Source organism: Dipodomys spectabilis, unplaced genomic scaffold, assembly GCF_019054845.1.
Source record: "Dipodomys spectabilis isolate Male_0828 unplaced genomic scaffold, ASM1905484v1 ptg000669l, whole genome shotgun sequence".
Taxonomy (NCBI): domain Eukaryota; kingdom Metazoa; phylum Chordata; class Mammalia; order Rodentia; family Heteromyidae; genus Dipodomys; species Dipodomys spectabilis.
This window is the reverse complement of record NW_024871346.1, coordinates 5,034,343-5,099,762: the sequence shown is the minus strand read 5'-3', so window position 1 is coordinate 5,099,762 and position 65,420 is coordinate 5,034,343. Positions and strand designations below refer to the sequence as shown.

Here is a 65,420-nt window from a genome sequence, read left to right as displayed (position 1 = left end):
ATCCTCAGATCTCAGCCTCCTGAGTAGCGAGGATTACAGGCATGAGCCATCAGCTCTGTTTCTACTGTCTGATTTTTCTCCTGGTATGGATCATACCACCATGCCCAATCTTTCTGATTACAATAGGATTCTCTTGAACTTTTTTTTTTAACCTGCTCTGGCCTGGAACTATGATCCTCCTAATCTCTGATTCGTGAGTAGCTAGAATTACAGACATGAGTTCTAAATTTGAAAACTGTGTATGTGTATCTTTTGGAGCATGTAGTATCTTTTGCAATGATTGTGTAAGGAAATTTCACATCAGACAAATTGAAACTTGGAATTTTCTTCTTCCTGCAGCTTGCCTTTCTCGGAGAAGGAGAAAGCCAACAACTTAAAGAATGAGATAAAAGAAGTTGAGGAGCTTGAATATTGGCAGCCTGCACCTACATTAGTACAGAGCATATTTCTTTCTGGTGGGTTTAAAGCACCTTCAGAAACAACCAGGATACAATCTGGAAGAGTCCAGAAGAGCAGGGTTTTGAGAGGCTCCCTACAGAAAGAAGGAGAGAGAAGGCCAACCCTCTCCTGGAGTGGATACCTCTCCTGCCTCGAGATGGCACCAGGGGCAGATGTCACAGCCAGGCATCGCGGGTCGAGTGCGCTGGTAGATAGAAGTTAGTCTCGCAAGGAAGCACAGCCTTTAACTCCGTGCCTCTATCCACAGGTGCTTTGGACTTCCCAAGAAAACCCTGAGCAGAAACACGCTCAGAAACACGCCCACAAAGCACTCACTTGACTGCACTCCAGCGAGCTCCATCCAGTTGCTGTGTTTTGACAATGTCACTGTTTTAAATCATGGCTTTTCTGAGGAATCACTGTACTTTGCCTTGTTGAGCTTTAAATTTTGAAATCTTGCAGAACTTGTAGAGAAGTTGTGAGACTTTTACACACTTGCATATGCTTCATCTACATTCTGTGATTGTAAGCACCTCTCCAGATCCTCCCTCTGTGACTCTTTTCTATTATTACTGTGACTACTTTGTTGAGCTACTTAACATGGAGTGGCAGACATCTTAATCTTGTATACCTACATGACTACAAGTATGGCTCCCCTAAAGCCAAATGAATTTTTTAACAAGAACAATTGGATCAACTTCAAAGAATTTAATACTGATCAACAGTATTACTAATATTCAGTCCACATTCACTTTTATTCAGATGGGTTTAGTTTTCTGAAGATACCCTCAATGTAAGGCCTAACAATTGTACAAAGTGGATAGCTTAAAAACATCAGGAATTTATTTCTCATAGTTCTGGAGTCTAGGAGTTTTAATGCAGTTCATAGATGGTACCTCATTGTTGTGTCCTCATATGGCAGAAGGTGTCGGTTAGCTCTCTGAGATCTTTCTCTTTTTTTTTTTGACATGAGGTCTCCCCATGTTACTTAGGCTAGTCTCAGTCTCCTGAGGATTATAGGCATGTACTATTTTGCCCACCTCTGGGGTCTACTTTATGAGTTCTGATTGTATTCTTTCCCAATTGCCTTGCCTGCTAATTATTCAATCTCCTAATACTATTACCTTGGGGGTTAGATTTCAACACATAATTGTTTTGGAGGGAGGCTCTGGCCTGAGGTTCGTAGCAGTGAACCTTCATTCTTTTTGGCTAAAACAGTTCTCATTGATTGGCCATAGCACATTCTCATTTATTTAATACTTTTTGGTATTTTCTCAAATACTCAAGTTTGTACATGTCAGAAAAATGAAAGGGCTATAATTAGACAATGGATACTATTGTCCAGTAACTCATTCCCATTTCAGTCTTGTCTTATCTAACACAGGAGGGAATTTTGGTCATCTTTATTCTTAGAGCTTCTCACATATTGCAGAAGCAATCATTTGGAGGAGGTGAAAAGAAAAGCCTGCTCTCCAGTCAGGCTGTGACATGGGCATAAGCCGGCCTCTCAGCGTCTTCCTAGCCTACAGCCTTGTCCACAAGGTGGGATTGTTGGTTGGTGATTGAGGACTGCAGATCTGGTCTCCCTGAAACCTTATTGTGGAAAAGATGTTTTAAGACCCATGCTGATACCAAAAGTGCCCAATACATGAGATGATTTCTTTCCCTGTCAAAACATTTATTGTCTCCAGACAGCCAATGTGAATGAAGAGGTTTAGAACTCAGTACATTCATGCTACCTTTTGTGCTGGAAGACTAGCTGGCAGAGAACAGGGTACCTACACCAGCTGCTGTGCCCGACCACTCCTTGAAGTGATATCAGCAGGTATCTGTGCTAATTCTCTGCCTCCTGGGACACAAGGACCATCCAAATAAAACCAAACAATTCAGAAAAGCCAAAGGAGTTTTCCAACAATGTTTCCATAACCCATTAACTCTGGAAAACAATTTTTGTGCATTTCTATTGCTGTATAAATAAAAGTATGTTCTGTATAAAAATGTGACTTGCAAACTACCTGTGTGGGTGTAACGGCGAACAAATGTACAACAAAAAGTTCCATAGGGGAAGTGGCGCTGTAGCTCAAGCGGTAGAGCGCTCGCTTTGAGCTGAAGAGCTGAGGGACAGCGCCCAGGCCCAGAGTTCAAGCCCCACGACCGACAAAAAAAAAAAAAAAGTTCCATAGGGTGACTTGTTCTCAGATGGTTCTCTTGGATTTTGGGTGCTGGTGGCCCACGCCTGTAATCCTAGCTACTCAGGAGGCTGAGACCTGAGGATCAAGGTTCAAAGCCAGTCCAGGCAGAAAGTCCATGAGACTTTCATCTCCAATTAATCACCAGAAAACGAAGTGGTGCTGTGGCTCAAGTGATAGAGTGCTTGCCTTGAGCTGAAGAGCTTAGGGACAGCACCCAGGCCCAGAGTTCCAGCCCCATAACCGACCAAAAAAAAAAAAGTTGCCAGGAACTGCTTATAATCCTAGTATTAGGGTTACAAGGAGGCTGAGGAGGAGGCTGAGATCTGAGGATTGTGGTTTGAAGCAAGTCCAGGCAGGAAAATCTGAGGAGTCATTTCTAATTCATCACCAAGAAATAAAAGCTAGAAATGGAAGCTGTGGCGGAATTCTAGCCTTGAGTGAAAAAGCTCAGGGACAGGACCCAGGCCCTGAGTTCAAGCCCCATGTCTAGCAAAAAAAGGAAAAAGTGGAACTTCTAACACGTTTAGTCTCTTAGAAGTGGCTACTCACTTTCCTGAAATGTCTCAGGGTTTCAAGGTCTATAGTCTACTTGTCCTGCTAGAAATTTCTAGCAGTTGCTTGGTGGTGGTGGTCAATTTTTCAATTGGTGGGATTCCCCATCCTGACTGGTAAAACTAGGGTGATATGGTAAATGTTTATGACTATGGGGTTTTGGTTTCAACCATTCAGAGTGTGCATGTTCTGCATCTTGAAAATGGAGTCTCTGTGCTCAGAGGTGCCTTGGACAGTTGATAGGGCTGCTGTGTGTGTTGGCTATGCAATGCTTGGTTGTGTGTGGGGGGGATCAATTTATATGGTAGATACTATGTTTTTTGGTTGATCGTGGGCCCTGAATTCTGGGCCTGAGTGCTGTCCCTGAGCTCTTCAGCTCAAGGCTAGTGTTCTATCACTTGAGCCACAGCGCCACTTCGGGCTTTTTTTTTCTGCTTATGTGGTGCTGAGGAATCGAACTCAGGACCTGATGCATGCAAGGCAAGCGCTCAACCACTGAGCCACCTTCCCAGCCCCATGTGGTAGATATTAATGGAACTAAATTCCTTATAGTAGTGTGCAGATACTAAAGTGTCTTAAGAGGTACTTTCTTCTAGGGGCCACAAAAGTGACCACTTTATGTTATAGTTATGGCCACTATATAATGGTCTCTTTGAATGGGAAGAAGGCATCATGGCTTTTCAAATATGAAAAGGCTCTGGGTCCAGTTCTGGATTCATTAGGACTCTTTAACAGTAATAAAGTCAGTTCCAATTGGCAAATGCCAAAAGGGGAACTAAATCATCAGGATGCAAGAATAAAGTAGCAACCAGGACTTGGGAATACACACCTAAGGTGTCTGATGTGGCCTGGATCTATCGCTATGTCTCTCCACTTTCTGCTCCTTTGAATGCATCTGTAACCTGCTTGCTTTCCAGTGCAGTTTCCATAGTCTCAAAATGGTCGTATACAATGCCTGGGTAGTGGGGCTGGGAAGGTGGCTCAGTGGTAGAGCGCTTGCCTTGCATGCCTGAGGCCCTGCGTCCCATTCCTCTGCATCACATAAGCAAAAGGAAAAAAGCCGGAAGTGGTGCTGTGGCTCAAGTGGTAGAGCGCTAGCCTTGAGCTGAGGCACAGCGCCCAGGCCCAGAGTTCAGGCCCCAAGACCAGACCCCAAAACAAAAAAAACAATTCCTGGGTAGTATAAGCTAGAGGTTCAGCAGCCAACAGAGACCGGTTTCTGTTAGGTCCTGGTGTTGAAAATTCCGGAGATTTCTTAAGAAGGAGGGGATCAACCAAATGGCCTGTGTGTGTGTGTGTGTGTGAGGACGAGTAGGGGGAAGGGTAGGGGGTAATGGTTATCCTATAAGGAAAGCATTGCAGAGGTCCAGAGACAGGACTGTCACCACTAGTCACCATCAGCTGACAGCAGAGACAAGTGAAATGCGATTACAGATGACCAAACACAGTTGCTCAACAGAAAACAGGGCTCTATTACATGCAAAAAGCCATTTCTCATTGCAAAGTAAACACCCCCACGTCCCCCTAACCCCCCCCCAAAACCAACCAACCCCAAACCCCAAAATGAATCAGAAAGTTCTTCGGCTCTTCCAGAAGGGACAAATGGCGAAATAAAATATAAAGAGGAATACAAAACATTCAGGTGCTTCGGGTCCACCCGGAACATCCAGGAGGACACTGCAGGGCCATCTCCGCGGGAGGCCGTGTGGGTAACGGAGAGGTGGCGGGGCGGACAGGGTGAGCATCTCAGACTTGACGTGGGTAGTCACCATTCATGAACCAAGTATTCTCAGCTCCCCTTTTCCCACGGGGAAACAGAACCCTGAGAACAGAGGTAAGATTCCAGCCCCGCCCGGCCAGGCCCGTTCACGGCGCCTCTCATTCATCCAGAGAAACCCCGCGGCGGGGGCGGGGCGGCAAAGCTTGGCACTAGTATCTCTGTTTCACAGGCTGGAAAACTGCGCTGTCGAAGCGACTGCCTTTTCCTGGTGTCTTCTGAATGAGCTTCGGCTAAACCGCGCAGGAGAGCGCGACGTTCCTCAGCGAAGCTCCCCGCAGACCGAGCGAGCGGGAACGCCACGCTCCGTTCCCACCGTCGCCCGCCGCGTGACGTCACCACCAATCACAGTGCAGTTTTCTCAGCCCGGCCCCGCCTACGCATCTCGCGAGAGCCGTCGTTTCCTCCAACCTGTCTCGGACATGCGCGCGGCGTGGGACGTTTTGGCCGGGAGCGGCTGATGCTTTTTGCCGACATCCGAAGGCTTGGACCGGGTACTTCTTTTCCCTCAGACAGAAAGATCTCGCGAGATTTGCGATTTTGCGTTTCCCCCCCCCCCCCCCCCCGCGCCTGCGTCGATCACTTCAAAGCCGAAGGTCGCGTCTGAAGGAAGTGGCGGCGTCGCGTCCCGTCCCGTGACCGGAGCGCCGTTACTACTGCACCGAAGCTCCTCTCGGCTGCCTGCCGGGACCCCTCGCCGCCAAGATGCCTCGAATTATGATCAAAGGGGGCGTGTGGCGGAATACCGAGGTGAGTTCTCTTTTCCCGCCGTCCGCTGCCCTCCGCCGGGTCTGGTAGTTTGTGCGCACGCGCGCCACGGAGTCGGGGCGCCGACTCTGCCCTGTGGGGTCTGCGTGGGGGACCGCGAGGGCGAGCCCCGGGGGCTCGCGGGGCGCGTCCCGGGCCCGGACGGCGTGCCCGGGGCCCGCGGGGTGTGTCCGGGGCCTTGACGGCGTGCCCCGGGGCCCGGATGGTGTGCCCGGGCTTCTCCAGGGCAGGCGTTGCGATTGCCCACCGGGGTCGCCCGGCCCCACGCTTACTGGCGAACGGGGGACGCGCCCCCTCCCTGTCCCGGAGGAGCTCCGGGGCGGGGGGGGGGGGCGGCACATCCGCCAGGGGTGGTTTTTCTGGGGGCCTCGCTCGCTCTCGATTTTAAGCAAGGTGTGCTTGCCTCTGATGAAAACACAGAGGAGTCTCTCCAGCCGCAGCCAGGCTTTTCTCTTGACTTCTTTGCAGAGTGGAAACAGCTTGTGTGCCAGGCTGGCGGAGCCCACCGATGCCTGCATCTCTGCTTATCTGTAACTTGTCTCTTCTCCCGATAAATTCCAAGGTCCTCCTCTTACCTTCCTGCCAGTCCGCCTTTGCCTGGATAGAAGCCAGTCCAGAGAGACTGCCTTTCGTCCAAAGGCAGTGAGTGGGTAATGCCCTGGGTGCGCTGAAGGGCAGTCTAAAGCGGCCCAAGTAGAAGTTAGATTGCAGTGCCTTTTGTGTTTAGAGTGCACTGAATTTATCCCTTTCTGGAAAACACCTTTAGATGCACTTGTCTCGTTTATGTCTTGTACCTTCTTGAAATATCTTCTTGCTGGTTGGTGACCTTTATACCCTTCTGCAAGTCTAGTTCAGAAACACTTCTTGGAATCTTTGCCAAAGAATCGTATCCTCAGTGGTCTCAACTCATACTCCTTTCTCCATTTGTTGGAGTTTGCTTTGTCCTCTTTAAAGCGCTCTCCTTCCCCCCCCCCCCCCCCCCCCTTTCCTGGGGCTTGAACTCTGGGACTGGGCACTTGTCCCTAAGCTCTTTTTTTGGTTCAAGGCTAGCACTCTACCTGAACCACATGAATCTGAAACACAGCTCCACTTCTGGCTTATTTTTCCTATGATTAATTGGAAATAAGAGTCTCACAGACTTTCCTGCTTGTGCTGGCTTTGAACTGTGATCCTCAGATCTCAGCCTGCTGAGTAGCTAGGGTTACAGGCATGAGCCACCAGTGCCCAGCCCTCACTTTTCTCAAGGAGCTAATTGTATCTTTGCCTAGACCTCATTTTCCTAAAGGAGATAATCCTATCTCTTGTCTGATGAAATGAGTTTATACATTTGACAGGTATATCACAGTCCTGCATATAGTATGCTTTTTAGTAATTGGCAGCTCTGGTTCTTGGTTGCTTGGCAGATGTTTGGGAATAAAGCTAATAGGGTAGACACCTATCATGTATATTTGGTTGAAGATGTATTGAAGTATAAGCAGAACTTGACTAAAGTTAGGAATATTGTCAGTGAAAATGGCCTTAACTTGCAGTGAGGAAGCTAGGATGTTTAAAGTTGAACACATGATTTCTTTCTTTCTTTCTTTCTTTCTTTCTTTCTTTCTTTCTTTCTTTCTTTCTTTCTTTCTTTCTTTCTTTCTTTCTTTCCTTCTTCCTGTCCTTCCCTCCCTCCCTCCCTCCCTCCCTCCCTCCCTCCCTCCCTCCCTCCCTCCCTCCCTCCTTCCCTTCCCTTTCCTTTTTTTTTTTTTGCCAGTCCTGGGACTAGAACTCTGGGCCTGGGCACTGTCTGAGCTTCTTTTGACTTGAGCCACATTGGTACTGAGGAATTGAACCCAGGGCTTCATGGATGCTAGGCAAGCACTCTACCACTAAGCCACATTCCCAGCCCTGAACACATGATTTCTGAGGGAGAGACAAATGTGCACAAAATCTAGTAACAGGATTCCAAGGCAGTAGGCAAAGCTCTGCAGTATTTTATTGTTGATCTCTGCAGTGGAGAGTCTGAAACTCAAAGCCTGTAACTCGAGTCTAATATGGATAGAGCCTAAAAGTAAAATGTCCCAAATGCATTTACCTCTGGCTCTTACCATCCTTGGTTTCTTTGTCAGCTTGTCAGGCATTCTGTGTTGTGTTTGGTGCCTTGGTAAACTAGTATTTAGAAACAGTAGACTATGTGAGCTAATGGGATAGGTGGAGATAATTTTTAGATTAGGCCTGAGATGTGAATTCTTGGGTCATTGTGAGGGCTACTGGGTGGAGAGAAAGTACTATCCATAATAGCAGGCCCTAGTTGCTTCTTGAGGTTTGGATATGTCCTATTTAATTTTCCTTCCAAGAACATAAGGCCTGGTTCAAGGTAGGTATCTGGGAAATGTTTTTTGGATGAACACATACATGAATGTATCTTTTTGAAGATAATGACAGTACACATTGGGAAATACTTTTTATTAATCTCTATCATAAAGTTTCTCAGATTGGACTGTTCCTTCTTCCGTTTGTGGAGGGATGTATATGTAAGTGTGGATAAGGTGAAAGGGTATCATGTCTGTGTGTACACATGCGTGTGTACATGTCTCTAGAGAAATCATATCAGAGTTGTTTTGTCTTCTTTTTTACTTGAAGTTTTGTGATTGAATGTACTTTCTCTGGCAATTATTTTAGGATGAAATTCTGAAAGCAGCGGTAATGAAATATGGGAAAAACCAGTGGTCTAGGATTGCCTCACTGCTGCATAGAAAATCAGCCAAGCAATGCAAAGCCAGATGGTATGTACCAGTTAATAAGTAGAAAACACAAAGCAACCTTGATCATGAGTGAGAGCTCCTCTCAGTTCTTTGAATCTTCTAAGAAAAAACAAAAAGCAAAAAAACACCCCAAAACCCTGGCTTCCTGATATAACAGAAAGCATGGAGTGGGAGATAGGATTTCAGCTTAGCTGTTACTGTTAGCTGTTTCCTGTGTAGTCTTACACAAGCTGTTTTTCCTTCCCCTCCATCCTGCTCCAGTTTTCTCCCAATTTGGCATAATAACTTTTGGCACTGACTGACGGAGATGTGAAGCCCCATCTAAATGAGTTCATGTGTTTGTGAGTGCCTTGTGAAGCGTAAAAATCTTCCAGGGACAGATGGGTCCCAGCTTAGAAGAAGATTACAGCCCAGATGTTTGTGAATTGGTTGTTTTAGGACTTATTTTCATAAAGAAACAAGCAATAATGATTAATTTTTTTAGGCAACCATATAATAAATAGTTGTTTCCCTTTAATAGAGTCAAAGCACTTTGTACTTTCTACACTAAAATATATCGGAACACATTAAAACACTTCCATCTATGGCTCATCTTTTACATCACAGGGTAAGGACACATTAAGCTATTTACCTGTGCTCTTATCATGCATGATCTGGTCCCAGCCCTAGCCCTAGCTAGCTGCTACAAGGAATATACTTTGGATTGTACAGTAGTGACCCAACTTCCTATGTGGGAAAGTGGCAGAATGCAGAGATTAGAGTATAAAGAGGCTCATGATTCTAAGGCTGAATATGTGGTTCTTGTTTCTTTCTGTTAGTGCTGCTTAGTTGTGAGGAGTTAGGTCCATTTTGCCAGCCTCTTATATCTGGCTAAGTAGTGGACAGAAAAGATGGGTGGAGTGGACATTCGGAAAAACAGGATGCTGTGGTACTTTTACTTGAATTTAAAAGCATATAAAAGTGTATACAATATTGAAAAGTATCTAGTAGTTGTAAGTCAAATGCTTGAAAGAAGTCAAGTTGTTAGACAATCACACTGAGAAAGTAAGAAGACTGTAAAAAATAATGAGGTGACAGTGTCTTTTTCTACATAGTTTTCTACATAGTTTCCAAACCTCTTAAAAAATAAATGAAAAAGGTAATTGAAAAAGATCATATTTTAGGCAAATCACCTTTGTCTTGCATAATTAAAGTACAGTGGAGTAGAGTAGAGTTTAATGTTATAGTGAATATTCTGTTGTCTAAAGAATAGTTTTAGTCATTGAAGGATAGGAGCATCTTTTTAAACAGTACAAGTCAGAATATCTAATAGGTACTCTGGATATACTAGTAATTGATTAAAGTATGAATATGGTATCTTTTAATTAGGTATGAGTGGCTAGATCCAAGCATTAAAAAAACAGAATGGTCCAGAGAAGAAGAAGAGAAACTTTTGCACTTGGCCAAGTTGATGCCAACTCAGTGGAGGACCATTGCTCCCATCATTGGAAGAACAGCAGCCCAGTGCTTGGAACACTATGAGTTTCTCCTGTAAGTAATCATCAGAAGCAAATTAAAATGTGTGTTTATGTTAATGAGGCTGAAGAAACACCTAGCATTTTCTGTCTTTAAATTTTTAACTATAAGTGTTACTAAAGCCAGAGAAGCATTCTTTATTCCAAATGTCATATGCTTGCAAAATCTTCTGTTACTTAGGTTTTTTTTTTTGGTCGGTCGTGGGGCTTGAACTCTGGGCCTGGGCGCTGTCCCTCAGCTCTTCAGCTCAAGACGAGCGCTCTACCACTTGAGCTACAGCGCCACTTCCGGTTTTCTGGTGGTTTATTGGAGATAAGAGTTTCACGGTCTCTCCTGCCCGGGCTGGCTTTGAACCACGATCCTCAGATCTCAGCCTCCTGAGTAGCTAGGATTATAGGCATGAGCCACCAGCGCCTGGCTACTTAGGTTTTTTTTTTTTGTTGTTGGTTATAGGGACTTGAACTCAGGGCCTGAGTGCTGCCCCTGAGCTGCTTTTTTTTTTTTTTTTTCTTTTTTGTCTGTTGAGGGGCTGAACTTGGCCTGGGCGCTGTCCCTCAGCTCTTCAGCTTAAGGCTAACACCCTAGCAGTTGAGCCACAGCGCCACTTCTGGCTTTTTTTCTGCTTATGTGGTGCTGAGGAATTGAACCCAGGGCCTCATGCATGCAAGGCAAGCACTCTACCACTGAGCCAACTTCCCAGCCTCCCCTCTTCCCTCTCCCCACCCCCCAGCTTTTTTTGCTCAAGGCTAGTGTTCTACCACTTGGAGCCGCAGCGCAGCTTCTGGTTTTCTGATGGTTAATTGGAGATAGGAGTCTCATGGACTTTCCTGTTCAGTCTGGCTTTGAACCTTGATCCTCAGATCTCAAACCTCCTGAGTAGCTAGGAGTATAGGTGTAAGCCACCAGCACCTAGCTTGCTTTGGTTATTTTATTTTATTTTTTGTTGGTCCTGGGGCTTGAACTTTGGGCCTGGACACTGTCTCTGAGCTCTTCAGATCAAGGCTAGCACTCTACCACTTGAGCCACAGTGTCACTTCTGATTTTCTGGTGGTTAACTGGAGATAAGAGTCTCACAGACTTTCCTCCCTGAGTTGGCTTTGAACCGTGATCCTCAGATCTCAGCCTTCTGAGTAGATAAAATTACAGGTGAGAGCCACTGGTGCCCGGCTTGGTTATTTTTAAATAGGGTCTTGAACTTTTGCTCAGGCCTTGCTCTGATCATGATCCCTCTACCTCTGCCTCCAGAGTTCATGGTTTGTTTATAACTGTGTTTCTATTTGTGTGGTTGTACTGTGTGTGTGTATGTATATATGTATGTGTATGTATATGCCAGTAATGGGGCTTGAACTAGGGGCCTTGTGCTCTTACTTGATTTTTTTTTTTTTGCTCCAGGCTCTTGAACCATACCTCTACTTCCATCTACTGTATTTATGACTAAGTTGCTGCTTGGATTCTGTTTCATAGTGAATAGAAATATTGAAATTAGAGGAGTGTGTGTGTGTGTGTGTGTGTGTGTGTGTGTGTGTGTGTGTGTGTGTGTGTGTGTGTGTGTGTGTGTGTGTGTGTGTGTGTGTGTGTGTGTGTGTGGTGCAGGTATTTTGGCTTGAACTTGGTGCCATGCTTTCTTGCTTGGTTTGCTTCTCAAAACTGGTGCTCTACCACTTGTATCACATCTTCATCCTATTTTTTTTTTTTGTTGTTGATTAATTAGAGATGGAGTTTCATAGACTTTTTTTTTTTTGTCCAGGTTGGCTTTGAACATTGGTCCTTTTATCTCAACTTCCTGAGAGCTAGAATCACAGGTGTGAGCCACCAGTGTCATACTGAAATAAGAGAATTTTAATGCCGTTTCTTTCAGAGAAAACAATAGTAGAAATGCTTTATGTTGTTAAGGCCTATATATAAGGTTTTTTGGGAAAAAAAAAGTTTTAGAGCTAAGCAACCTGATAATTCTAATATTAAATGGCTTACTCATCTGGGTTTTCTCCTAGGGACAAAACTGCCCAGAGGGACAATGAAGAGGAAACCACAGACGATCCACGAAAGCTTAAACCTGGAGAAATAGATCCAAATCCAGAGACAAAACCAGCACGACCCGATCCAATTGATATGGATGAGGGTATGTGTGTGCCTGTGAGGATATGCCTTCTTTTCAAGACTTGTCAGACTTTTTAAACCTTTCAGTTCTCTCTAGAAATACTGTGACTTTAAAATCCTGATTCTGCTTATAGTTGTTACTTTTAGACTCTTTCCAGATCTCTTTCTCTCTCTCTTTTTTTTTGTCATGGGGCTTGAACTCTGGGCCTGGGTACTGTCCCCAAGCTCTTCAGCTCAAGGCTAGCACTCTATGACTTGAGCTACAGCGCTACTTTCAGTTTTCTGTTGGTTCATTGGACATAAGAGTCTCAGGGAATTTCTTGCCTGGACTGGCTTTGAACCATGATCCTCAGATCTCTGCCTCCTGATTAGCTAGGATTATAGGCACTGGGCCCAAATCTCTATCTTTCCAAGTCTTTTCTATTATGGAATAGTTGCTTTCCCATCTCCTCTTCCCTGTTTCTTTCTCCCCTTTCTTTTTTTTGGAGACAGTGTCTGCTATTGTTCAGGCTGGCCTAGAACTTGAGGTCTTCTACCTCAGGATTTTAGACACTATGCTGTAGTGTCTGTATGACATAGCTTGTTTATGTTACAGAGGAACATGGTTTTTCTTTTCTTTTTGCAGATGAACTCGAGATGCTTTCTGAAGCTAGAGCTCGCCTGGCAAATACTCAGGGAAAGAAGGCCAAGAGAAAAGCAAGAGAGAAGCAGTTGGAAGAAGCAAGGTAGGCTTCTCTTTCCATGTTCATGGTCCTTGTCCTTAGATCCAGTAAGGCATGATTAATTGACCTTGTTTGGTGAATAGTAATCAATTATTCAATTCTTGTTTTTCTGATATTTAGCTCTGGCGCTGCTTTATTTTTTGTGGAACTGGGGATGGACTTTTGATCTTCATGCTCACTTGTTTTTTCTCTACCCATTTTGGATTAGTTATAGAAAAATATACTTATTTTGAAAATTTTGTGAGTCGTGACAGATGTACTGTGTTTCCCCCACTCTGGTGTTTGGTCTGCTGTGGCACCTTGGACACACAAGGCTGTGTGAATTTTGCACGGCTGCCAGCTAGTTACTCTCCTTGATTAGTCGGGCAGGCACTGGCTGGGAAACTGCCATCGCTTCCGAATAGAGAGGGAGTTAATGAGCCTTGAACCCATTTTAGTTTTTTTTTTTTGTCAGTCCTGGGGCTTGAACTCAGGGCCTGGGCACTGTCCATGAGCTTTTTTTGGTTAAGGCCACAGTGCTAATTCTGGCGCGCGCGCGCGCGCGCGCGCGCGCACGTGTGTGTGTGTGTGTGTGTGTGTGTGTGTGTGTGTGTGTTTTGGTTAAGGCTAGCACTCTATCACTTGAGCCACAGTGCTAATTCCGGCGTGTGTGTGTGTGTGTGTGTGTGTGTGTGTGTGTGTGTGTGTGTGTGTGTGTGTGTGTGTGTGTGTGTGTGTTTTGGTTAAGGCTAGCACTCTATCACTTGAGCCACAGTGCTAATTCCAGCGTGTGTGTGTGTGTGTGTGTGTGTGTGTGTGTGTGTTGGTTAAGGCTAGCACTCTACCACTTGAGCCACAGTGCTAATTCCGGTGTGTGTGTGTGTGTGTGTGTGTGTGTGTGTGTGTTATTGAGGAATGGAACCCAAGGCTTCGTGCATGCTAAGCTAGCATTCTACCACTGAGCCACAGTCCCAGCCTCATAGAAAGAAATGTCCGTCTAAAAATTGAGCTAAAGTAGTCATTGCCTTTAACCATGATTTTCTTTATCTCTTCCTTATTTTCTTTTGGTTAAACCCATGATTGCTACCAAATAAGTTAATTTTCGGAGCTAGTCAAGTATTCTGCCAACACCCTTTGACATCCTTTCTTTGACTACCTCGGGCTGTTTTCTGTATTTTTTCCAGCAGTGTCCTGGGGATCCACAAGTTAGGGGATCCAATCCAGTTAGGGTCATATGAAGGAATAATTCTTGAGAATTATTTGAAATTTGTTCTGACTCCAAGAGGGCTCCTCCCTCCTGCCTTTCAGTTTCTCTTTGGCAAATGAGTCACCTTCCGTTTTGCCAATGAATGGCTCTATCAGTTCCTTCCCAGTTGCCTTTTACCACTACATGCGCTGTATTAGGAGTGCCCAGTGCACTGTTGCTTTTCTGTGCACTGTTGCAAATGAAGTTAGTTCCTGTTGAAAGAAGTTTAGAACTTTCTGTTCTCTGTCCTTCTTTCCCAGAGCCTGTGTTCTTGCTGGTCCATGTGGCTTGGCATTTCTTCCTCCTGCCCTAGTGGGGGTAGGGAGTAGGGCAGGAAGTAGGGAAGGAGGATGTGGGGAGAAGAGAGGGTATAGGGCTCTGCAACTGCCATGCTATTATTTATTTTCACTTACCTTTTTTTTTTTAAAACTTCTGTTGGAATGAGTTTTGGAAAATCTTTACCTAAGGACTACTGAACCTCATATTTATTACAAATCTTTTTTTCTTTTCAGTTTAATTTTACAATTTTGTTATAGTGCTGCAGTTAAAAAACACCTCAAAGCCGGGTGTGGTGGCTCATGCCTGTAATCCTAGTTATGCAGGAGGCTGAGATCTGAGGAATGCGGTTCAAGGCCAGCCGAGGCAGGAAAGTCTATGAGACTCTTATCTCCAATTAACCACCAGAAAACTGGAAGTGGCACTGTGGCTCAAGTAGTAGAGCACTCGACTTGAGCTGAAGAGCTGAGGGACAGTGCTTAGGCCCAGAGTTCAAGCCCCATGACTGAAAATAAAATCTCAAAACTAGTGATTTCCTTTGACAGTTATTTAACTTAGTAAGTACATTCTCATCCAAAGAGAAGCTACAAATTTTCTACTGGCTTTTCCATTTGCTTTTTTCTGTTTTTTAAGTCAAAACTTGGGTTTGGTGAATGATATGAGGTGAGGGCTTAAATGAGTATTTCTTTCCCCCAAAAACCAGATAGTTTTCTTAACTTCGGTGAGTGATCATTGTTGGCCCATAGTAAATGATATTCTGGGTGGTTTTGTATTCTCTTTATTCAGGCGTCTTGCTGCTCTTCAAAAAAGACGAGAACTTCGAGCAGCTGGTATAGAAATTCAGAAGAAAAGAAAAAAGAAGAGAGGAGTTGATTATAATGCTGAGATTCCATTTGAAAAAAAGCCTGCTCTTGGTTTTTATGATACCTCGGAGGAAAACTACCAGGCCCTTGATGCAGATTTCAGGAAACTAAGACAACAGGATCTTGATGGGGAGCTAAGATCGTGAGTTCCTTTTGCATTTTGGAAATAAATATATAACAGGATTTTTTTTTTAAGTTCTAAGTATTATCTTTGCCCAAACTAGAATATTATTTAGCCTGATGGGTACTGGTTATCCTTCCGTCTCTTTAATGGGCTTAATTTTGTGGGAAAGCCAGTGACCCTGGCTGTCATGTTTTTAGCACAGAATGCTGTATGTATGGCCCTTGAATCACAGTTCTCTTAGTTGACTGTCTACTCACTGACCACATCTTAACATTTATGTGTACATTGTGAACAGATGAAGTGTTTACAATGGAAGAAATCTTCCTAAACATATTCTGATCCTAGCTGCTCAAGAGGCTGAGATCTGAGGATTGCAATTCAAGCCAGCCTGGGCAGGGAAAGTCTGTTAGACTCTTATCTCTAATTAACCACCAGAAAACTGGAAGTGGCACTGTGGCTCAAGTGGTAGAGCGCTGGCCTTGAGCTGAAGAGCTCAGGGCTGACAGTGCTCAGGCCCAGAGTTCAAGCCTCATGGCCAACCAGAAAAATGAAAACCAAAACCATATTCTGGTTCCTTTTTTTTTTTTTAAATGCCTGTCTTAGGGCCTGAACTCAGGACCTAGGTGTCATCCCTGTGCTGCTTTTGCTCAAGTGGCATTGTGCCACTTGAGCCATATCACCACTTCTGACTTTTTATCAGTTTATTAGAGATAAGAGTCTCATGGACTTTTTTGCACAGGATGGTTTTGAACCATGACCTCAGATCTCAGCCTTCTGAGTAGCTAAAATTACAGGAGTGAGCCATTGGCATCTGGCTGTACTCTGTTTCTTAATAGGCATTATTCTAATTTGCAATCTTCATAGGGAACAATTTAATGTGCATTTTAGAAAATCTTTTTATTTCTTTGCCAGTCCTGGGGCTTAACTCAGAGCCTGGGCACTGTCCCTGAGCTTTTTTTTCTGCTCAAAGCTAATACTCTACCACTTGAGCCACAGTACCATTTTGGCTTTTTCTGTTTATGTGGTACTGAGGAATCGAACCCAAGGTTTCATGCATGCCAGGCAAGTAGTCTACCACTAAGCCACATTCCCAGCCCAGAAAATCTTTTTTGGTTGCTTTAGTTATTCCCATAAGAAAAAGATTGTTTAGAGGGTATGAATATGGCATCTAATGTTAATTGCTTATGTATAACTTCCTGATTTATGGCAGTGAAAAAGAAGGGAGAGATAGAAAAAAAGACAAACAGCACTTGAAAAGAAAAAAGGAATCTGACTTACCATCAGCAATTCTTCAGACCAGTGGTGTTTCAGAGTTTACTAAAAAGAGAAGCAAACTGGTACTTCCTGCCCCCCAGGTAATTTGATTAAAGTACTATTTTCATCTTGTGAATTTATATGCTTATCTCATTGTTTGGATTTATGTGGTATTTCATTTATTTGGCAATTGAGGGCTTATGTCTTGAGTACTCTTAAAATATTTACAGTACAGTGATGAGCCACCTATCAAAATCAGTCATTGTGATGGGTTGAGAAATAAGAACACTCCTCTGTGAAAGTTCTCATAGTTTGTTGTGGTTAGAAGTAATCATTATAGGCCAGGGCTCCAGGGCTCCAGGCCTTTTTTTTGAGTTAATTTTTTTTTTTGGGTGGGGGGGAGCGGTCATGGGCCCTGAACTCTGGGCCTGAGCACTGTCCCTCAGCTCTTCAGCTCAAGGCAAATGCTCTACCACTTGAGCCACAGCGCCACTTTGGGCTTTTTCTGCTTATGCGGTGTTGATGAATTGAACCCAGGGCCTCAGGCATACGAGGCAAGCACTCTACCTCTGAGCCACCTTCCCAGCCCCTCCAGGCCTTTTTTTTTTTAAATTGAAGGTAGATATGCTTTGGCTTGGGGAAACAAAGTGTTTTTTTAAATTCAATTTTTTTTTTAAATTTGGTTGTGGGCCTTGAACTCAGGGCCTGGGCTCTGTCCCTGAGATCTTTTGATCAAGGCTGGTGCTCTGCCACTTGGTTCTACAGTTCCTCTTCCAGTGTTTTGAGTAATTAATTGGAGATGAGAAGCTCATGGGAATTTTTCTGCCTGGACTGGCTTTGAACTGCAATCCTCAGAGCTCAGCCTTCTGAGTAGCTAGAATTAGAGGTGTGAGCCACCAGCACCTGGTTAATTAAACAAAAAGTATCTTTAAGTAGTTGTACAAAGGAGTTGCCAATTAAGTGAATGCTTTTATTTTATTTTTCTGTTATATTTTAAAACCACATGTAGTAAGGACTTTGATGATTGTGTTCTTCTAGATTTCAGATGCGGAGCTCCAGGAAGTTGTGAAAGTAGGCCAAGCAAGTGAGATCGCTCGTCAGACTGCTGAGGAGTCTGGCATAACAAACTCTGCATCTAGCACTCTTTTGTCTGAGTACAATGTCACCAACAACAGCATTGCTCTTAGGACCCCGAGAACACCAGCTTCGCAGGACAGAATTCTGCAGGTATGGTGTCACATATCTTTCACTTGGTTTATTGTCCTTAAAAGTGTCAACAAAGAGGACTAAGTAGTTCTTTTTGGATCAGCAGTTTGAAGCTGATTCTTGAATGCATAGAGATCCGAGGGCATTTATTTCTGTGGTAAAGAAGTGAAGTCAGTTGATTACTGATTACTTCAGGAACTGTGTACTTCAGATGTCATTTCTTCATCCTTTGATTTATAACTTTTGAAGCTAGCCCTTCCCTTCTCTGGTCCTTTCTACCTGTTAGCAAAGCACCACACCTTAATGTTTCACATTGCCTGGTAATCCTAGAAGAAAGTCATATGTGTGATTAGGAAATAGTGAATTTTCAAACTTCTTTGTGTTCCTGTAACAGTATGCCAGCAGCACCACGTTCCCCTCCTCCATCACACCAGCCACAGCTTGTGTTCCCAGAATATCTGCAAATGCTGTTGTTTCTCCATTAAAAAAATAATATCTTTATTGTACAAAGGAGTTGCCAGTTAAATGAATGCTTTTATTGTATTTTTCTGTTATACTTTTTTGAGATGGTAGCTGTGAGAAAGTTTGGGAAATGTGGAGAAGAGAACGTCTCATTTAGTTTACTGCGTGCTCTGGTCCTTTGACTAAGCTTGCTTCACATAGTCTGATGCTGTCCAGTTGGACCAGTGGAGTGGAGCAGAGGCCTCAGGAGGCCTGGGAGCTTACTTCCTAGATGAGTGCCTGTGGACATGGAATTTGTGGGCAGGAGTGGAACGGAGTCAGAAATAAAATTTCAGATCCTTGATTCAAGAGTTAAATAGTTGTGGAAGGCTTAGTGAGAAAAACAATTGATCTCCTTATCATTTGCTCCAGAGGCCCCAGTTACTATATTGTTTTATTCTTTTAAATATTTTGTACTGTGCTGGGGGTTAAACTAAGGATCTTGCACATGCCAAGCAAGTGCTTAACCACTGAGCCAATCATAATTGTGGTTGAGGTGAGAGGATGTAATGAGTACATACTGAGTATAGAGGACGGAGGACTCATTGATTCTGCATAGTCTGTTCTGCCTAAAGAGGTCAAGCATGACTTCTGAAAGGAACATGAACCTAGGAGCCTTGTGGTGGGCTACTTGGAGTATCTTAACTTTCCAGGAGACTCAGAGATGCTATGAAGATTAGATAAGGAATTAGTGATGAAGCCAAACTAAAACCTAGGTGTTCTGACATTGACCTCAGCTTGCATTGGGGAACTTGCATTCTTGGCACCTTGCATTTGTAAAGAGAGATGGCACAGGTAGTAGAAGGTTTTGGGCAGTGGCAGTTCCCTGTGTAAGCTTGCAACAGCATAACTTGACAGGTACACTTTATTTAGCACCTCTGATGTGTTGTCTTCTGTTGCTAGAGGAATGGAAATACTGAAATTTTCCATGGCCCAGTATTCATTTTCTCTGTTGGTTTACTTTTTCTTTTTTTTGTTGGGGGTGGGTGTGTGTGGGGTTGTCTGTTGTGTGGCTTGAATTCAGGGCTTGGGCACTGTCTCAGCTCTTTTGCTCAAGGGTAGCTCTCTACCACTTTAAGCTACAACTCTACTTCTGGTTTTTGAGTAGTTACTTGGATAAGAATTTCATGGGGCTTTCTGCCTGGGTTGGCTTTGAACTGTGATCTTCAGATCTCAGCCTTCTGAGTAGCTAGGATTACAGGTGTGAGCCATGAGCACCTGGCTCCATTGGTTTTCATTGAGAAGATGTGAAAGAATTTTTGTCTGTTTCAAAATTTGTAAACTGTTAAACGTGCTTCTTTGTGTTCTTGTTAATCAGGAGGCGCAGAACCTCATGGCCCTGACCAACGTGGACACCCCCTTAAAAGGTGGACTGAACACCCCACTGCACGAGAGTGACTTCTCTGGTGTGACTCCACAGCGGCAAGTGGTGCAGACTCCCAACACAGTTCTTTCTACCCCATTCAGGTACTGCGAGAACCAGTGCAGTTGGTTTTTTTATTGTGAAAATACTGTACAGAGAGGTTACAATGACATGGGCAAGATAATGAGTACATTTCTTATCAAGCATTGTAGCCTCCTCCTTTGTTTCCCCTTCCCATCCCATCCTCCCCCCACCCCCCTACCCAACCCTCCTCCCCCCAACGAGTGCATTTTATATTTTAGAAAACCTTGAATCTATGGATTTGGGCAGCATGTTTATTTCATAATGTTGACAGAATAGAAATAAATGTTCTGTTTGCCTTTCTGATTTCTACTTACTTCTCATAATAAATCATATAATAGTATTAAGGAAATAGTTCAATACTAGAACTTCTTTAAGGCTTCAGTTTGTTTTGCAGTATGTTTTTATTTTTATTATTTTATCAGTTGTGGGGCTTGAACTTGGTCTGGATGTTGTCTCTGAGTTTTTTTTTTTATTATTAATTTTTGGCTGGTTGTGGGGCTTGAATTTAGGGCCTGGGCACTGTCCCTGAGCCCCTTTGTGCTCAAGGCTAGTGCTCTACTACTTGAACTGCAGTGCCATTCCAGGTTTTGAGTGGTTAATTGGAGATAAATATCTTATGGGGGCTGGGTGCTGGTGGCTCACACCTGTAACCTAGCTATTCAGGAGGCTGAGATCTGAGGATCTTGGTTCAAAGCCAGCCTGGGCAGGAAAGTCCGTGAGACTCTTATCCCCAATAAACCACTAGAAAACCAGAAGTGGCGCTCTGGGTCAAGCGGTAGAGCGCTTGCCTTGAGCTGAAGAGCACAGGGACAGCACTCAAGGCCCACACCGACCAAAAAAAAGTCTTATGGGGAACTTTCCTGCCTGAGCTGGCTTTGAACCACGATCCTCAGATCTCAGCCTCCTGAGTAGCTAGGATTACAGAATAGAGTCTTAACTGGTAATAGCCCTGGAGGTAATTGCAAGGGGCAGTTAGCATTTCTCTAGTGAAGCAGAGGAGGGCCAGGGGGAAGAGGGAAATTGAGAGAGCTTGAAGGAGACAGAACAAGAGTGAGTGGCCCAGCAGAGAAATTAGGTCAGCTAGAAATAAGAAAGAGGTATGAACACAACAGGATTGAATTGATAAGGCCTGGCCTCCGTCATTAAATGCTGGTATCCTGAAGCAGAGAAAGATAATTTCTACTCTGCAGTAGAGCAGGAAGGAGTAATGCAGGTTAGGAGATTCCTAAAAAGGGACTTCACAGCTAGGCTTGATTCCATAGGCTGGCATGGGGCGATGGCTTCCTGGGTATAGTACAGCATCAGCAGAGGTTGGGAGCTGTGAGAGCCCAGGCCTGGCAATGGAACTTCCTATATCAAATGGGGATTTTTCTTTGTAGGAATCTTTTTTTTTTGGTTGGTCGTGGGGCTTGAACTCTGGCCTGGGCTCTGTCCTCAGCTCTTCAGTTCAAAGCGAGTGCTCTACTGCTCCACCGCTTGAGCCACAGTGCCACATCCGGTTTTCTAGTGGTTTATTGGAGATAATAGTCTCTTGGACTTTCCTGCCTGGGCTGGCTTTGAACCTTGATCCTCAGATCTCAACCTCCTGAGTAGCTAGGATTACAGGTGTGAGCCACCGGCACCCAGCTTCTTTGTAGGAATCTTTTAAGATAAAAATGTCACAGAGGCAAGTCATATTAAAATGGAATTTCAGCTTATTAAGCACTTAATGTTTGATGTTTACTTGTAAGTGTTTGGATGTCCTTGTGGGTTGTTGTTCAGTAGAGAAAGCCCTTCAGGCTGGTTCATGTGTCCTTGATAGCACAATCAAGAAGCACTGGCAGCCAGTCCCTATATAACATTCAGTGTTACTTGAGAGCCTAATTGCTGTTTTTTTTTGTGTATGTCTTATTTCTCAACTAGATTGTAAGCTCCTTGGGGGCAGGGACCATGTCTTAAACGATTACTTCACCTCTCGGGAACAGCTGTCTGACAGCACCATCAATGTGGATCCCAGCCGAGATACAGGAAGTAAGCAAACAAAACATAAGAAAGGCTTTGAACAATTAAAATACAAGGTGCAAAGTCTGTGGGCTTTATTGCTGGGAGAGTCTCCAAGTCGTCACATGTGCTTACTTATATGAGATTCTGTAAAGGTGGTGGTTGGTTTCCAGATACAAAGTAAAGGGGTGACCCACTTAAATTACATTAAGTACTGATGTCAGTGACCTGACAGGGAACAACTTGGTTGGTGAAAGTCATCCAGGATCACTACCTCTCCTTAGCCATCCTAAGGTATCAAACAAAGGTTGAAATGATGTTGGGTGGACCTATGTAAGAAGGCAAGAAAATGTCAAGTATAAAGACTATTGAAGTCAGTAAATATATTACATGTAAAGACTGTGCTCACTAGTTTGAACTTTGATCATAGTATAAAGAATAATATAAAATAAGAGAAGTTTTGGGATGTTTTATTTCTCTTCTGCATTTCCTGTGAAATAATTTATGTGAAAAAATTTGCAAATATGTGTGGCACTCTTACTAACTGGAATCTCTGTTTTCAAGGACTCCTTCTAATGGAGCTGAAGGGCTGACTCCCCGGAGTGGAACCACCCCCAAGCCTGTGACAAACTCTACCCCTGGTCGAACTCCACTTAGAGACAAATTAAACATTAACCCAGAGGATGGAATGGCAGATTACAGTGATCCCTCTTATGTGAAGCAGATGGTAAATGTCAGTTCCCTTTCTACGTGCATGTGCACCGTGCGCGTGCACGTGCACACACATACACATGTGCGCGTGCACGCGCTTTTGGTAGGACTGGAACTTGAATATTGGTAAGAGCCAAAAGTAATGCTCTTGTATCTCTCATTGACTTTTGTCATTTACTAATTAATACTTCCTTTTATGAAGGATACATTTGTTTTACTTTTCTATTTCTTTTTTTTTTTTGGGTCGGTCGTGGGGCTTGAACTCTGGGCTTGGGCACTCTCCCTGCACTCTTCAGCTCAAGGCGAGCGCTCTACCACTTGAGCCATAGAGCTACTTCCTATTTATTTTTCTTTTTCTTCTTTTTTTTTTTTTTTGGTGAACACACTGTACAGAGGGGTTACAATTACATGGGCAGGATAATGCATACATTTCTTATCAAGCATTGCAAGCCTCCTCCTTTGTTTACCCTTCACATCCCTTCCCAGCCTCCTGCACCCCCTCTTCTTTTTTTTTTTGTCTGTTGTGAGCTTGAACTCTGGGCCTGGGCGCTTAGAAGTCCCTCAGCTCTTCAGCTCAAGGATAGCACTCTACCACTTGAGCCACAGCACCACTTTCAGCTTTTTCTGCTGATGTGGTGCTGAGGAATCGAATCCAGGGCCTCATGCATGCAAGGCAAGCACTCTACCAACTGAGCTACCTTTCCAGCCCCTACTTTTCTATTTCTATAAATTAAGTCTTGAGTTTCAAATATTTCATAAATCGATTTTCAACCTGAATTTTTCTGAATTATTATTATTATTACTGTTTTTTTTTGGTACGGTCATGGGGCCTGAACTCTGGGCCTGGGCGCTGTCCCTCAGCTCTTCAGCTGAAGGCTAGCACTCTACCACTTGAGCCACAGCACCACTTCCGGCTTTTTTCCTTTTGCTTATGTGGTGCTGAGGAATTGAACCCAGGGCCTCATGCTTGCAAGGCAAGCGCTCTACCATTGAGCTACCTTCCCAGCCCCTTCTGAATTATTTTGTATGTTTAGGAGAACCTAGAACTCAAAGCTAATTACAAAAATTAAATTTTATGCTGGGCTCCAGTGGCTCACACCTGTAATCCTAGCTACTCAGGAGGCTGAGATCTGAGTATTGTGGTTTGCAGCCAGCCCAGACAGAAAAGTCCCTATGAGACCCTCATCCCCACCCCCCCAGTTGTGGGACTTGAACTCTGGACCTGAGCACTGTCTCTCAGCTCTTTACCTCAGAGCGCTCCACCACTTGAGCCACAGCACCACTTCTGGTTAATTAGAGATAAGAGTATCACGGACTTTCCTGCCCAGGCTGGCTTTGAACCTCGATCCTCAGATCTCAAGCCTCCTGAGTAGTTAGGATTACAGGCGTGAGCCACCAGTGCCTGGCTCCTGTGAGACTCTTATCTCGAATAAACTACTCAAAAAAGCTGGAAGTGGCACTGTTGCTCAAGTGGTAGAGTGCTAGCTTTGAGCATGAAGAGGCCCAGGGACAGCTCAAGCCCCAGGACCAGCAAAAAACAAACCCAAATAAATAAAGATTCAGTTTTGCTGAATCTTAAAGATAATGCTTTTATTTTTTACTGTTGGGCCTTATGTAATGTCAGTGATTTTTTTTTTTTTTAGTGAATTCTGATAATACTAATACTATAAACCTATTATTTATATACACATATAATGCACCTTATACTCTTCACATATATTGGTTAATTTATTTTTTTGAGTCTTGAGGTCCTAATTCTGAGCCTGTAGCTCAGGCTAGCCTGAAGTTCTTTTAATGCTTAATTGGTACCAATGAATGCCATTTCTGAATGGTTGTATATGAATTAAATCATTCGGCTGGGAATGTGGCTTAGTGGTAGAGTGCTTGCCTAGCATGCATGAAGCCCTGGGTTCCATTTCTCAGTATAACATAAACAGAAAAAGCTGGAAGTGGCACTGTGGTTCAAGTGGTGGAGTGCTAGCCTTGAGCAAAAGAAGTTCAGGGACAGTACCCAGGCCCTGAGTTCAAGCCCCAGGACTGGCAAAAAAAAAAAAAAGAATGAACTCAGGCATAGTGGTATATACTCCTAGTACTCAGGAGGTAGTGCCAAGAGCCTTGTGAGTTCTAGGCAGGCCTAGAGTACATGACAAGAACCTGTCTTCAGTAAAAGAAAGAAGAAAAGACCAATTCTGAAGTCAGGATCATTTTTCTAAATTGATGTTAGATCAGCTGGGTTTTTGGGAAATTCAGAGAATATGGTTGAATTCTTGATAAACACGAATTGAAGAACAACAATCCTTTTCCACAGGAAAGAGAATCTCGTGAACATCTCCGTTTAGGACTGATGGGCCTTCCTGCCCCTAAGAATGATTTTGAAATCGTTCTACCAGAAAATGCCGAGAAGGAGCTGGAGGAGCGGGAGGTAGATGAAACATACATCGAAGATGCCGCAGATGTGGATGCACGGAAGCAGGTGAGTGATGGTGTAGAAAGGAGTGAGGGCTTTCCCAGTGTGCCGGGCAGCACCACAGGGAAGAGGGGCTGCTTCCCGTCTCCACATCTTCGCTCTGAACGTTTCCCAATATTCAACAAACTATATCATGAGTAGTGCATACTGATGTAACTGATTGTATCCTCACAATTTGATGAGCTTCTTAAAATGAATAGGTATATGGAAATATCAACTGCAGTTCATTATGCTTCTTTAAAACACACAGGTAGTCTTCTAGACATTGCTTCAACTCTAGAAAAGAAAAGATGTGTTCAAACAAGAAGATCTTGGGTTAGTTGAAGAAAATAGTTTCTAGTCAGTGTAAACTACTAAAACCTGGATTTGGAGAATGTCATAAGTATGTATACATATAATTGACAGGCATTAGCGCCCCCCCCCCCCCCCCCCCAGCTTTTTGTTGTTGTTGTTGTTGGTCATGTGGCTTGAACTCTGGGCCTGGGCACTGTCCCAGAATGTTCTGCCACTTGAGCCACAGTGCCTCTTCCGGTTTTCTGGTGGTTAATTAGAGATAAGAGTCTCATGGACTTTCTTGCCTGGGCTGGTTTTGAACCATAATCTTCAGATCTTAGCCTCCTGAGGATTATAGGCGTGAGCCACTGGTGCCTGGCTCATTAGCTCTCTTTTTAAATGAGGAAATAGGCTCACATGAGTGAGTTTTCCTCAGTTTTGTGGCTGGTAATTGGTGAGTCCTCAAATAGCGTGGAGACTCTGTAGCTTGTTTCAGTTCTGCTGCAGTCTCTGGGAGAACAAATCAAGAATTCAATGGAAGTCCTATTTTAGAGAGGAGCCATGTGAATGTGAAGAGCAGCAACCTTGTGTTTTGTTCCCAGCTACTTTGAGTTACATTTACTTTCTCATAAATGACATGAAGTTTTATTGATTAAGATATTATTCACTACTTGAGCATAAGAACACATGGGTTGGCTTTTAAATGAAGTCACTAGGTTTGTTTGAAGGGAAAGGGTGTGTGGGAGTCTCCTGAGTTATGATGGAGTGAGGTAATTACAGAGAATTCTCTGGTGGACACTGGAAGATCTTAGTTTCTATTGTATAATGAGAATGGATCTACTGAGTATTTCTGTGGCTTTAACATTATCTTTTACAAACATCTTTCTACAAAGCTCCAGCTTTAGTTTTTGAGTATACTTGATGAGAACTGTAAAATACTGGATAGATGCAGTAATGGACATAAAATCTTTTTTCAGGCCATACGAGAAGCTGAGCGGGTGAAGGAAATGAAGCGAATGCATAAGGCTGTCCAGAAAGATCTGCCAAGACCTTCTGAAGTAAGTGAGGATCTTTGGTTTAGGAAGTTTTAATTGATTGGTGCTTTTATGTCATTCATAAAATTTCATTTGCTTCCTACAATATAGTAAAGTAGTTAGCATACCCAATTTTTACATGTCTTTCAGAGATCATTAAGTATTTAGGAGGAGAAAAACGTCATTTTTGAAAATAATTGCTGTTTAATGTGTACTGTAAGCATGGTATCATTAGTATATTGCAGTGGTATATTTGGTAATTGTACTTGTTTTAAAATTTTAGGTAAATGAAACTATTCTAAGACCCTTAAATGTAGAGCCACCTCTGACAGATTTGCAAAAAAGTGAAGAACTAATCAAAAAGGAAATGATTACAATGCTTCATTATGATCTTCTGCACCATCCCTACGAACCCTCTGGAAATAAGAAAGGAAAAACTGTAGGATTTGGTACAAACAATGCAGAACACATTACCTATTTGGAGCATAGCCCTTATGAGAAGTTCTCCAAAGAAGAGCTAAAAAAGGTACGAGTGAGCAGAGTGTTTGTCATAGGATGAAGCGCTTTTAGATGCTGTGTGTTGTGGACAGATACGAGCTTGCTTTGGTTGTGCGCACATTCTTCCTAGCTACACGGGAGTTTTCATTGGAGCATCTGGAGCCAAGCTAGACTGGGCATAAATGCAGGAACTTGCCCTCCCAGACGCCAAAAGCAAAAGGGCTGGGGAATATGGTTCAAGTGGTAGAACATATGTCTAGCAAGTGCAAGGCTCTGAGTTCAAACTCTAGTACTGCTAAAAAAAAAAGCAAATGATGTTTATACTATTAGGACCATGGTGCTTGACTTCTTAAAATCAGTTTGCTTTTACTTAGGGGTTTCTTGATTGATTTCTTAAAAAAACAAAAACAAAAACAACTGATTAAAATTCCTAGCCTTGCTAGGCACCACTGGTGCCTCATGCCTGTAATCCTAGCTGCTCAGGAGGCTGAGATCTGAGGATCGCGGTTCAAAGCCAGTCTGGGCAGGAAAGTCTGAGAGACTGTTATCTCCAATTAACCACCAGAAAACTGGAAGAGGCGCTGTGGCTCAAGTGGTAGAACGCTTGCCTTGAGCTGAAGCCAGGGACAGCGCCCATGCCCAGAGTTCAAGCTTCACAACTGACTGGAAAAAAAAAAATATTCCTAGCCTTTGGCTTAAGGGAAAAAGAGACTAGTTTTTTTTTTCTTCCTCTTTTTGTTGTTGTATTGAGATTTGAACTAAGGGTCTTACACTTTCCAGGCAAATGCTCTTATTACTTGAGTCAGAGACCCTCCCCCCCAGTCTTTTCTGCTTTGATATTTTTCCAGTTGGATCTTGCTTTTTGCTTGGGTGGGCTTGGTCCATTATCCTCCTACTTACACTTTCTACATAGCTGGAATGACAGGTGTATACCACCACATCCAGCTCTTCATTGATCAAGATGGGGATTTTGTGAATTTGTTGTATAAGCTGGCCTTGAACCACTATCCTCCTAATCTCTTACCTGCAGAACAGCTAGAATTACAATTGTTAGCCACTGCATCAGCTTGGACTAGTTTTAAGTTCTCCAGTGTTGACTTGTATTTATGGAATGTAAACTTACTGAATTTCTTATTGTAAACAGGCCCAGGACATTCTGGTACAAGAGATGGAAGTGGTAAAACAAGGAATGAGCCATGGTGAGCTCTCCAGTGAAGCTTACAACCAGGTGTGGGAAGAGTGCTACAGTCAAGTTTTGTATCTTCCTGGGCAAAGCCGCTACACACGAGCCAATCTAGCCAGCAAAAAGGATAGAATTGAATCACTTGAAAAGAGGCTTGAGGTCAGTATCCTTTGAAAGTTCCAATCCAAATATATCTTGGTTGAAATAATGAGCCAAATAGTAAGTACCACTAGTGACAGCTTCAGTTGCTTATTACCTTTGTACTTCTTGAAGAAAATTATGCTGATGTGTTTGATCTTCCTTGGCCTTGTTCATTGGTTTTCCAGAATTGCTAATTTTTCTAAAGAATGCACTGCAGGTTGATGACCCAGTCTTTTTTATGAGAAGTGAGAAGGTTGTTCGTAGGATGTCATCAGAATAATGTCATTGAGTGGTACAAAGGAGTTTTGTTTCTTTAGCCAAGACAGCACAGAACTTTGATGCTTTTCTATTCCTATATATTTTTTTCCTCTAGGGCTTGAACTCAGGGCTTGGGTGCTGTCCCTGAGCCTCTTTGTGCTCAAGGCTAGCACTGTTGTCACTTGAGCCAGAGTATCACTTATGGCTTTTTCTGAGTAGTTTATTGGAGATAAGAGGCTCATGGGGGCTGGGAATGTGGCTTAGTGGTAGAGTGCTTGCCTAGCATGCATGAAGGCTTGGGTTTGATTCCTCTGTACCACATACACAGAAAAAGCCGGAAGTGGTGCTGTGGCTCCAATGGTAGAGTGCTAGCTTTGAGCAAAAGAAGCTCTGGGACAGTGCCCAGAGCTGAGTTCAAGCCCCAGGACTGGCCAAAAAAAAAAGTCTCATGGACTTCCTGTGTGGGCTGGCTTTGAACTGTAATCCTAGATCTCAGCCTCCTGAGTAGCCAGGATTATAGGCGTGAGCCATTGGCACCCAGCATCTATTCCTATATTTCTGTTCCTTATTCCTATACATTTGAATTAGACAGCATGGAGCTGGATTACTTAGCTAGCTAATGGCTGCACTGGTTTCTGTGATTGCAAGACACACTAGCTGTTTCATGGTTGTGGTTTCTTAATACAGTTGGCATGTTTCGAATTCCAGAATCTGTGCGGGCATTTTGCCAATGACATGTAAATTGTGGTTCACAGACCACCAAGCTGCCTTGCGGATTCTTAATGGTGGTCTTTAGGGGTGTTTTTTGAGCCAAGATGGGCTTGTATGCAGAATCAGGCAATTGTGTGCAGAAAATAGCTTCAGTTTCCTCTTTTATGTGATCACCAGTTTTTCTTTACAGATAGCAATTTGCAAATACCATTATTTTGGGCCAAATCCATCTATTAGAATTACTTGGGGGTAGTTGGGGCTTTGTGGAGCTAGAGAAATGAGCAAGAAAAGGCAGTATCTTTTCATTTGGAAGTTGTTTACTTGAAAACCTTAATTTAACCGTTAAGATCACACCTACAGACACCTGGTGGTTAGTGCCTCTGAACTTCTCCTTCCTGTGTAGTGGGAAGTGTTTCTGAAGTGATTCACACTTTGTGGGGAGCTAGGTTCAGCTGCTGATAGTGCTAGCTGTCCTGCCTGCTTCCAGCAGGGTGTGCTGTTGCTCTGTGTTTTAATCCACAGCTAAAGTCAGGGGCAAAGAGCCCATCAGTGGTTAAATTGTAAGTGATACTTTGTGTTCTGTAGGCTTCATTTCTTATAAATGGTAGTTAGCAATGTAATCCTGATCTAAGGTCAGCATCAGAAATGATTGGAAAGCTATTTGGAAAGCTTCCTTGTAACAGTTGTATATAAATACTTAGGTCTGTCACTTAGTTTGAAAATCTTCTCATTTGAGGTGGGTAAACTCTTTCTGCCACAAATGGCAAGGACATTTTGTGCTGTTTAAAATTAAACAAAACAAAACAAAACAAGTTTTCCCCCTAAATCTCATTTACTTTGTTGAGGCACTAACTTTCATGACAGCAAATAAATGTGTCACAGAGTGAGTGGTGCCATAAAGTACAGTAATTTTTATTTCTGTGTGGAATCGGTCTTGTGAATTTGAAGGGAAAAGTACAGAAAGAACCACTGCTGTTCTTTTAGAGATTTATTTGGGTCGTTTATGAGCAGCCATTAAAAACATGTGGTTCTCTTTGTTCAGTTCAGTACCAGGAACTGAAATCTCCCGTTGAACTATTTTTGTTGAAGGATTGGTGCATTTGGAAGAATGTTCATAAAACAGTCCGAAGTAATTTTTCTCTCCCTGACTCTTGGATAACTTGCGCTTTATTGTTTACCCAGCTAGTTACTTTTAAGGAATACTTAATCAGATCCTTTAACTTAGTAAACTATGCTTATTTCAAATGAAAGTTTATTAAATCTTTAAGAAGAAAAGCAACCCAAAGACCCAAATAAACAAATCCCCCATTTTGTCTCCATCCCTAATTCAGAACTAGGTTTCTCATAGCTTTTGAAGACATAGTTTTACTGGTTTGAAATACATAAATATTTTATTTCAATTGTGGTAATTCTTTCATCATTTCAGTTGATTACTAAATTATAAACATTATTCAAAGTTTGTTGTGGGGAAGGAACTCCAGTTGTATTGTATAAACTAAATGCTGCACTCAAATTATCCATTCCACTCTCAGGTTTGGGGAGATAGGCCTTTCTGGGCAAGCTCAGCACCCCATGGTTGCCAGTGTGTTTGATTTTTTTGCTGCCATGAACTTTGGAACAGTGAATCTAAATTGTGGCCCTATCACAGCTCATCAGGCCAGATGAAATCCAGCTTTCCTGCCACTGGTGTCTCCTAAATGGATTAAAAAAATACGCCTTGAGGTTTACATTGGAGCTGGTCTTTTCAGCCGTTGTTCATGATTAATATTTGAAACCAAGCCCATTCCTGAAAATCCTAGGATACGCACTTAAAATGTGGAGAACCTCCTCTGAGATTCTGGGAAATGTGGCGGGGTGCTTGTGTGCTCAGAGTCTGTTAAATGCACAGACAATGTGGCTGCAGGTCAGAAGTGGAAAAGACTTTGAATTGTGCCCAAGTCTCTATGTTTTATTCTGCCGCAGAGGCAGTATTAGCTCTAAAAGCTTGCCATATACTGGTGTGTCAAGGAGCAGCAGAGGAGGCAGAAGTGATAGCTAATATCAGAGAAGGAAAGGTGTTGAGTGTACAACACAGCATGCTGGGGCATTTTAACATGATGAACTGGATGGGTGCCCAGGACTCATGCCTGTAATTCTAGCTACTCAGGAGGCTGACATCTAAAGATCACCGTTCAAAGCCAGCCCAGGCAGGAAAGTCTGTGAGACTCTTATCTCCAATAAATGACCAGAAAACTGCAAGTGATGTTGTGGCTCAAGTGGTAGAGCTCTCGCCTTGAGCTGAAGAGCTGAGCGACAGTGCCCAGGCCCAGAGTTCAAGCCCCATGATGGACAAACAACAAGAACAACAAAATAAGTAATAAGAAAAACTTTAGTGTCATGTTTCAGAGGAGGAAGGATGGTTGTAATCATTGCAGGAAAAATTGCATCAAATGGCAAGAAATAAAAGCTTTTCCTTGTTTTACTTAGTCATGTATTTAGTGAACTTTACCAAGCAGCTACTGTATACCAGGCACCCTCACGCCCCTGGAGATGTAGCAGGGAGCACTGCAGATAAGCTGTCTATTTGTGGGTGTCACTTACCTGGGAAAGGCCTGGTGTGGAGGAACTAATTTTTTGTGGATGCCACATAAATGAATCATCTTTCTATTGGGAAGTGCAAATAGAATTTGAAGTACTGTAATTTCTACTTCAAGTGGAAATAGGAAATCATCTGAAGACATAATTATTTTGAGTAAAATAATTTCTACTAGGTGCAAAAGTGAAATGAAAAATCTGAATTTAGGCTTGCTGTTAAATTTAATAGTATTTGAAATAGTATCTAAACTTCTGTGTTGAGGAAGTTTGGCTGAAAAGTGGATTTTGTCATGTTAGCTATAAAAACGGGGAAACTTGTCCAGAAGTAATACTTCTCCCTGTGTTTCACTGGCACAGTTATTGGAGCCCAGAAATATTAGGTAACACTGACTTCTTGGAAGTAAAGAGCACAGATAACACATTGAACATTCTTCTCAGTGTGTTTGTAACTCTTCTGAGGACCCTGACTTTCTGGAGGGTTGTATTTCAGCAGAATTGGCAGCACAATGGATCCCATTTTCTCGTGATTTCCATTTTGAAGGCAGATATGTTTACACAGGAAAACCTTTCCTTGGAGTGAAAATGAAGGGTAAGGATTGAGTTAGTGTGCAGTGCTGGTTGAGGACTGTGCAGAAGGTATGTCAGCAGGATGATGCTTTCATGGCTTTAGAGTCAGGGAGAAGGATCCTGGCCTGTGCGACTCTGGTTTCCAAGTCTGGTTTCCTCTGCCATGACCCTTCCTTCAAGGTCCTGGTGGATTTTTTAGTTTTCTCTAGCAAGAACTCCGAACTGGACCAGAGATTTCCTTGGTCTAGTCATGTTGCTTGTGACTCCTCAGCATAAGTTGGATTTGTTTCAGGCCGTTTAGATTTCACGGCCTCACACATGCCACGATGTTGCTTTGCTAGTAGATTACTGCCCCTGGAGAGGTTGTTAGGGACTTTACTCCACCAGTTGGCTTACTTTCAAGAATATAGTCTGCTGGCTGCTCACTCTGATGGATGCTGACTGTAATCTCCTACTGGAACCTGCTCTCATCAGTAGAGAGAAGGTTCAGTGAAGGAACTCCATGCCAGTGAGGAGTCTGGAGATGAAAGGAGTTACTTGTGACTCTTGTTTGCAAATGTGGTGATTGAACCACATCTTTCTATTATAGGATCATGTTGCTGAATGATGACTAGGAAGTGGAGCTGCCATCCGCTGTGTATTTATTCTGGGTATTGTTAAACCTCTTTTTACAGTGGTATAGGGTTCTGTTCTGAGCCCCTAAGCAAGAGTCTCAATGAGGGATGCTCTAAATGTTTCTGAACCTCACTGTAACAGACTTGAACTGAAGACAGTATTGGAAACCCAAGGATAATGTGTTTATTTTGGAATTACTTAGACTTAGTAACCTTAGCAAACTCAGTGAGCTTGAAAGTAACAATTACACTTTTATAAGTCCCATACAGCTCCCTTTTGTAATGACCCGAGGAAACACTTACGGTTCCGCTGATTCATCTCCTGGGGACCATCAGTTTTCCATTGGTCTCTTGCCAGTTTCTCTTCTATGCATTAAAAAAAATGTGGACATTTTTCTAAAAATAATACCTGTGCATTGTAGGAAAGTTAAAATAGAAAAAAATACAGTAGTCTTCTATCCAACATGATTACCCCCAGCATTTTGTGTCTTTTTATCAGTGGGTAGGAGAAGGAAAGAAAGAGATTAAAACCGCATACTTCATTTAATAGTACAATGCTTTGAATATGATTTTTTTTTTTTTTGGGTCAATCCTCGGGGGCCTGGGTGCTGTCCTTGAGCTCTTTTGTTCAAGGCTAGCACTCTACCACTTTAAGCCACAGCGCCACTTCTGGTTTTCTTGGTGGTTTACAGGAGATAAGAGTCTGACTTTTCTGCGTGGACTGTCTTTGAACTGCAGTTCTCAGACCTTGGCCTCCTGAGTAGCTAGGATTATAGATGTGTGTCACCATTGCCCAGTGGTGAATATGATTTCTTTTTTTTTTTGTCAATCATAGATCTTGAACTCTGGGCCTGAACACGGTTGCTCAGCTCTTCAGCTCAAGGGTAGCGCTCTACCACTTGAGCCACTGCATCACTTCTGGTTTTCTGAGTGGTTTATTGGAGATAATTGTTTCACGGACTTTCCTGTCCAACCACTGTCCTCAGATCTCAGCCTCTTGAGTAGTTAGGATTATAGTGTGAGCCACTGGTGCCTGGCTGAATATGATTTTTTTTTTTTTTTTTTTTGGGTCCGTTCGTGGGGCCTGAACTCTGGGCTTGGGCGCTGTCCCTCAGCTCTTCAGCTCAAGGCTAGCGCTCTACCACTTGAGCCACAGTGCCACTTCTGGCTTTTTTCTTTTTGCTTATGTGGTGCTGAGGAATCAAACCCAGGGCCTCAGGCATGCAAGGCAAGCGCTCTACCACGGAGCCACCTTCCCAGCCCTGAATATGATATTTTTAAAGGAACAAGCATGATCTTTTTTCCCTCAAGGTTTGTAGCAAAGATCATATTTAAATAAACACTAGGCTGTATTTTGCTCTGCTTTTTTATTTTTGGTTGGTTATGGGGCTTGAACTCTGGGCCCGGGCATTGTCCCTCAGTTCTTCAGTTCAAGGTGAGCACTCTACCACTTGAGCCACAGAGCCACTTCGGGTTTTCTGGTTGTTAATTGGACTTAAGAGTCTCACTTTCCTGCCCGGGCTGGCTTTGAACCACAATCCTCAGCCTTCTGAGTAGCTAGGATTATAGGAATGAGCCACCTGCACTCTGCTCAATTTTTTTTTTTGGTTGGTCGCGGGGCTTGAACTCTGGGCTTGGGCGCTGTCTCTACACTCTTCAGCTCAAGGCTAGCGCTCTACCACTTGAGCCACTGCACCACTTCTGGTTTTCTGAGTGGTTTATTGGAGGTAAGAGTCTCACGGACCTAACTGCTCTGCCCGGGCTGGCTTTGAACCACGATCCTCAGATCTCAGCCTCCTGAGTAGTAGCTAGGATTATAGGTGTGAGCCACCGGTGCCCAGCTTCAACTTCTTAAAAAGTTGTTTCCTGTAAAAATTTTCATAGATGTTTGTTTTCCTATCGGCCAATAGTTTGTTAAGAGTAAAATAATTGGGAATTCAAAAATAGAAGCTAAGGGATGTTAAAAAATTTTCTCAAGGGTTGGGAAGGTGGCTCAGTGGTAAGAGCGCTTGCCTTGCATGCATGGGGCCCTGGGTTTGATTCCTCAGCACCACATAAGCAAAAAAACAAACAACAAAAACAAAAAAAATTTTTTTCTCAAGTGTCAAAATTCTTCAAGTGGGTATGTCTAGGTTCCTGCCTGTCAGGAGGGAGGAATGAAGGGCAGCAGCAGATACCAGAGTCTTGTTGTCAGGGTCTAGAGTGATTGGCTTTTCAGGGAGCCATGTGGTGGCTTTACCCATGCTTTCATCTCAGCTGGAGCAAGGAGGGTTCATTATTGGTAGTGGGCTGTAAAGTAGGACATGTCCACTGTGGAGCATCAGTGCAAGGTGAGTGGTATGGGTCTCACTCTTGTGTTTATCTGTGAACTTTGGGAGGATAATAGCTTTTGCTGAATGGAAAGCTAGTCTGAGATAATGGAGGATGAAATAAGACACTAGGAAATCGCAGTGTAAGGAAAGGGGAGGTCCTCTTGTATGTCCGCACACCTCTATGCCTCAGTTCCCTCAGTGGTGGTTTACGTGGTTGATAATTATGCAGCCTCAAGAAGCAGCTTTAGCTGGTGGCTCAGGCCTAGCTACTCAAGAGGCTGAGATTGAGGATAGAGGTTCAAAGCTAGCCCAGGCAGGAAAATCTGTGAGACTCTTACCTCCAATTAAACACTCAAAATACGGAAATCTTGCTGTGGCTCCAGTGAGCTAGATTTCAGGAGCAGCCTCTAGGCTCTGAGTTTCAGCCCCAGGACTGTTATAGAAAGAAAAAAAAAAAGAGCCGGGCGCTGGTGGCCTGTAATCCTAGCTACTCAGGAGGCTGAGATCTGAGGATCGCAGTTTAAAGCTATCCCAGGCAGGAAAGTCTATGAGACTCTTATCTCCAATAAACCACTTGAAAACCGGAAGTGGTGCTGTGGTTCAAGTGGCAGAGTGCTAGCCTTGAGCTGAAGAGCACAGGGACAGTGCCTAAGCCCAGAGTTCAAGCCCCATGACTGACCAAAAAAAAAAAAAAGGCAACTTCACCTGCACAGTGGGTGTTGTAGTTTTCATATTCTGTATGCTTTTAGGAATTGCTGAAGCTGGAGACATGGGTTGATTTTGCAAGAGAGATTGTTATGCTGAGCAAGGCCTAAAACTCAGATTTTTGCTTATTGTAAATGAGTTTTCCGTCATTATGGATTTCAGCTTACCATTTCATGTTTTGATGTGTTGACATGCTTTTGTAAATGTTAATGGCTCCATTATAGTTCATTACATTGATGTTTCATGATTGGTGAATGGTTGGTTGTATGTTAACAAAGTCAGTTGCCTTGAGAGTAGGCATGAATTTGAATTAAAAAAATATATTGTTATCATAAAAGTGGTGAGAGTTCCATGAGTCAGGTAACGAGTGCGTTTCTTTTTGGACGGTGTCACCCTTTCCCTTGCCCAGTGTCCAGTGAATACCACTGCTGCATTGGTTTACCCTCTGTCCCGTCATTTCTGTGCTTCCCTGCTTCCCCTTACACTTCCCAAAGACATATGTAAAGAAAAGAAAACAAAAACAAAAAAGAAAAAAAAAAACCTTGTTTCCATTACTTGGAGTTCATTTTGATAAGCATTATTTTGAATGGTCAGATGCACATAGGCATTGTGTCTGTGTTCCACTCTTAGGAGTGTCTTCTTTTGGTCTCACTGAATTTGAATTTTTAAATGTCTTTTATTATAGGAATTTTCGAATCTGTCCTCAAGTAAGTAGACCAGAGCACTTTGTCCTCATGCAACTTGAGCAACATCAAATTGTGGCCCCTCTGGTGTTGCCACTCCTTCCACTATTACTCCTGATGCATGATGCTGTAGAAAGAACTGTGGAGCATTAGCATTTACATTCTCCAAGCATGTGGTTGGTCTGTGTCATCTGTGCACAGTGCTGTGCTGACATATTCTCATCCATCTGCTTTGGGTTGATTATTACCTTTCACATGGGATGAAGTCAGCTGTAATTGTTGTGTCAGGTGTTGGTCTGCTTTAAATTTTCAATAGTGGTAGTGAACTTCATTTTATTTAAGATTATTGGAGACTGGCGCTAGTGGCTTACACTTGTAAACCCAACTACTCAGGAGGCTGAGATCTGAGGATTGCAGTTCAAAGCCATCCAGGGCAGGAAAGTCCATGAGACTCTCATCTCCAATTACCCACTAGAAAACTGGATGTGGTGCTGTGGGGCCTGAACTCTGGGCCTGGGCACTGTCCCTCAGCTCTTAAGTTTAAGGCTAGTGCTCTACCACTTGAGCCACAGTGCCTCTTCCGGCTTTTTTTCTTTTTGCTTATGTGGTGCTGGGGAATCGAACCCAGGGCCTTATGCATGCAAGGCAAGCGCTCTACCACTGAGTCACCTTCCCAGCCTCGATTTGTTATTCTTTAGAGGAAAATGGCTCCATTACCAATTCACCTGTATCTTACTCTTCAGGTTAGGTATACAATACTGAAAGCTTAACTTTCATAAAATGCTGGAGGAGAGAATACTTTTTTTTTTTTTTTTTTTTTGATTGTCATGGGGCTTGAACTCTGGGCCTAGGCGCTGTCACTCAGCTCTTCAGTTCAAAGTGAGCGCTCTACCATTTGAGCCACAGTGCCACTTCTGGTTTTCTGAGTGGTTTATTGGAGATAAGAGTCTCATGTCCTTTCCTGCCTGGCCTAGCTTTGAACTGTGATCCTCAGATCTTAGCCTCCTGAGTAGCTAGGATTACAGGCCTGAGCCACCGGTGCCCAGCTCAACTTTACTTTGATGGACACTCTTTTTTTTTTTTTTTTTTCAATCTTGCATATTCTAACCATAAAGCATTGAGAGTGAGCATACAATTTTTTTTGAAATCAGATGTTATATATCATAATTGTTGAGGAAAAATTGTGTATTTTGACATCTTAGTTTCTAAACATATTCACAGTATCTTTGCTACAGTTTTTATGTCAGTTTTTGGCATTTGGCAGTATTTTCCATGTAGCACCATTTCTGCTTATGTACCCCCAGCCTACTTAATGTCTGAGAGAAGAATAGTAGTTGCATTAACACACTGAGACAGAAAGGAAGAGGAAGGCTTAGACATCACATTTGTGTGTAGTTTGTCAAGATCCCGCTTTTGCAGATCACTTTGAAATTTGATGTGGTTATGATGTGAGCATGTAGAATACATTCCTAAAGTATACACTGTGTGTTGATGGATTCTGCTACCTTCTTATCATTTTTCCCTCTGAGTGGGGCCTTTTTCTGCCTGCTATACCAGTTTATATGGTACCAGAATTTTGATGAAACTTCTCTGTTCTTTTGTGAGTTATACATTTTAAATTATTTTCCTATAACTTCGAGAAGGTAGCTCATATATGTTCAGTATACATATTTAATAGGAAAATCTTATTTTTCTTAAATTTTTTGTTAGTCTTCTGTTTCCTCAGAATTTTTGTCATTATTACTCAATATGATTTTTTTTTTTTTGCAGTTCTGGGGCTTGAACTCACGGCCTGGGCACTGTCCCTGAGCTTCTTTTGCTCAAGGCTAGTACTTTACTACTTGAATCACAGCATTACTTCCAGCTTTTTCTGTTTATGTGGTACTTGGGAATTGCTCCCAGGGTTTCATGTATGCTAGGCAAGCACTCTACCACTAAGCCACATTTTCAGCCCAAAATGGTATTTTTTTATTTCCCTTGTGGGACATGCTTCTGACATAGTAGTTTTGTAGTTTGAAAATGTTATGCTTGGTTTCACTTATTACATGTTAATTGAATAGAATATTACTCAGTTAGTAAATTTGGACAAGTTGTATAATACAGAAGCTCAGTTTTGAGATATAATTGTGATGCCTGTCCAAAATCAATGCAGATGATTGATAACAGTATTTTTAGAACAGTCAGTCATCATCCCATACCCTAAAACTCAGACCTGCTTTGAGATTGAGTTGTGAGTCAAGTTTTATGCTATGTAAACTTCAAGTGGGTGCAAGATAAATCCTTCTTAAGCTAAATTTGTGCTACATTAGTTGAGGTAAGAGGAACTCTCATGCAGTTTTGTTTTGAGGCATTGTTTAGGTCTTTAGTAGTCTTCGGTGGTCTGCTTTCTTCACTTACTGTTGATGTGATCTCCCCCTACTCCCCTAGATAAACAGGGGTCACATGACAACTGAAGCCAAGAGAGCTGCAAAGATGGAAAAGAAGATGAAAATTTTGCTTGGAGGTTACCAGTCTCGGGCTATGGGCCTCATGAAGCAGTTGAATGACTTATGGGATCAAATTGAGCAGGCTCACTTGGAATTACGTACCTTTGAAGAACTCAAGAAACATGAAGATTCTGCAATTCCACGGAGACTAGAGGTAGTACTTTGTGTTACTTCAAAGCATTGCCTAGAAGGAGAGCTGCAAAGAACTAGTTATCAGAGCTTTACCATTTTCTTCTTCCTCATAGGCTTTCTGAAGTGTGTACTGGTGGGCCTTTGACTTTCCAATTAGATCTGCCTTGTGCAAATAGTGGAGGCTTAGGCCTTCGCTTCTTCACTTTTGGTTCCATGTAGACACTTCAGGAAATGGAATAAGTACTGCTGGTGCTCTGTCCCCCGGGACTTAGTCATATCCCATTCATGCACCTGGAAGGGGGTACCTAAGCAGTGTCCTTTTGTGATTGGATGCTGGGAACCTCAAAACATCAAATTCCTTTGGCCAGGTTTCGACTATCATTCTCCTCAGTGGGCCCAGTTAAAGGCCAGTCAGGCTTACTTAGCGCATTTGTGGGTGCTGGGAGGGCAGTAGTGGTTTGTTACTACATTAGCAGCAGAGATTTTTTTTTTTTTTTTGGTCGGTCATAGGGCTTGAACTCTGGGCCTGGGCGCTGTCCCTGAGCTTTTCAGCTCAAGGTGAACACTCTACCACTTGAGCCACAGTGCCACTTCTGGTTTTCTGGTGGTTTATTGGAGTTAAGTGTCTCACAGACTTTCCTGCCTGGGCTGGCTTTGAACTGGGCTCCTCAGATCTCAGCCTCCTGAGTAGTTAGGATGACAGGCGTGAGCCACCGGTGCCTGGCAGCAGCAGAAATTTTTTACACAATGTTAATCTTATAAAAGCAAAGCAAAGGGGCTGGGAAGGTGGCTCACTGGTAGAGGGCTTGCCTGGCATGCATGAGGCCCTGGGTTCGATTCCTCAGCACCACATAAACAGAAAAAGCTAGCAGTGGCGCTGTGGCTCAAGTGGTAGAGTACTAGCCTTGAGCTGAAGAGCTGGAGGGATGGTACCCAGGCCCAGAGTTCAGGCCCCACAACCAACAAAAAAAAATAAAATTAAAAAAGCTGAGGGAGTTCAAGCCCCATGACCGACCCCCGACCCCCCCAAAAAAAAACAAAAACAAGAACAAAAAAAATAAACCCCAACAAAGCAAAGGATAGTTACAGAAGTGGTTTTACTACAAGTCTTTGCTCCGTTCGATTCTTTCGGGGCTGTCTCCTAAGCGCTCCGAGTATCTTGGCTGTCTCTAGGATGGTGCAGTTCCATTGGATTTTGCACTTTCCATGCACTTATGTGTGAAGTAATTATTTCATCTTTTCCTCTCTCAAGTGTCTCAAAGAAGATGTGCAGCGGCAGCAGGAAAGAGAAAAGGAGCTTCAGCAGAGGTATGCGGACCTGCTGCTGGAGAAGGAGACATTGCAGTCCAAGTTCTGAAGCACATTTTGTGTCCCTCACAAGATGAATAATCACTGGTTTTCATATCTGCAAGGCTGAAACGGATGCTTGTCTTCATTGGCAGATTTACCCACCATCTGCGGTTTTTCAGTTGTTTATTTTAAATGATTTTAAATCAATCTTACACATTCTGTGTAAGGACTTTTAACTTCACAGGACGGACCAGGGTGTAAATTATTAAGATGAGCATTCTTTTACAGTGTCATAGTTGTGTTTTTTAGTTTTGGCCTTTCCTTAAAAAAGTCTGACTGAAGTGCTGCCTGTGAGTAACCCCTTGAATAAAAAGAAAATGTAAAAACTGGGAATGTAGCCTTTTGTGTGAAGTAAGTAGTGAGAAGCTGCCTACACAGCAGCCGCTGCTCTTGTGTCACAGAGTGACTCTTGGGGGTCAGCTGACGTACAGGGGCAGTCCTTTGTGCTTCAGCAGTGTGCATTGCTCTACACTGCCGAGGCAGATGAGGCCGGTACCTCACTCTTCACCTTTAGGGAGGTGTCTGCCAGCTGCTTACATACTTCATGAATTAGCAGAATACTTTCTTTTTTTCTTTTTGTCAGTCATGGGGCTTGAACTCTGGGCCTGAGTGCTTTCCCTCAGCTCTTCAGCTCAAGCTGACTGTTCTACCACTTGAGACACAATGCCACTTCTGGTTTTCTGGTGGTTTATTGGTGATGAGTCTTACAGACTTTGCTGCTTGGGCTGGCTTTGAACCATGATCCTCAGATCTCAGACTCCTGAGTAGCTAGGATGACAGGTGTGAGGAACCGGCACCTGGCTTTCAAAGTATTTTCTTTTCTTACAAGGTATTATTATTTTGAACAATGTCATAACAATGTCTCAACAAGACCATCCAGCTTCATCACAGCTCTCTATTTGGCTTACCTATTAAGTACTTAAGTACAGAATATGAAGAATAAGCCTAATTTTATAAGTATTCATATAAGATGATTTAGTAGCAGCCAGATATAGTGGTGCATACCTGTAATCCCAGCGCTTAGGAGACTGAGACAGGAAGAACAAAAAAGGTCAAGGCTAGCTTGGGCTACATAGTAAAAGACCCTATCTCAAAAACAAAACAAACAAAAAACCTAAATCCCAATGACAAAAAAGGATTTATTCACTTACTTTATTTATAAGTTTAATGAGTGAACCTAACAGTTGGATTTTTGCCCAATCTGACTGTTAGGAACTAAAGGGAGGAAGAAAAGACCCACTCATTCACTAGGTATTTATTGAATAAATGTCCTGTGCCAGAGAGAGAACAATGAATAAAGTAGACGTGCTTCTGATTTTATTTTGTGCAGTTTACAGTCTGCAGAGAACAACAATTAAATGTAAATGTTTACTGGTGGTGGAGATGAGCATTTATTAGAACAAAAGTTAATTGGGGAAACAATATAAACAGGGAGAAGTATCAAATCATGAGTGTCAGCTTCTATGGAGAAATGAAAATAGAACCATATGGATAGGAAGTGATCAAAGAAATCTCTTGAAGAGCTAACACTTGATTACCATTTTAGAAAGAGCCACCCTTGTGACTTGGAGGGAAAGAGCAGCCAGGCAGTTAGTAGGTAGCACAAAGCCCATATATTCTGAGGAGCAGGAGGGTAGTGTGGCAGGAGTGTCAAGAATGGCATTACTACAAGGCTTTGTTAGGCCCTCAAGTGTGAGGACATGGTAAGGAATTGGGTCTACGATGAGTGACTATGAGAATAAGTGAAAGAATGAGATGTCAAATAGGTTTGAAAAGAATGTCTTATTTTGCTGGAGTTAGGAAATGAAAGCCAGTTAGTTTAGGATCCTTGACACAATAAGTCAGACAAACAATTAGAGGAACTCAAGGTAAGATTGAGGTGGATGGAGATAGGTGGAGAGATTGAAGGGGTCATATTTCTCAAGTCTTAGGCCATGTATTCCTGGCATCATTCAGTTCCTAGACTTCAGTTAATTTCTTCTAGGTCTTCTAGGAAATACTTCAATATCTGCGAACGGTGGTACTGTCATAGTTAAAATAAATTGTTATTGCATGTTTTTATAGTGGGTATGTTTAGAACAACATTAGGTGGTGATGTATTCTTGTTTTGTTTCTGGTTTGAATGAGAATGTTTGAATGTTCGCTGTGTTTTACTTTTTATTTTTTTTTGTCAGTCCCTGGGCTTGAACTCCAGGCCTGGCTGTTATCCATCAGCTCTTCAGCTCAAGGTGAGCGCTCTACCACTTGGGCCACAGCGCCACTTTGGGTTTTCTAGTGGTTTACTGGAAGAGTCTCATGGGCTTTCCTGCCCGGGCTGGCTTTGAACTATGATCCTCAGATCTCAGCCTCCTGAGTAGCTAGGATTACAGGGGTGAGCCACCAGCCCCCAGATGTTTTACTTTTTTTAAAAAAAATTTTGTCTGAGACTGGGACTCAAATTCTTGGTCTTACACTTTTGCTCATTGGCTGATGCTCTGCTCCCTGAGCTATGCCTCCAACCCTGGTCTTCTTTTTTGTTGGTTGTAGGGCTTGAACTCTGGACCTGGGTGTTGTCCCTGAGCTCTTCAGCTCTAGGTGAGTGCTCTACTACTTGAGCCACAGCACCACTTCGTTTTCGGAGTGGTTTATTGGAAATAAGAATCTCATGGACTTTCTTGCCCAGGCTGGCTTTGAACTGTGATCCTCAGATCTCAGCCTTCCGAGTAGCTGGGATTACAGGTGTGAGCCGCTGATGCCCATCTTTTTCTTCTTTTAAACAAAAATTATTATATTTTACTATTTTTTAAGTAGTTGAACAAAGGAGTTTCAACAAACCAGTTCATAAGGATAATGCATCTAGCTCAGCGCCACCCTTTTCATCTTTCTCCCACATGGCCTCCAACCCCACCCACACCCCCAAGTTATGTGGTTCCATTTTCACATATGCACATTGAACAGAATGACTGTATAGTGTTTTAAGTTTGCTGTTTTGAGTTAGAGACTCTTTATCTAGAATGGTAGTATAGCTGTTTTTAGTTTTTAAAAGAGTGAATTAGAAAGGGTTGTAGAATATTGTCAGACAGACTTTTTGGCATCTGTTAAGATGATTGTATATAGTTTTTCTACTGTAGTGTGGTGATTACTTACATTAACAGGTTGTCTTGCATTAAACCATCCTTCCTCAAGCCAGGTAGATTCATTTAAAAACTGAAAATATTTATTGTTCATTTGCATTTTATGTAGACCTGAGTTATATGGACTTAATTAATCTAATTGTACTGATAATCACCATCTTACTACAGGAAGTCAATGCCTAAACACCTCACCAGGAACTCTCCTTTTTTCCTGGGCAGTCTGCACTGTTCCTGCCGTTTCAGGGTAATGCCTGCCATTGCCCTGTCCGTATCCTTTAAACTGAAAGTGGCACCAGCGTAGGTGTGAATGATGTCGATGCCTGTTTCAACCTTCACGTTGACCATGTATTCTCATGACTACTCACTATGGTAGGGCTAAACTAGGGTTGAAGAGCTTGTTAAAATCTCCTAATTTTGGGAAGGAAATGAAATCTGATTGAGTCAGAAGAAACTACTCTAGTAGAAACCTCTTAAAACATTAGAAGTCATGTTGGGATAAAGCATCCAAGATGATACCACACTAATTGTGTGCTTACTCTGCCTAGCTCAAATCCTTTGTAGGAAAGCTTTTCTCCCAAAATAGGACTGCCCTGTTTGTGCTTGAGTCTGACTTCTTTCTGTTGTTTACAAAATTGACAGCTTCTACATGAATTTTCCAGATAGGTCTTTGGGCCAGTGTACAACTTAGGACCTGGGGCTTTTGCTAGCTCTCCAGAGTAAATAGGATGGTGTATATTTTTCTGTGCATTAAATGGCTCCAGCATGAGAGAGAGTTGTTCCATGAAAGCTTGGCAGATTGTGCTTGTAAAAATGTCAAGTTCAGAGCCCTGTTGGGAAATAATTTCTTGATAATTGTCAGTTTCTTTTGTGACAGTTAGTGTGCTACCTTCAAATTTCAGTAAACTTAAAAATTTCTGTCTTGATATACTTCTTTTATGTTGATTATTTACTAAATTTAATTTACACTTGAATATTTTCTACTTGAAGCTTAAATATTTGTTGGCATAGAATTTCAACTAAGAATCTTAAAAAGTGGATTTTTGCTATTTCTAAGAAATTTACTTTCGAGAGATTTTATTTTTGGCTTGTGTAAGGCATGCTTTTTCCTTCAGAAAACTAGTGTTTTGATGGTGATTTTTATCTTAAATTATATATCCTGTTTTGTTTTCTCTGCATTTTTTTCTCTTAAGGTTTTGAATCATGCTTATTTTGTTTGTATGCACATATGTTGTGAGTTACATCTCAGTTAAAAATGCGAACATCGCAGCCATTTTGATGTGTAGTCACCTTATTTTCTCACTTTGTTTTAGATTTTTGGTTCTAATTTTAAGATTTTAAGTATTAGGAATATTTAAACATTTTGGTGTGGTTGGTGTTTTAAAGAAATTGCTACGTGCAGAAATTTTACTGTGTGGAAAGAAAATACAGCATATGCCATTTTTGTTTCTTAGAATTTTGAGTTTTGAGACTTGATACTGAGTCCCAAAAAAGTTTTTTTGTAGATGTTTTAAATGAAGATTTGTTCAGTTTGCAAACTACAGAGCTGAACAGGTATTAACCAATTTATCTGATTCAGTTATATTTTTTGGTTTCTAAACACAATGGATTGATGTGTTATAGTCATTAATGTCATTTCTCTGATTTTTGTCTGGAGGTTTTGCTTTGTCTAGTTTGATACTGTGTTGGAGATATACTTGTGTCTGTTATATACAGTTCAACACTTGGTTCCTTTTGTTGGTTGCCTTGAATTTTACTTCCTTTGTTATTAGAGTGTGTATCTTCTTGTTTGTGTTTGCTTGCTAAATTGTCTATCCTACTTTTAATTTCATGTGTAACTTCTGGTTGTAACTGTTGATTAGAAAACTGTTCCTCATTGTTTTTACCAGAGAGAAGCCCTGGCTAGGGTTTTAGTTAGCCTGCCCCAAGAGGTCAAACTCTGTTCCTGTCTTCCCACCACAGAAGAAAGGGCCGCCTCTGGACGAGCCCCGCCCAGCGCATGGACTTCCTGCGTGTAGTCTCACTGTACCCCCTTTTCTCCTATGAAATGTCTTCATACCCTGAAGCCCCTGAGGTAGAGATTTCAGTCAGTCTCCTCACCTCTGTCTTCTTCAGCGTTGGCTCCGAATAAATCTCATTCCACCAGCTTCCGTCTCCCGCGTTTCTGGTTGTGTGATGGGCAGTGTGAACATTTGACTCTTGGTGTCTGTCTGTCTTTGTCTTTGTGTCTCTGTCTCTCTCTGTATTATGGATTGAGCTGAGGCCTTAAGGTTGCTAGGAGTGCTTTACTACTGGAGCTCCCAGTCCTTTTGCAAATAGGATCTTACGTTTTGCCCAGGGACAGCCTTAGGCTGCCATCCGCATACTCAAACCTCCTGATGTAGCTGGGATCACCCACTGGGCCTAGCTTATTGATTGCAATGGGGTCTTGTTAACTTTTTGCCTGAGTTGACCTTGAACTGTGACCCTTTTGATCTCTGCTTCCCTAGTTGCTAGGATAACAGATGTGAGCCATCATGCCTGCTGGTAACAGCCTCTTTTTTTTTTTTTGGTAGGTTTTGGGGCTTGAACTCAGGGCCTGGGCACAGTTCCTGAGCTCTTTTGCTCAAGGTTAGCACTTTGAGCTACAGCTCCACTTCTGGTTTTCTGGTGGTTATTTGGAGCTGAGAGTCTCATACTTTCCTGTCTGGGCTGGCTTTGAACCATGATCCTCAGATCTCAGCCTCCTGAGTAGCTAGGATTACATGTGTGAACCACCAGCACCTGGCTGGTAACAGTCTCTTAAACAGCATAATCTTACATTTTATACTTCAACTTATTTAGAGAGTCTTTGCTCCTCCCTCCCCCTCCCCCCCCCCTCGTATAGTACTGGGACTTGAACTCAGAGCCTGGGAGCTGTCGCTTAGCTCGCTCCTTCTTTTTCTTTCTTTCTTTCTTTCCCTTCCTCCCTCCCTCCCTCCCTCCTTCCTTCCTTCCTTCCATCCACTGATTTTTATGTGGTGCTGAGGAATTGAACCCAGGGCCTCATGTATGCAAGGCAAGCACTCTACCACTGAGCCATCTTCCCAGCTCCTCCACTAATTATTTTTGAGATAGGGTCTCTGTCTCATTTCCTGCCCAGGTAATGCACCTGGACCTCAGTCTGCCATTTTAGGCTTTCTGTCATAGCTGAACTGACAAGTGTATAATGCTCAACTTGCAGACTGGTACTATTTTCCAAGTCACCTATTTGGAGTTGCTTTCCATTATTGCTTTGATGGCAATCAGTTATTTGGTTCTTGCCTTTAGCAAGCATTGGTTTTGCATGATAAACATGTATAGTTGCTCCTTTTGGGCAGGGAACCTGACCAATGTGGTCCTTAGTTCTGGCATAGCACACTACAGCTCCAGTACCACCTAGTGGTTACCTGGAGGAACTGCACTGGAGTGAGGTGCAATTGGATTGACCTTTTGACCTTCAAATTTGAGTAGAGCATATTCATTGTCACTATTTTTTTTGTCAGTCGTGGGGCTTGAACTCTGGGCCTGGGCATTGTCCCTCAGATCTTCAGCTCAAGCAAGGCCAGTGCTCTAATACTTGGGCCACAGTGCCATTTCTGGTTTTCTGGTGCTTAATTGGAAATGAGTCTCATGGACTTTTCCTGTCTGGGCTGGCTGTGAACCGTGATCCTCAGATCTTAGCCTCCTTACGGTCATGAGCCACTAGTGCTCAGCATATTGTCATTACTTTTAACCAAAGTTGTTTTTATATTATTTATTTATTTATTTTTATCAGTCGTGGGGATTGAACTTTGGGCCTGGGCGCTGTCCCTCAGCTCTTCAGCTTTAAGCACTCTACCTCTTGAGCCACAGCGCCACTTCCGGTTTTCTAGTGGTTTATTGGAGATTAGAGTCTCACCAAGTTTCCTGCTCTGGCTGGCTTTGAACTGCGATCCTCAGATCTCAGCCACCTGAGTAGCTAGGATTACAGGCGTGAGCCACCAGCGCCTGGCTGTTTTTATATTTTTGAAGACTCCGTTGACCTAGATGACCTGTAAAATCATATTAGGTTCTAAACTAACAGTCACTGGGATGCAACTCAAATCTGTGATCTGTTTTGGAGCAATTTGTAGAAGTGGGGGGCTCACTTTCCCAGCTCCTTCCTGGACATGGGAGCTCATCTAATGGACAGGTCCAGGAGCTGGAGACTCCCAGGAGAGAGTGGGCACCCCCCCCCCCCCCCCCCCCCGGGATGAATGCCTGGCAGCTGGTGAGCCTCTGCGTGTGCTCGGTGGGGCTGGACTGATTCTGCAGGCTGTCTCTGGGCTGTTGTTCCAGATTTTCTGGATCCTCTGATAGTGGCTGAGCTACCTACTCCCTTTTCACAGACACTGGGCCAAATTAGCTTCTGTTGCTTGCAACCAGGGATCCTGCTGGACAGCCAGGAGGGTCTGTGGATGGCGGCGGCATGTGCAGGAGATGGTCGAAGCCAGGGAGGTCCTGTTTTGTAAGTTGTGGGTGCCAGGACCCCTCGTTGCTTGCCTCAGAGTAGGCTTGACCCAGGACCCAGATGAGCAAATAACTCCTTTCTACTGGAAAGTTGGTGTTGAAGAGTTACAGCTCCACTCGTGGCTGTGCTGAGAACCCCAGGCTGCTGTGCATCGTGATGTTCAAAAGAACCAAGAAAGCTGTTTACAGAAAGGGGCAGGGATGGGACCTGGGGAGACTTCTGGAGGCTTCAGCTCAGCTTTCAGAGGCTTCTTGAAAACCAGCTGCCCCTCCCTCCCTCCCCTGTCCCCATCCACATCATCTGAAGCCCGCTTGGGTTGGTTGCAGATACTAGAACCAAACGATTCCAGCCCATGACAGGATGATGGCCTGAAAAAAATGGAAAAGTTTGCTGATGGAACAGGAAGAGGAATTTCCAGTAGCGGTGGAAGGAGGAGGTTGGCAGGGGATGGAGGACTGCTGGAGGCCAGGTGAGGGGTGGCAGGGACGAGAGGAAGACCCGAACAGGAGTCTGGGGGCAGCAGCTGCCGGAAGGAGTCTTGTGACAGGTCTGAGAGGTGTAGGGCCAAGGCCACCGGCTTGTGATGCTGCCAGGTGTCTCCATGGTATGGGAAACACAGGGAGGTGTGTATGTGTGTGTGCATGCATGTGTGCACATGTGTGAAGGAGAGAGAGATTAAGGATGATGGCTTCTTATAGACTGGGAACCCACAAGACAGGCTCCAAGATGCTCATTTCAAGTGGACTTTGCTAAGGAGAGTTGGGTATTGGCAGACACCTGTTCCATGTGGCTTCTCCCAGAGGCCTCTGTTCAGGGACTTCAGGACTAAAGGTTCTGCTTCAAGCTTTCTTGGTGACCAAGTCTTCAATCTCATAAATGTCCAGTGGACTTGGAAGTCTGCATTTTAACACCATTCCTGGGCTGTGTGTATGCACAATAAAACTTGGGAGCCAGAGCCAGGTGTCAGTGGCTCACGCCTGTAATCTAGCTACCCAGGAAGCTGAGATTGAAGGATTGCAGTTCAAAGCCTGCCTGGGCGGGAAAATCCATGAGTCTCCTATTTCCAACTAACCACCAAAAAGCCAGAAGTAGAGCTGTGGCTCAAGTGGTCTAGCGCCAGCAAGCTAACAAACAGTGCCCAGTACTGATTTAAAAATAAGATAAAAGTCTGGGGACCTGCTGCTGGGCCTTCCAAGTGAAGAAGCAGTCTGTTCTCCTGGTTGCCCTCTGATCTCAAGAAATCTCGGTTAATCTCTCCTGCTGGCGGAGGCCTTCCTGGTCCCCTGGCTGTACTCTCCCTCCCTTGGACGCTCATGGTAGTTACAATTTGTCCCTTATTTGGAACCAGCAGGGGAAAAATGCTTTCTTTAAACACACCCTGAAGCTCCTGGGGCTCATGTGATAACTTACTCAAACCAACCTGATACTTATTTAATTTCCAGGCATAGTCCACTCCAAAGAGTTTTTATAAAGTAATTTTCTGAAACCTTTGCATAGGCCATTTGTTGTGCTCTAAGACTTTCTCCCCAGAGGGGTTTGTGATTTTTAACTGGAATGAGAAAGCTATGTTATTAGAAATAATATTTGGCCCTAGAAAATTCTGGAGAAGATGGGTGGATGGGGACTGGGGAAGGCTGGGGGACTTGGGCTGTGGGGAGAACAAGGCTCTTGCTGTGTTTATAGCTCCCACTTTTGTGCTTTGACAAAGAGGCAGAGAAATCCAGCAGAAAAGCAACCTCCAGGAAGGTGCAGGCTCTCCCAAACTGTCCCTCCTCCCATGGCGGGGGGTGGGGGCTGCTCTGTGCAACTATTATTATTTTAATTAATTCAATTATTATTATTATTATTATTGCCAGTTCTGGCCTTGAACTACAGGCCTGGGTACTGTCCCTGAGCCTCTTTGTGCTCAAGACTTTACCACTTGAGCCACAACTATACTTCTGGCTTTTTTTCTTCTTTTTTTTTTTTTGATTAGTTTATTGGAGATAAGAGTCTCATGGGGACTTTTCTGCCTTGGCTAGCTTTGAACTGTGATCCTCAGATCTCAGCCTCCTGAGCAGCTAGGATTGTAGTCATGAGCCACCAGAACCAGGCTACAGTTATTATTTATTTAATAAATAAATGTTGGTGTGTTGGTACTGGGGCTTGAACTCAGGGCCAGGGCATGCTCCATTAGCTTGTTCACTCAGGGCTGGCGATCTGCCACTTGAGCTACACCTCCACTGCCAGCTTTTTGTTGGTTAATTGGAAATAAGTCTCACAGACTTTTCTACCTAGACTGGAGCTTTGAAGCATCATCCTTAAGTCTCAGCCTCCTGAGCCGCTAAGATTACAGGCGTGAGCCGCTGGCCCCCAGCTGCTCTGTGCAACTATTAAAATTAAATAAAATGAAACCTGCTGTCCCTTCAGCCAGGCAGCCACCTTGTCCCGACTCACAGAAGTTCTGTGGGATGGCGCTGTTCTGGAAAGCCATCCAGGGTTGAGTGATACCGGTTTCTAACTTGTGACTCTGGTTTTGGTTGAGAATTGCATTGCCCATGTGCAGAGAGGGTCTTGGAGTCTGGCAGTCACCTGTAGGCCCAGGTGGGTACATGTGCCCCGTGCCGCTGTGCTTTGAAGGCAGTTAATTAATCAGCAATGGCAGATAGTAGCCCACCGTCAGCAGACGTGGGCTCCTGGTCTGTCTGAACTGCATTTGACAATTCCACAAACACTGCTGGACTCTTTATATAGAGACACTGACTCACACCACAAGTTTGGTGCTGTTGGGCACATCAGAATGGCAAGGTGGGATTTAGAAGATGGAAATTTAGAGCAGCATCCATTGACCAGACTGAAAAATTAGACTACCAATAGCTAGTATTTATGAGGATGAAATAAAAGTGGTAGAAGCATACATAAATGGTGGCGAAACACAATTTGGTAGAGTCTGGGAGATGGGAGATGCCTGAATCCTACAGGCCAACAGTTCTCGTTCAACCTTGACGCCCAGGAGAAAGTCTTCTTACACGGCAGGAGGCGTGTGCGTGGGGGAAGCCAACTCAGAGTTCTCAGACAACACCAGAGGGGCTCAAGAGAGATAGCTGGGTAGCAATGAAGAGGGGCCACTTTGTTGGGCACTTTGGCTCACACCCGTAACCCTACCTGCTCAGGAGGCTGAGATTGGAAGGGCCCTCTTCAGGGGCAGCTCCAGCAGAAAGTTCTCGATGCTCAATACCATCCAATAAAATGCTGGGCATGGTCACGCATGCTTGTTATCCCAGCCATGTAGGGAACATAAAGAAGATCTCAACCTAAGATGGCCTGGGCAAAAAGTAAGACTCTGCTGAGGAAATTAATGAAAGCTGAAAGGGTTAGAGGTATGGTTCAAATAGCAGAGTCCCTACATAGCAAGTGCAAGGCCCTGAATTCAAACCCCAGTCCTTCCATCAAAAGAAATGGAGGCATAAAATGATATATTTAGGGTTTGCATTTAGGTAAATCTCACCCATGGGTCAGACTTGCTTGTTTATTGGGTACAGACCGGAACTGACATTCAAATATTGAATGGAGATGATAACTAAATAAAAAATGGAAAGAACACACTTTATTCTCTATAAAGGATAGCACACACGGTGTCTGAAATCGATCGTGTGGTTGACTTAGGGAGTAAAGCCTGGTTGGAAGGCGTCTCTTCCCGGTGAGCAGTGGACCACCCCTGCCTCTGTGGAAAGCCTCCGCGCATGAGGATTTGTAACAGGCACAGATTTCTGATCAGTTTGTCAAGCTAGCAGCCCCTGAGTACTTCTGAGCTTTGTAGACGCTCTGGCATTTCCATACCTTTGTGGATGGATGAAACTGGCTCCGGGAGCTGTCCCAGTGGGTCAGATCTCTCTGCTTTAACGAGGTGAAACGGCGTATCTCCTGGCTGGATGTGGTGGTGCAGTGCCTGTAGTCTCCGCTTCTTGGGAGGAGGAGGTAGGAAGATCAGGCCCCAGAACAGGCTGGGCCAAAAAAAACAAAACAAAAAATCACAAGGCCTTATCTGAAAAACAAACTCAAAAGCGAAAGGGCTGAGCGCATGGCCCAAGGGGCGGAACACCCGCTTAACAAGCGTGAAAGCGACCCTTGATGCGCCCCGTCCCTCGGTGACGGATGGCTTGAGGTTGGGGGGACCTGTCCTGCCCGAGGCACAGTGCAGACCGTGCAGGGGGGCTTTTCAGAGGGGACATTTTCTTGGGGCCCGCTTGGGACATGTCCTGGTGCGATGGACTGGCTGCTTTGCAGCTGTTTCCTTCCATGCTGTTCCTCCAGTCAGCTCTGCCTCCCAACCCCCCTCCCCCCCATCCCCCCACACCTTCCCATGGCTCCTGGAAACCCTCCCAGGCTGTCTGTGTTTTAAACAGGGATGGTGAAGCAACTGGAAGAGGCAAAGGCCTCTCCCCCCCCCATCATGAACACCCACAGGTGTCACCTTGTTTGTCCTTCACAAAGATGCAGCGAGAGAGAAGTAGAGGCCTGGGCGGGGGGGCGTAGGCCCTTGGTCGAGTTCACGGGGTTGGGGGCTGGCTTGAAGCAGCGGGGCTGTGTGCCAGGCAGCACCCCTTGGAGCCCACCCTGGAGCAGGCCCTTTGGCCCTCGCTTGGGCTCTGGGCTCGGTGGCGGAGGACGGGCTTGCGGGTCCTGCTGGCCTTCTGTGGCTTGAACAGGAAAGAGACAAAGGCCCCATGTTGGAGGCTCTGTCTGTTTGTATGTCTCTCAGTGCCGAACCACCAGGAGGAAAAGCATTTGAGGTATTTCCATGGGAAGTGCTGGCCAACAAATGCCACTGGGTGGCATCGTAGTTAACTGCAGGCCACAGCGCAGCCGCAGCCGCCTCCAGGCGGTTACCTTGCTGGGGCTGGAAAGTGTTTCTTGCAAATAATGACAAGAAAAGCATTGGCAAAGGTACAGGAATCCCACCATGGGACGGGGGTGCAGGGGGAGGAGGGTTGCAGGCGCTTCTTGGAATGTTCTCCATTTACAGCCACCCAGGCAGGGCTAGAGGCCCTTGGGTCCCGCTTGCTGGGTCTGTCAAGGGTGTATGCTCTCTGCTTCGCTCCTGGGCCCAGGAAGGGCCCTCAACGAGCTGATATGTAAGCTCTGTGATGAGGGACAGCCCAGCGCAGAGGTAGACGAGGTAGGGGAGAGATGGAGATGGAGCGGACAGGCGAGGCTCTTCTTTTCTTTTTCTTTTTGGTGGCTCTGGGGTTAGAACTCAAGGCCTAGAAACTGTGAATTAGGCTGTCACTTAAGCCACACTTCTAGCCATTTTCACGTGTTATTTTTTTCAGCTAGGGTCTCACGCTTTTGCCCTTCGAGGAAGATTCTTCTACTTATCCCTTCCATGTAGCCGAGATTACAGGCATACGTTACCATGCCCAACTCCAGCAGGGCCTCTTGAAGCAGGTAAGAACAGCACCCAGACTGCTGTGCCCGGCAGCGAAGAGTTCCTTCCTCCACTGTGTCCTGCATGCTGGTGAATGTCACATCTGTTACTTGTCTACTCACATAGTTTCCTGGTGTTCTGTCGTCCCTGCCCTCAGGACAAACCTATCCCAGCAGTTCATCGTGTTGAGGTCCCACCTTTAGGACACAGTCGCAGGCATCTACTTCCCCTGCCACCCTGCCTGGGTCTTCATTCTTCCTTCCAGCTCTCTGCCCTGAAGCTGAGGGTGTGTCCCGTACTCTGGGCTCAGCCCAGCCTGGGCAGGAAGTGAGGCAGAGGTCGTTGCTCCTCCCTCTGTATGGTTCACTGCCAGCAGCTGGGAGCCACGGCTCTAGCCAGTGCATCTCTATACAGCCCCCTCTCTGGAATTTCATACCCATTTCCTCGCTTTGCCCTACAGCTTGAGATGGTCACTGGCCCTGGGTGTCTCGCTCTCCCTTGCTGTTTTCCTTTAATCCTATAAATATACTCTGTTATTTTATTATTATTAATTAATTAGTCAGTCATGGGTCTTGAACTCTGGGCCTGGGCGCTGTCCCCGAGCCCTTCAGTTCAAGGCGAGCGCTCTACCACTTGAGCCACAGCGCCACTTCTGGTTTTCTGGTGGTTTATTGGAGATAAGAGTCTCATGGACTTTCCTGCCTGGGTTGGCTTTGGACTGCGATCCTCAGAACTCAGCCTCCTGAGTAGCTAGGATTACAAGCATGGGCCACCGGCATCTGGCTTATAAATATACTCTTTTGTGAAACTTCTTACATCAACCCAATCCAGGTCGGACTGCGGATAGTAGCATAGACTGTGTTTATCATCTCTGTGTATGTATCAGCAGCATTACATTAGCTCTCTATTTTGGTAGGTCAGCATAGTGTTCTATCGGGCTGGCCTGAACTATCGATGTAACCCAGTTCCCTTAGCAGTTTAAGTTCGAGTGCATTATCTTCCTGCTAGGAGGGCCTCTCCAAATACCTGCATGACTTCTGGGAGCTGGAAGCGGATGGGGCGGTGGGTGGAAGAGCATAGGCCGGGCAGAGGCTAGCCATGGACTGACAGGCCCTACACAACTCTAGCCTTCTGTGGTTGGTGGAATAGATGGGGAGACCAAGGCCCTGCCGAGCAGGGGGTGCGCGCTGGGCAGCAGGCCACCAGGGAGCAGCAGGACACGGCTGTACCCTCATCTCCATCTGCCTTATGAGAAGCCCCCCATAGCACCTGCCCGTCATCCTCTAAGAGCTGCAAGAATATTGGCTCTCTGTGCAGAGAAACCCAGAGAAAACAGAGATCCACAGAAAGGAATGGCTTTTAGCATGGAGTTGTTTTGTGGGATGCATTCTTGGGGTCACTGTCAGGTGTGTGTGGGGGGCTCTGAAGGGGCCCACGTGCCACTGCTTGTGACCCTTCCGCTCTGTCCAGATTCTTCCTCCTTGTCCTGTGAGGAGGCCCAGCTCCGGAGTGGCCAGACATGGTGGCTGTCCACTTGTCCTTCCTTCCCCAGGGACCCAGAGCCCGAGGCTGAGAAGCATCTCCAGACACAGGGTGGCCAGGTGGTCCAGGCCGGCCACTCCTGGACGGGTCCTATCCCGGGCAGGGTGTGATGCCGCTGGCGGCCAGCAGGGGTCGCTGCTGCCCAGCACACAGTGGCCCAGGAAGCCTGGCTTTGTCCCCTCCAGGGAGAATTTGTCCCCTGTTGCTTTCCTTGTACTTCTGCCTTGATGGCTGGCCAGGTTTTCAGGTTGTGCTAAGCATCTGGGTCTCTTGCTGGTCCAGGCTCCAGGCTCTGCCTGTGGGAGCTGTGGGGGCGGGGTGAGGGACTGAGGTGGGTGGGGGACACAGCCCTGGTGGTCTTTATTCCCCAACGACGGGCAACTTGAGGGTACCTCACAAGTAGAACCCATCCTACTTGGGCACAGGGTACAGTTTGGGCACTGCCTCATTTAAGTCACTCAGGGATCGCGTAACCACAGGTATTGTAAGGAAGAAACCAAGAGACAGAGGCTCAGCGGAGAGACATCAGCCAAGCTGTGGAGCCCCAAGAGGGGGCTGTGGTCACAGGCAAAGTCACTTCTGACAGACAGGCCCTGTGGCGGTCTCCTGAGCTGGGACAGCATCCCAGGAACTTCTTGGTGGTAAGAAGTTCTGACGGACACGGCACCCCATGGAGACAGGGGTTCCCTGAGGCCTGGTCACAGGGAAGATTGTGGGAAGTAAACGTGGGGGTTGGTTTAGAAGGGGTCCAGTTGTGACCCCACCAAGGAGGCCCGAAGAGGGCGTGGACCTCCACCATCTAGACTCCCATGGAGAGTCTCTCCTTCAGAACCACGCCCCGGAGCCTGGTGGGCTGAGGTCCCTCCGGCCATCCCAGGGCCGAGCTGGGAGGGCAGGGGGAAGCTGGGTGGGCATTTCCTGGGGTCTTCTTAGTGGGGTGAGCAGGGACAGCACTGCTCCTTCGCCAGCTTGTCAGGAACAGCAGGTACTCCACGGAGAAGCTGGGCACTCGCGGGAGCAGAGAAACCAGCATGGGGTGATCTCAGGGCTCTAGATTCTCGGGGTGACTTTATTTTCCAAGCAGGGTACCAGGCTCACAGCTGCGGCCACAGAGCGAAGCCCTGCTTTCCAGTTCTGAGCGCGGCAGACGTGGTTCCCAGCCAGCTGCTGCAGGCCCGGAGCCCGGCGAGCTCAGCGAGGTGCTGATGGGTGCCCCCGCTTTCCTCCTGCCGTCTGCTTGTGTCTTCGTGGGCAGGGCCCTGCTGCCTTCAGGGGGAGAATTTGAGCCTTCAGTAGCACAGCTTGGCCAGTGGCTTTCAGCTCCCTTGTCCCCCCTTGGCTGGGCACATTTGGGCAGCGCGTGAACTACACAATTGTACCTAGCCGTCCTGCTGACGGACAGCTGGCCCTGTGAACGACCGGTAGCCCTTTGGGAGAGAACTTAGCAGGGTGGAGGTGAGCACCAGGCATGCGCGGGTGTGTGTGTGGAGGAGATATAGTGGTGATCTGGGTGACATTCTCTGCAGAGTTTTCACCTCTCCCAGGGAACAAACACTCAGGAGTTGTTCAGGAAGAGAAGGAGGAAGAAGGAATAAAAGGCACCCAAGCCCAGGGATGTAGACCCTCCAGGTACCACCCCCCTCTCCTTATGACCTTTCTCATAACTTTGATCCAGCCAGGTTCTGTGGCTCACCCCTGTAATCCCAACTACTCAGGAGGCTGAGATCTGAGGATCGCGGCTCAAAGGCAGCCTGGGCATCCGTGAAACTCTTATCTCCAATGAACCCCCAGAAAACCAGAAGTGGCACTGTGGCTTAAATGGTAGAGCGCTCGCCTTGAGCTGAAGAGCTGAGGGACAGCACCCAGGCCCAGAGTTCAGGCCCCAGGACTGACCAAAATATATATCTGAACAAAATATATATCATTCATGGGCTGGGAATGTGGTTTAGTGGAAGAGTGTGCTTGCCTAGCATGTATGAAGCTCTGGATTTGATTCCTCAGTATGACATAAACAGAAAAGGCCAAAAGTGGCACTGTGGCTCAAATGGTAGAGCACTCGCCTTGAGCTCAAGAGCTGAGGGACAGCGCCCAGGCCCAGAGTTCAAGCCCCACGGTGGACAACAAAACAAAGTAAAACACTGAGATCCATAGTTCCAAGCGTTCTTCTACCCATTGTTCTAGCTCCTACTGGGACTCTTCGAGCCTCACCACAGCTGGAAAGGAAAGCCAGGGCCCTGCACAGGTGTCCTGGGACAGAGGGCACTGTGGGGTGTGGAAGGGGCCGGTCCCTGAGTGTGGGAGGCATCGGGGCATTTCTGCTGTGGGCCTGGCTTGAGCAGTCCTGCTGGGAGCCGGGGTTCATCCAGACCAGGGTCCAGGCTGAAGCTCACACCTTCCCCTCCCATGCCCCTGGCTGCAAGAGCGCACAGCAGCGCCCGGCCAGTGCGTGCTCAGATGGCTGTGGCCGTGTGACTGTGTGAAGGTATCCAAGAAATGTCCCGCTGCTCCCCTCCTGCGTTGGAGTGCGGACCAGGTCTGCTTTGATACAAAGACTTGAACTATTTTCTTTTCTTCTGAAGCTCTGGTTTCTCTTTTTGGAAGGTGAGAGAAGGAGAAAGTTCTCTCTTGCCCGTGGCTAGGTGGGAGAGAGTGGGTGTGCAGGCCTGTCCCGGGGCCGACCCCCGGGCTGGGCTGCTCTAATAAGAACTTGAACTGAACTGAACCATGACCCCCAAATTGGAAAACACTGCCCCGATTCACTGAACCTGAAACCGAATCCAAATATTATTATTTTTCAACTGAACTCTGAGTTGAATTAATGTTTTTTTTTTCCTTAAATACCTACCAAACCAGTTTGAACTAGACACAAACATATGTGTTTTCTAAAACTGTTGAACCTGAACTCTAAAATAATCTCTCACCCGAAGTGAAGTGAGACTTTATTGACTTGGGAGTGTCCTGTTCAGCGGCCAATAAAGGCCCTTTATAGCAGGCATAGCTCTCATCCGCTCAGCAATTGAATTCTGCTTCTCATTTTAAAACAGCGAAGCTGGGCACTGGCGGCTTGCGCCTGTAATCCTAGCTACTCAGGAGGCTGAGATCTGCAGGTCAAAGTGAGCCTAGGAAGAAAAGTCTGTAGACTCCTTCTCTAAAACAACCAGCAAAAAGGAAGGATGGAGTCATGGCTCAAGTGGTAGAGTGCCAGCCAAACAAGCATTCCTCTCGAATGCTAGACCTTGAGCTCAAATGCCAGTACTTGCAAAAAATAAAATAAGTGGGCTATATAATATATAATATATATGAACATATGAATCATAAATGTACATTTTGCTAAACTTGGTTCAATGCCTACATTCAGAAATTTGCACCCTACTCAAGACATTAGCCTGTGTCCATCAGTCCAGAAAATTCTCTCTGCCCCTTCCTGAGTTTCTTGCCTCCACCAAACATCCCTGTTGTGATTTCTGCCTCCTTCTCTACTTGCTTGAGGCTTACAGGCAATCCCTCACTCCCTCCTGCGAGACAGACAAGATGTTACACTGAGGGGATGTGGCTGAGCTGCAGCCATCCAGGTCCCTGGCCCTGAACTTCCATCTCAAGCCACCCAGGGAATGAACTGGAGACCTGAACTGAAGATCTATAATGAGATCTCTGGCCTCAGGGCCCCTTGGGTGATCTCACCTAGTTTCTGCTTGTGTTGAACTCAGGCCCTGGGCACTGTCCCTTAGCCTTTTTTCCCCCTGACAGTTTACCACTTGAGCCACACCTCCATTTCTAGCTTCTTGCTGGTAAATTGGAGATAAGAGTCTTCTAGGCTTTCCTACCTGGGCTGGCTTCAAACTATGATCCTCAGATCTCAGCCTCCTGAGAAGCTAGGATTACAGTCATGAGCCACGGGTGCCTAGCTGGTTTCACCTTTTTTTTTTTTTTTTTTTGTCGGTCATGGGGCTTGAACTCTGGGCCTGGGCGCTGTCCCTCAGCTCTTCAGCTCAAGGCGAGCGCTCTACCACTTGAGCTACAGCGCCACTTCCGGTTTTCTGGTGGTTTATTGGAGATAAGAGTCTCACGGTCTCTCCTGCCCGGGCTGGCTTTGAACCGCGATCCTCAGATCTCAGCCTCCTGAGTAGCTAGGATTACAGGCGTGAGCCACCAGCGCCCGGCTCACCTTTTTTTTTTTTAAAGCCCTCTCAGCTGATTCTCCCTGTGGAAGGGGGGTGGGGACAGTCATCTGGAGGGCGGCCGTCTGGGGCGGCTCAGGCCGGCTGGTGTGGGGCTGTCGCTGTCGCTGTCTCTGGCTGCCTGTGTGCAGACAAACTGCGTCTGACCCGGGAGTGGCAACCCCTGTCTCCCCGAGTTGCTGAGCAAGAGAACACTGACCAGGTTCCCAGGCTGGGTTTCCTGGGGAAACATTTTCCAGGGCCTACAACAATGTTGTATTTGATTTGATTTTTTCCCCCTTTGCAGGCGATTGTGTGGTTTGGGGTGTTTTGCTCCTAGTTATAATCCAATAAAGAGCAGCTGCTGAGACTTTTCCAAAAGGGCCGCTTTCAACCGCCCTCGATGAAAACGTTCTAATTTATTTCAGTCGCTTTGTGGGAACCCAGCCTGAGCGCCAGACAAAGGGGTCCTGTGCTGATGTAATTGCCTTGAGTTTTTCCTCAGGCCAGGCCTGCGAGCGCTGCTGGGGAAGGAGGCCCGGGAAGGAGCTGGCTGGCTGGTTGGCTCAGGCCCAAGCAGAGCCACCTTGCGGTCCTCGGCACCCCTTAGGGGGACATGGGGGTCCCCACACCCGGTGGGGCTCAGGAGGCAGAATTTTCCCTGTGGTTAACAGTGTTCAATCACATTTTTAACAGGAATGACTGATGGTCCTCCCTCCCTCCCTCCCTCCCTCCCTCCCTCCCTTCTTCCTTCCTTCCTTCCTTCCTTCCTTCCTTCCTTCCTTCCTTCCTCTCAAGGGAGAGAGTGACTCTCACTTGGCTTTTTTGCTCAAGGCTGTCATTCTGCTACTTGAACCACACTGCGCCTTCTGTTTTACTTTATTTTTTTGTGATTAATTGGGGATTAAAAAGAAAGAGTCTCATGGACTCTTTTGCCCAGGCTGGTTTCCCATCTCAATCCTCCTATCTCAGCTTCCTGAGTATGTAGGATTACTGGCATGAAGCACTGGTGTTCTGCTTTTCTGTTTACTATGTCTTGGGGTCTGACCGCTGAGGTGTAGGTAGCTCTTTGGGTGAACGGATTGGTGGAGAGGGATTTTTCTGGGGAAACCATCGTAGGGGGTTCTGGACATTGGGCTCAGGCAGTTTAGGGTGGAGCCCAGCATCATCCTAGCCCGCTATTCTGTCTCCCAGGTGTGTGCCACTGGAGCCCTAACCAAAGTGACCGAAGATGCCGCCATGGGCGGGGCTTGAGCCTCCTCAAATGCTTTTCCCTCTGGGTCTCACAAGGCCCCCTGGACTCTAAATGTGGAATCCCAGCCCAGGGGCAGAGAGGCATGTGAACTGCCTTCGCTTCTTGTCGCCTCATAGATGCACCTTTCTGGTTAATGACACCCCCACCCCACCCCCCTGAATGGCTCTACCTCTGTTTCCCCGGTGAGGGCCCGGTCGGGGGCGCCGCACGGTCGGCTGTCTCCAGGCTCCTGTTTTTCTTGTCATTTGCAGAGGGATTTCCACAGAGCCCTGGGGCAGGCGGAGGAAGTGGGCGGGCAGGCAGCATTTGCCTAGGAGGTGCCCCTGGCACAGGCTCTTCTTCATCCCAGCCGTGCCTTCCCTCAGGAGCACCTGCAGGCCGGAGGTGCCAGGCAGAAGCAAGTCCTCCTCCCATCTTGTTGCTGGCTAGGGCTGAGGAGCGGATGGGACACGAGCTGGGTGATTGATTTCCTGTGAAACTATCCATCGACTTCTAGGTCTTCAGCCTTCAGAGACGGGGCTTTGGTTATCTCTGGCAGGGCTCCTGTGTCATCCCTTTTATTTCACTAATCTTTTTATGTGTTCATTCAGAAAATCTAGGCATCAACCATCATGAGTCCCACGGACCGACGGGCCCTGTGGTGAGCGCAGCGCTACCTGCCTCCTTCGATGTCCTCCTCCTCAGTGAGGATCGTGAAGATTTCCCCATGGCATTCCCTGCTGTTTTGGACTCGAGCCCCTGGCTTTTTGTATGTGTCCTCAGATAGCCTGACACAGAGGCCTGGGGAAAGAGCCAGTCTTTCCAAAGACCCTGTCTTAACACGGGATGGGTCCACCAGCCGTCGCGTGGGCTCCTCTGCCTTCTGTCAATCTCTGGCTGAGTCTTTCATCTGGGCATAAGTAGATAGCACTAGTGATACAGTTTGGAAACTGCAGGCCCCCACTGTGGTCTCTCTGCTATGGTTTACACCTTCAATGGCCCCCAAGGGCTCACACATGAAATGCTTGCTCTCTCAGCTTGATGCTGTTGGGGGGGGGGTGGTGGAGGAGCCTTTAAGAGGCGGAGCCTCGTGGGAGGCTTCTGGTTATTGGGGGCGTGTCCTCCAAGCACAGAGTGGGACTCTGGCCCCTTCTCTTCCATTGTCTTTCCTGTGCTCCTGGCTGTGACATGCTACCTTACCACAGGCCCCAAAGTAACAAGGCCAACAGACCATGAATGGAAACCTCTGGAACTGTGGGCTAACACACACCTTCCTTCTTCATAAACGGTTACAGGTATTTGTTACAGTAATGGGAAGCTGACCAACACTCACTCTTCTTTTGTCATGAATCATACAGGGTTCACTTTTGGGGCGTCACTGGGCAGAGGCAAACAGTTCTGGTGGGTGCCGTTCATCTCCTGGGGCATCTCCTGGGCTCCCTGGCATGGTGCCTTCCTGCAGTACTCTTGGCCCTTCAGTGGCCCTCAGCTGATGTCCCCTGACCTCCACAGGCCCTCCACTAGCTGCTGGATACAGCGTGGGACTCAGGGCTGCCTGGATCCTCGTGACATACCACCAGCCTGTGTTAGACCAGAGACCCATAACCTTTCAGCAGAGACAGATGCTCGTGGAGAAGTCCTGATGTCTGTAAGCGTTCTCCTATATAAAAAGCAAAGTGAGAAAGGAAGGCCTTAAGTTCAAGCCCCAGCACGGGCATAAAAAGGGGGCTCATTGAAACGACAGGGGTGCTTCTAGTAATTGTGGGGTGCGTGCGTATGCTCCCAGAGGTCAGGGACATGGCTTAAGCACCATGACTATGAACCTGGGGTGACTTGAGTCATTCGAGGCCTCGGCTGCCTGCTCTGAGAGGGAACAGTGAGGCCAGCACATGGCTCCTGGGGGCGGGGCCTGGCTCTGACCAGCCTCTGAGGAGGGGCTTGAACCCCTGCGTGTTCCCCTGGCCAGGGGCTGCTGCAGTGGCAGAGGCCTAACCCCTCCCCAGGCTGGGCTGTGGTTTTGAGGTGGGAAAATAGATGCTGGGCTCCTCATGCTTGAGGACTTCCTCAAAACCCCCAAACACCCCCAAAACGAGTTCTGGATTCACACACACACACACACACACACACACACACACACATACACACACACACACACACACACACACACACACACACACACACACATGGCACCAGGAGAGCAGGAACTCTATCCATCCAGCACACATGGATGGCTTGGGGCAGACACAGCAAGGGATACAGAGAAGAGGAAGACAGGAAGAGAGACTGGATGGGGGACAGACAGGCGGGAATAGAGGAGGAGGAAGACGGACAGAAGGGCAGGGAGAGGACTAGGAGTCACAAGGGAAGAAAGGGCCTGCCTGAGGTGGGGTGGGGGATGGGTGCCACAGTTCCGCCCTGTGTCCTCTGGTCCCTGGGGAGGTGACACTGTCCCCTGCTTTAGTTGGATCTGCCTCACCCCCGTGGGCTCCCATTGCTTTGCTGCTCATGTTCATGTAGGATTATCCCCCTCACCCCCCAATCAGCAGCTCCAGAGAGGAAGGTGAGGCCCCCACCCCCACAGCTCATCAGAGCGTAATGATGGCGGAGCTACCGGCTGACGCGGCATTAGTCATGCTGCCTGTTACGTTCCCTAATGAGAAAATGATTCCAAATGGCCTCAAGGGATGGTTGCGATTAAACTATTTGCCTTGACTTCCTCTGCCAAATTGAACGTGTACGTGTGCATGTGTGTGTGTGCACACATGTACACAATCATCCCCGCCAGGCTGCTCACTCCAGGCCGCGGGATGGCGTCTGGAGGGGTTGGTGCAGTCCCTGAGCGCCACAGAGCTCAGCTCTCAGCCTGGAAGAGCTCACGGCTGCTCCCTGGCGGGTACCCGCCCCTCCCTGCCAACCAGCGGCTGCCAGTCAGCCCCTCCACCTGCCAGGCCTCCAGTCTGTCTCTTAAAGAGAAGCTTGCTTTATTTACTTATTTATTTCAGATGAAAATCTGTAGCTCTTTCCAGATCCTTCTTTAGTTTCTCTGCTGTGACTCTCCAATTTTATTTGGACTTTCTAGGCACAAGCTGAGCCAAGATGTGACTAGGTAGCCCCTGTTTGCCCTTGCAGGTCTTTGAAGTGCATTTCAAAAGAGGACCAATTAGCCAGATGCCGATGGCTCACACCTGCAATCCTAGCTCCTCAGGAGGCTGAGATCTGAGGATCGAAGTTCAAAGCCAGCCCAGGCAGGAAAGTCTGTGAGACTCTTAACTCAATAAAGTACTCAGAAGGCTGGGAAGGTGGCTCAGTGGTAGAGCGCTTGCCTTGCATGCCTGAGGCCCTGGGTTTGATTCCTCAGCACCACATAAGCAGAAAGAAAAAAAAATGGAAGTGGCGCTGTGGCTCAAGTGGTAGAGCGCTAGCCTTGAGCTGAAGAGCTGAGGGACAGCGCCCAGGCCCAGAGTTCAGGCCCACGGCCGGACCCCACCCCCCCCCCAAAAAAAAAAAAAGTACTCAGAAAATGCTGGAAGCGACACTGTGGCTCCAGTGGTAGAAAATTAGCTTTGGGCACAAAGAGGCTCAGGGACAGCGCCCAGACCCTGAGTTCCAGCCCCAGGACGGACAAAAAAAAAAAAAAAGGACCAAAGTGGACTATCAAACAAAGATTGTGAGGAGCTAGGAAGTTCATCTGCAGGGATTATAACACAAAATAGAGCCGAGGAGAGCGTGGTCTTGCTGATTGGAACTTTAACACTCTGCCTTTCCAGCTGCGCCTTCTCTGTAACTCAGCCATCCTTCTGGGCCTATGGTGAATGGTCCCTTCTCTATCTCTCCAATTCCTTTTAGTTGATACACGTTCCATGAATGTTCGTTGATGACCTCATCCACCAGCTTTTGCTTGGTTATGCTGTAAATAATAAACAAACACAATACTGCCAAGTCCTTTTGGGATCCAGGCTGGGCAGTACCCCCGGGTCCCCCCCCCCCCCCCCGCCGTGTCTAGGACGCGTCATTTCAAGGGAGCTGGAGGGGGTGGGGGTGGGGGAGCACCGTCAGGGAAGCAGTAGCCTGGAACCCTTGCTCAGCTGTGTCCCCATCACACCCCTCCCAGATCACTGCCCAGTGCAGAGCCATGCGGTGGGAAGAACATTCCAGAGGCACAGGCCCGGACCACCATTCTCCTATTTTACACGTTCCACTGAAGCTGGGATGATAGGTATGAGCCACCACACTCAGCTCTTCTGCTGATGGGGTCTCAGGAGCCTCCCTGCCTGGGTCAACCTGGGACCCCAATCCTCCTGACCTCGGCCGTGGGAGTCAACTTTTTATGGACGTGTAGCATCCGTACAGGGAAGTGTGCATGTCCTGCGGGGGAGTCTCAGCCTTAGAAAAAAGTGATTGGCAGATAGCATCAGAAGCCTGAGAAATGCCTGGTGGCGGTGGCTCACGCCTGTCATCCTAGCTACTCAGGAAGATCATGGTTTGGAGCCAGCCCAGGCAAGAAAGTCTGTGAGACTCTTATCTCTGATTAACTGCCAGAAAACTGGGAGTGGAGCTGTGGCTCAGACGGTAGAGTGCCAGCCTTGAGCAAAAAGAGCTCAGGGAAGCAGGGTGCTGGTGGCTCACATCTGTAATCCTAGCTGCTCAGGAGGCTGAGATCTGAGGATTGTAGACTAGAGCCAACCCAGGCAGAAAAGCCTGTGAGACTCTTAGCTCCAGTTAGCCACTGGGGAAACTGGAAGTGGTGCTGAGGCTCAAAGTGGCAGAGTGCTCACCCTGAGAGACGACGCTCAGGGACAGCACTCAGGTCCTGAGTTCAAGTCGCATGACTGACAAAAAATAAACAAGCCCGAGAAAAGTGATGGGTGGACAGTTTATCAGAAGCCACCAAGATGTCAGCTATCATGCAGCTGGCCAAAACATGAACCAAAAGCCAAAAGAAGGCCAAAACCTTGACATGTTGAGACCTGCCTGCTCCCCCACCATCTCCTAGAGCCAGAAGTAGGATGTTGCCCGTGTTCCCCATTGAACTCTCCTGGACTCCATCCCGTCCTGCCCACAGGAATACTGCTCTGACGTCCAGGAATGCGGGGGTGGTCACGTG

General features: G+C 45.7%; 2 protein-coding genes across 2 annotated transcripts in view; both read left to right on the top strand.

Moving 5' to 3' along the window:
• Spats1 (spermatogenesis associated serine rich 1) overlaps positions 1–2,430 on the top strand; it is a 13,298-nt gene extending 10,868 nt beyond the window's left edge. The window contains exons 8-9 of the mRNA XM_042671884.1: positions 340–455; positions 707–2,430. Coding sequence (XP_042527818.1) covers positions 340–455; positions 707–735 — 145 coding nt within the window. The 3' untranslated portion in view covers positions 736–2,430. The remainder of the gene's footprint in view (positions 1–339; positions 456–706) is intronic.
• A 3,091-nt stretch (positions 2,431–5,521) lies between these two features.
• Positions 5,522–40,710, top strand: Cdc5l (cell division cycle 5 like). The gene is made up of 16 exons (XM_042671935.1): positions 5,522–5,709; positions 8,386–8,489; positions 9,837–9,998; positions 11,975–12,102; positions 12,706–12,805; positions 15,090–15,308; positions 16,501–16,645; positions 17,583–17,771; positions 19,570–19,718; positions 22,243–22,405; positions 24,698–24,862; positions 26,107–26,187; positions 26,447–26,689; positions 27,806–28,003; positions 38,837–39,049; positions 40,280–40,710. The coding sequence occupies exons 1-16, from the start codon at positions 5,665–5,667 to the stop codon at positions 40,382–40,384; spliced, it is 2,409 nt and encodes an 802-aa protein (XP_042527869.1). The 5' UTR covers positions 5,522–5,664; the 3' UTR covers positions 40,385–40,710.
• Positions 40,711–65,420: the final 24,710 nt, after the last annotated feature.

Excerpts from the sequence above, each read along its gene's own strand:
- Cdc5l (XM_042671935.1), top strand. The coding sequence starts at position 5,665 with ATGCCTCGAATTATGATCAAAGGGGGCGTGTGGCGGAATACCGAG. Across the intron at positions 9,999-11,974 it reads GAACACTATGAGTTTCTCCT|GGACAAAACTGCCCAGAGGG; the intron begins GTAAGTAATCAT and ends GTTTTCTCCTAG. Across the intron at positions 17,772-19,569 it reads CGCAGGACAGAATTCTGCAG|GAGGCGCAGAACCTCATGGC; the intron begins GTATGGTGTCAC and ends CTTGTTAATCAG.